Genomic DNA, 72,089 nt, shown 5'->3' with positions numbered 1-72,089 from the left:
TCCAAACTATTGTACTGTCGTGCTTCATAAATTTGTTATAGTACATTTAAGAAGGTACAACTACTTAATTTTATGGCCTAGACCCTTGCATCGAACTACAGTACAGTACTCATACAAAAAATCGATGTTAATAGAAACTTGAAAGACAAAACACATAAATAAAGGATTAAGTCAGAGATGTTACTGAAATATGGTTGCGAACTTCTGACTAGCTAGATTATTGCTTCTACTACTCCACAGTAATTTACTACTACACAGTAACCTGAACTCGGAAACGGTGCTTTGGTCATCCATGTAAGGGACTTAAACGCGTTCAACGTTGTACCCTAAGACTGTATTGCTCAATATCTTACATCATCTTTAAAAAGTTAGGTCCAGTGGTAGCACAACCACTACGATAGGGAAATTTAAACCATCTGTCCCCTTAGTATAAGTCAAAAACGGTTCAAATGGGCTCTAAGCACTATGGGACTTAACATTTGAGGTCATCAGTTCCCTAGACTCAGAACAACTTAAACCTGACTGACCTAAGGACAACACACACAGCCATGCTCGAGGCAGGATTCGAACCTGCGACCGTAGCAACAGCGCGGTTCCGGACTGAAGCGCCTAGAACTGCTGGGCCACAGCGGCCGGATAGTGTCAGTCAAATATCAAATATCGGTTAAGGGAGCATGGTATTTAACGACACATGAATCTAGAGTTGAGGTCAGGTTAGGTTAAGCTAATTCGCGGTAGTAAAAGAAAACAAGCCCGTTCTCAGTTTTTATATGGGGTTTCTGAAGAAATTGTCTAATAAATTCTTTGTTCTCTCACATCCTAATCACTATTACCTTTAGATTAGCTGCTTCCGTGTAAAAGTATTAACGCCACCATACACCAGATTTCCACTCGGATTTCAGCCCACAATCCAGATTTTCTTAACTTTTTGACTCAATTTTTTTAGTTGGATGGTAGGCGTTCTAGTGTTATAAATGTCAACCAAATTCACTTTTTTATTTCATTATAAATTAATATTCATTTCTTATGGTTGTCATGCATTTGTAACCGAAGTTAATTGTTGTAATTTCAAGTTGTATCTACTGTGCACCGTAAGTGTTCGTGTGCAGCACCGCGTAGACACAGTAGAAACGTAAGATATCGTGGCAACATGTGGAGCAGCTGAATGATGCTAACGTACAGTAGCAGCTTTTCCGCAGCACCAAGTCCTAGGAACAGTCGTGAGCATCGGCATTTGTCATTCACCTTTTTGTTTAGTTTTGATTCGATTTACTTTATCCGTAGTGAGGAGGTCCTCCAGGATGTAGAACATCTCAGAAAAACAATAATACATGACAAATATTTTTACGACTGAAACAAATATGCTAATGTAGCTTCCATAGGTCCCAAGTGGAATGATCGTCATTTTTTTAATGAACACTACATGAAAGAATCATTTTACAAACACTCATTTACTAAGATCGGCAACGGCCTTGCCGCAGTGGCTACACCGGTTCCCGTGAGATCAGCGAAGTTAAGCGCTGCCGGGCGTGGTCGGCACTTGGATGGGTCATCATCCAGGTCGCCATGCGCTGTTGCCATTTTTTGGGGTGCACTCAGCCTCGTGATGCCAATTGAGGAGCTACTCGACCGATTAGTAGCGGCTTCGGTCAAGAATACCATCAGAACGACCGGGAGAGCGGTGTGCTGACCCCACGCCCCTCCTATCCGCATCCTCCACTGAGGCTGACACGACGGTCGGATGGTCCCGGTAGGCCACTCGTGGCCTGAAGACGGAGTGCATTCACTAACATCGAATCAATGCACTGAATTGAAAATGGTTTTTATTTATAAGGTAATAAACATGTAATAGAACTACAACAATACTTATTTACAATGAACACATTACTGCACTGAAATGGTGCAGAAGTTAGATTTTACTTTTATACACACACACACACACACACTTATTTAAATGACCACATTACTGCACTGAAATGGTGCAGAAGTTAGATTTTACTTACACACACACACACACACACACACACACACACACACCAGTTGGTTCTGCCGGCCGGAGTGGCCGTGCGGTTCTAGGCGCTAAAGTCTGGAACAGCGCGACCGCTACGGTTGCAGGTTCGAATCCTGCCTCAGGCATGGATGTGTGTGATGTCCTTAGGTTAGTTAGGTTTAATTAGTTCTAAGTTCTAGGCGACTGATGACCTCAGACGTTAAGTCGCATAGTGCTCAGAGCCATTTTTTGAACCAGTTGGTTCTACTGAGAAATTCATCAATGGAGTAGAAGGAGTTGGCGACCAAAAAATCCTTTAGGCTTCTCTTAAACTGAATTTCATTGGTTTTTAAGCTTCAAGGTAAAACAAGCGTACCGCAACATGAGAGAGCTAACACGTTTAATGACATGCCACACTTGGAGCAAGGAAGCCAAGGAAACTGTCTGTAATACGCAGATCTTCCTAAGTGAACGCATCGTGTCTTTTAAATAAGGAAAGCGGTGTCGTCAAAGTAGTAAATTGAACTGAATACGAAGATATAACGAACCCTTCCTCACTCGTCCACCGGAACAATCCCTAAATAGATTTTTTAAGGTACTCTGAAGTTTCAAGCTGTTCAAGGTAATGGCGAAATAGATTATTGATCGCATTTTTTTTAGTCGGTGAGGATTACGCAAAATCAGTCTACCGTGGAGAGTAGAAATTTCTGCACACTACCAGGATTTTCGTATCTGCTAGCCGTGGATCGAGTGATCTCGCGACTGTTGAGTGGGGAAGTCAGCTCAAGAATTATTTGAAACAGCGTAGTTTATAGCTAATATGGACGCTGCTTTGACGTGTGTGAATGTAAGAGATAGTAGGCATCCAGCGCAAAGAAATTACACCATCATTCATATCATTCAGCTTAAACCTACTCAAAAAATTTTATGATCAAATTGAAATAGAACGTGTTTAAAACTGGTGAGAGACGTATATCATTGAAGCATGGTCCTCAGTGGTGTTAATACATGCGTCACGTTTTTCCATCACTATCCAAAGCGTCTTTTACATACAATAAATGTATCTGAAGACTACATTTATTTTACCAATTTAAAAATTGGCATAGTGCACTATATGGATCTAAATCTATATCTCTATACTGGCAGAAGATAATTCTTGCACCAGTATCATGTCCTCACTTCCGTGTTCCGTAAACGTTTGGTGCCTGGGTAAAACGGATATCCATAATCCTCCTTTAGAAATGTCTCTGATTTTCTTGTCGTAGGTGGTAATTCTCGAGACGTGTGCGGCAGAAAGTAATGTATTGCCCGAATGTTCTTTGAATGAAACAGAAGGAGTCTCAGTACTCCATATATTCTGCCTTGTTGCGTGTGCCCCTGCAGTTTCTCGGTCATTCCGTAACGTTCTCGCACTTGCTAAACAATCCCCAAGCAGAAACATGCCGCTCTTCTCTTTCTCTTCTATTGGTCTATTCTGAAAATTCTCTTGCAGTGCCGAGAAGTTACCCTGCATCGGTGGAACATGTGTTTTATAAGTCACGTGTTCCCTGGATATTTCCTTAATATTACTTCGGTAAATCTCGGCCTGGTATTATCTGTTCTTCTAGTCTGTTTGTTTATGGTCATTCCACTTTTTATCGCTCATGATGGTTACTCCCAGAACAGTTACGGTTGTTTCCAGGGATTTATCTTCGCCTATTTAGGATATGTATAATATGTTATATTGGTTTACGCTCGGAGACAGTTTCCAGTCGCTATACCAATCATCTATTCTATCCACGTCTTCCTGCATATCGTTTTAGTGTTCTCGCATTTCAACCTTCCTACAGAAGAAACCATCACCTGCGAGCAGCCTCGTGGAGTAGCCGAAGGTATCCACCAGTTCATTTATATATGTCGTGCATTGAACCATAACAAAACACTGCCTTTGCATACTTCCGAAATTACCATCATATCTAGAATGAAATTATCGTTCTATAGCCGAGAATGGGCTGAAATGGAACTTTGTGAAATATTCACACCGAAAATTGGAAATCCAGACCTTCGCCTTTCTCGAGCATGTTCTCTGTCAACTGAACTACCCGAGCACGACTCAGGACCTGTATTCACAGCTTAACTTCCGATGGCAGGTCATCTCGTACCTTCGAAACTTTATATGAAAGTTATCTTGCCAAACTTGTAGGACTAGGTCTCCCGAAAGAAACGATATTGCGGAGACATGGCTCAGTCACATTATGGGGATTGTTTCCAGATGATATTTTTCAATCTGCAGCCCATCGTGCGCTGATATGAAACTTCCTGGCAGATGAAAACTGTGTGCCAGGTCGAGACTCGAACCACACATCTTCGCAGGAAAATGTCCTGCCAACTGGGCCACAAGATCACGACTCGCTAGGAGGACCGGTTGAGAGTCATGCCTGGCGTTCGAGTCCCTGAGAACAATATCCGTCTCAGTTTCAACCAGGGCCGCGCGGGATTAGCCGTGCGGTCAGGGGCGCTGCAGTCATGGACTGTGCGGCTGGTTCCGGCGGAGGTTGGAGTCCTCCTTCGGGCATGGGTGTATGTGTTTGTCCTAAGGATAGTTTAGGTTAAGTAGTGCGTAACCTTAGGGACTGATGACCTTCACTGTTAAGTCCCATAACATTTTTACACACAGTTGAACAGTTCCAACCAGGCAGGAGGTTTCAGGTTTTATATCGCTCGGACCAAAGTGATGGGATTTTTGTACTGAGAAGTCTTTGAATCCAGTCACAAATCTGGTACGATACTCGACAAGCTAATGGGCAATGCGGAGGTGTACCAAATTCCTTCCGGAAGTAGAAGAACATGGCGAAAAACTGTGTAAAGTTGCCTGCTAAGCTCGTGAAGAAATAGCGCGAGCCGAGTTTCACAAAGACTCTGTCTGTGGGATTCTTGTTGATTCGTTCTCCAAAAGCTTCACTTTGTCAGTTAGAGAGTTATCTTATTTCAGAAAAGGTGCGACTGCATTATTAACTTCGACACGGTTACTGTTTCTGCCAGAGCCAGTCGGAATGTTATGCCTCCGTCGTTGCAACGGTTTAGGGTGAATGGAGAGGATTTTTCGTCGAAAATTGTGACTCGAGACGAGACGTGGGTTTATTTTACATCCCACGCTGCAGGACACCCTTTATGCCAATACATGTGGCGGTAGCTAGTGTAAAGTATCGGGACGACATCCTCGCACACCCACACAGCAACGTGAGTCACGTCGATGGACGACAATGCACGCCCCCATCGTCACATCTTGTGAGCACCCTCCCGTTGGAGCACAGAATGAGTCGAATGGAATGGTCTCCATATTTTTCAGACTTCAGCTGCATTCAGAATGCATGTGCCACGCTACAATGATCAGTTTTTAGTCGCCCTGACCCACCAGAGGCCTTGCAGGGAGTTCATAGAGGCCGTCGTGGAGGATTGTGATGATATTCCACAGGTTTGTTAGGACAATTTGATAAGGAGAAGTCTAACTGCATTCAAAAGTGTCTCAAATCACGAAGAGGACCAATTGGTTCATAAGCCATGTGCTACGCAAGACGACAGGGAGAAGAAACTGAAGTGTTTACAGTGAAAGCTTTTGCAATTCTTTTATTCATTAACTGTGTACGCAATTGTGAATATGGACTACCATCAGCTGCATAACGGAATGACGACAACGAAAATTTGTGCCGAAGCGGGACTTGAACCTGTATTTCACGCTTCTCGCGAGCGGCTGCCTTACCATTAGACTATGCGAGCACGATTAAGGTCTAGACATAAAATTCGATACGTGGTCAATTATGTTTCTACAACTTATACTCTTACATCCATTGTGTTTATTCTCGTACAGGGGAGCCATTTTCAAAAATGGTTCAAATGGCTCTGAGCACTATGGTCATCAGTCCCCGAGAACATAGAACTACTTAAACCTAACTAACCTAAGGACAGCACACAACACCCAGCCATCACGAGGCAGAGAAAATCCCTGACCCCGCCGGGAATCGAACCCGGGAACAAGGGCGTGGGAAGCGAGAACGCTACCGCACGACCACGAGAGGAGCCATTTTCACTTGAAAGTCGCTTGCCCAGTGTTGGTGGATAAATCCGATATTGCTGTTCCTGCGGTATTTAGAAATACGATGCAGTGCTCCCTACGTCACAAATGCAATAAATTTCATTGCCGTCATTCCCTTATACAGCTGATGGTTGACTATAGTCGCAACTGCGAATACACTACTGGCCATTAAAATCGCTACACCAAGAAGGAACGCAGATGATAAATGGATATTCAATGGACAAATATATTATACTAGAACTGACATGTGATTATATTTTCACGCAATTTGGGTGCATAGATCCTGAGAAATGTTCAAAAATGTTCAAATGTGTGTGAAATCTTACGGGACTTAACTGCTAAGGTCATCAGTCCCTAAGCTTACACACTACTTAACCTAAATTATCCTAAGGACAAACACACACACACCCATGCCCGAGGGAGGACTCGAACCTCCGTCGGGACCAGCCGCACAGTCCATGACTGCAGCGCCTTAGACTGCTCGGCTAATCCCGCACGGCCTGAGAAATCAGTACCCAGAACAACCACCTCTGGCCGTAATAATGGCCTTGATACGCCTGGGCATTGAGTCAAACACAGCTTGGATGGCGTGTGTAGGTACAGCTGCCCATGCAGATTCAACACGATACCATAGTTCATCAAGAGTAGTGACTGGCGTATTGTGACGAGCCAGTTGCTCGGCCACCATTGACCAGACGTTTTGAATTGGTGAGAGATCTGGAGAATGTGGTGGCCAGGGCAGCAGTCGTACAATTTGTCTAACCAGAAAGGCCCGTACAGGACCTGCAACATGCGCAGGGATCGAATGAAGGGTAGAGCGACGGGTAGCAACACATCTGAAATGTAGTGTCCACCGTTCAAAGTGCCGTCAGTGCGAACAAGAGGTGACCGAGACGTGTAACCAATGGCACCCCATACCATCACGCCGAGTGATGCGCCAGTATGGCGATGACGAGTACACGCTTCCAATGTGCGTTCCCCGCAATGTCGCCAAGCACGGATGCGACCATCATAATAGATTCATCCGAAAAAACGACATTTTGCCATTCGTGCACCCAGGTTCGTCGTTGAGTACACTATCGCAGGCGCTCCTGTCTGTGATGCACTGTCAAGGGTAACCGCAGCCATGGTCTCCGAGCTGATAGTCCGTGCTGCTGCAAAGGTCATCGAGCTGTTCGTGCAGATGGTTGTTGTCTTGCAAACGTCCCCATCTGTTGACTCAGGGTTCGAGAGGTTGCTGCACGATCCGTTACAGCCATGCGGATAAGATGCCTATCATCTCGACTGCTAGTGATATGAGGCCGTTGGGATCCAGCACGGCGTTCCGTTTACCCTCCTGAAACTACCGATTCCATATTATGATAACGGTCATTGGACCTCGACCAACGCGAGCAGCAATGTCGCGATACGATAAACCGCAATCGCTATAGGCTACAATCCGACCTTTATCAGAGTCGGAAACGTGATGGTACGCATTTCTCCTCCTTACACGAGGCATCACAACAACGTTTCACCAGGCAACGCCGGTCAACTGCTGTTTGTGAATTTGAAATCGGTTGGAAATATTCCTCATGTCAGCACGTTGTAGGTGTCACCACCGGCGCCAAACTTGTGTGAATGCTCTTGAAAAGCTAATCATTTGCGTATCACAGCATCTTCTTCCTGTCGGTTAAATTTCGCGTCTGTAGCACGCCATCTTCGTGGTGTAGCAATTTCAATGGACAGTAGTGTATCTCATAACGGGTGTGTTCGCCGCAGTGGCTGTTCCTTCTTGTACCTCGCAGAACAAAATCAGTTTTGTTTGCTATTATGTCCAGAACTGACGATAAAGAAATATGTAACATTTATTTTGACCTCTGTACTACGTCATCGTACTGAAACCTCGAATGCCCTTCCAACTGCATAGTGGGTATTACTTTCAACATCTACTTTATTGTGAATGAAGAAGCTACAGATGCGCGGTAGAAAAATGAGAACAGAGAGAGAATTTACGTTTCATGTCACAAGGTCTTTTGCCGCTAACCTTAGCGACGTTCTGGCTAATGTGACACAACGCGGCACTTGTATAGGGGCAACGCAGAATCCCGGCAAACCCCGAGGACCAGCGTGCGTTATACTGTATGGAGGCCACACAACACTGGCTCGTCGGCCCCAGAGAAAGGGTTTGTTTGTGTCGCTTCTCGCCTGCAGCAGGGCGAGCGGCCGTCCCGGCCGTTGTCTCGTCGCGACCGCAGATGTTTATTCTGGCTGCCTTTGTCTCTTTGCGTCGGGCCGCGGCTTTTTGCCCGTTGCCGTGCCTTTCCGCTGCAGCTCCATGACCTCATGCCTTTGTACTTCAGCCTTGTAGCACTTGGCTCCACCGAAAAGGCATGAAAAATTTACGATTTTATTTTACGTATTTATCTGCCACCACGCGGTTGAACTTCAACGGACTGTGGAAGTGGCTACTGTCGAGGAAAAACGAAACATAAACGTTGAAACATTTTTGTAGTATGACGTCTAGTAACGCGACCTTTGGAAGCATAACTCTTGGGTGACCAGCTTTTAACGCTGCTTATTCCAGAACAACAGTTAAAGTGAAGGTAAAACATGTGTAAGAAAGGAAGGGCAGTTTGGGAGAGAAGAAGGGTAGGAGAAGGGAGTCTAACACAGATTTACACAGCTTTTGGGAACTGAAGGGTCACTCTGTTCACTACTTCTTGACACCACTAGGGAATTATCCGAGAGGGACGGAATTTGGTAGATGTGATATTCGTGTACAGACAAACAAATTATTACAATTTCAGGAAAATCTGAATATTTACTCAGGATAAAATAGAGTTGTTGGATATCTTCCTGATGGATACGGCGCTAAATTCTGTCCAATTAGATCGCCACGTTTCGATACGGTTGGAGGGGAGAAGTTCGGCGACCTTGCTGGCCAAGACAGGCTTTGGCAAGGACGGAGACTGGCAGTAGAAGCTCTCGTCGTGTTCGGGCGGGCATTATTATCGTGAAATGTAAGCCGAGCATGGCTTGCCATGTAGAGGTAACAAAAGGGGGGGAAGGGGGTAGAATATCATTGACGTAGCGCAGTGCTGTGCTGTAAGGGTGTCAAGTATGACAACCAGAGAGCTTCTCTTACCTTGTGATCAGCAACGTTCTCCTCTCTCTCTCCCCCCTCGGTCTCTCTCTTCTACGCCTCTTTCACTCACGCCATTCTTTCTAGCTCTCATAATTAAAAGCTTACCTTTCCGTAAATCTGTTTATATTTGTACTTATTTGTAGTTTTGCCATTTTTATTTTCTAAACTAGAAGAGTACACAGCATTTGAACCAGCCCATCTCTTCCTGTCTCCTCTCTGTCCTTCTCTTCCTGCACGTCCTCATCCTCTCCCAGTCCCAACCTCGTCCCCCCCCCTCATATCATCTTCTTCTCTCTGCTCTCTTTGTTCTACTCCTCCCTACTCGTCTCTCAGTACATCTTCTCCCACCCCCCTCCCTCTCTCCACTCTCTCTGTTCATCGCGCCCTCTTCTCCCTGCTCTCTTTGTTCTACTCCTCCTCCTTCCTCTCTCAGACCATTCCCCCCTCTTCTCACTCTCTCTCTCTCTCTCTCTCTCTCTCTCTCTGTTCACCTCGCCCTCTGGCTACCTCCACCGCCCCCCCCCCCCCTCTCTCTGTCCAATCCTCCTCTCCCACTCTGTCTTTGCACATCTCCTTCTCTTCCCTATCTATCCATCTCGCCATCTCCCGTCTGTCCAATCCTCGTCACCCATCTCTTCCTCCGCCTCCCTCTCTGTCCATCTTCTACTCTTTTCTTTCTCTGGCCGTATCCTTGTCTTTATTGCCTCTGCCTATCTCCTCACTCCCCCTCTCTGTCTGTCAACCTCCTCCTCTCCCCTACTCTTTCTACGTTTTCGCTCTAATGCCAATAGAAGATAACTGGTTCTTACCCCCACCGTCTTTCCTGATAGTAAATAATATGTGTATGAATTCTGCTTGAAAACAATCCAGGCGTTTAGCTTTTTAATCGCGGCCTTTCTCACGTATCTTTTCCACAGTTCACATCTACACGAAGAGCCAAAGAAACTGGTACACCTGCCTAATAGCGTGTAAGGATCCCACGAGCACACAGAAGTGACACATCACGACATGACATGGATTAGACTAACGTCTGAAGTAGTGTTCGAGAGAACTGACACCATTAATCCTACAGGGCTGGCCACAAATCTGTAAGAGCACAAGGGGTGGAGACCTCTTCTGAACAGCACGTTGTAAGACATCCCACATATGGTCAATAATCTTAATGTATGGGGAGTTTGGTGGCCAGCAGGAGTGTTTAAACATAGAAGAATGTTCCTGGAGCCACTCTGTAGCAATTGTGGACGTATGGGGCGTCGCATTGTCGTGCTGGAATTGACCAAGTCCATCGGAATGCACAATAGACATGAATGGATGCAGGTGATAAGACAGGATGCTTACGTACGTGTCACCAATCTGAGTCGTATCTAGACGTTTCAGTGGTCCCTTATCACGCCAACTGCACACACTCCGCACCATTACAGAGTCTCCACCAGCTTGAACAGTCCGCTGCTGACATGGAGAGTCCATGGATTCATGAGGTTGTCTCTATACTCGTATACGAAAACCCGTTCGATACAGCTCGAAGTGAGACTCGTCCGACCAGGCATCAACAGGCCCAGGCAAGACGTAAAGCTTTGTATCGTGCAGTCATCAAGGGTACACGAGTGGACCTTCGGTTTCGAAAGCCCATATCGAAGATGAATCGTTCAATGGTTCGCACGCTGACACTTGTTAAGGCCCAGAATTAGAATCTGCAGCAATTTGCGGAAGGGTTGCACTTCTGTCACGTTGAACGATTCTCTTCAGTCTTCGTTTGTCCCGTCTTACAGGATCTTTTACCGGCCGCAGCAATGTCGGAGATTTGATGTTTTATCTGATTCCTGATATTCACGGTACACTCGTAAAATGGTCCTACGGAAAAAATTACCGCTTCATCGCTACCTCGGAGATGCTGTGTCCCATCACTCGTGCGCCGACTATAACACCACGTTCAAACTCACTTAAATATTGATAACCTGCCATTGTAGCAGCAGTAGCCGATCTAACAACTGCGCCAAGCACTTGTCTTATATATGCGTTGCCTACTGCTGCGCCGTATTCTGCCTGTTCACATATCACTCTATTTGAATACGCATACCTACACCAGTTTCTTGGCCGCTTGAATGTACACTCCTGGAAATGGAAAAAAGAACACATTGACACCGGTGTGTCAGACCCACCATACTTGCTCCGGACACTGCGAGAGGGCTGTACAAGCAATGATCACACGCACGGCACAGCGGACACACCAGGAACCGCGGTGTTGGCCGTCGAATGGCGCTAGCTGCGCAGCATTTGTGCACCGCCGCCGTCAGTGTCAGCCAGTTTGCCGTGGCATACGGAGCTCCATCGTAGTCTTTAACACTGGTAGCATGCCGCGACAGCGTGGACGTGAACCGTATGTGCAGTTGACGGACTTTGAGCGAGGGCGTATAGTGGGCATGCGGGAGGCCGGGTGGACGTACCGCCCAATTGCTCAACACGTGGGGCGTGAGGTCTCCACAGTACATCGATGTTGTCGCTAGTGGTCGGCGGAAGGTGCACGTGCCCGTCGACCTGGGACCGGACGGCAGCGACGCACGGATGCACGCCAAGACCGTAGGATCCTACGCAGTGCCGTAGGGGACCGCACCGCCACTTCCCAGCAAATTAGGGACACTGTTGCTCCTGGGGTATCGGCGAGGACCATTCGCAACCGTCTCCAAGAAGCTGGGCTACGGTCCCGCACACCGTTAGGCCGTCTTCCGCTCACGCCCCAACATCGTGCAGCCCGCCTCCAGTGGTGTCGCGTCAGGCGTGAATGGAGGGACGAATGGAGACGTGTCGTCTTCAGCGATGAGAGTCGCTTCTGCCTTGGTGCCAATGATGGTCGTATGCGTGTTTGGCGCCGTGCAGGTGAGCGCCACAATCAGGACTGCTTACGACCGAGGCACACAGGGCCAACACCCGGCATCATGGTGTGGGGAGCGATCTCCTACACTGGCCGTACACCACTGGTGATCGTCGAGGGGACACTGAATAGTGCACGGTACATCCAAACCGTCATCGAACCCATCGTTCTACCATTCCTAGACCGGCAAGGGAACTTGCTGTTCCAACAGGACAATGCACGTCCGCATGTATCCCGTGCCACCCAACGTGCTCTAGAAGGTGTAAGTCAACTACCCTGGCCAGCAAGATCTCCGGATCTGTCCCCCATTGAGCATGTTTGGGACTGGATGAAGCGTCGTCTCACGCGGTCTGCACGTCCAGCACGAATGCTGGTCCAACTGAGGCGCCAGGTGGAAATGGCATGGCAAGCCGTTCCACAGGACTACATCCAGCATCTCTACGATCGTCTCCATGGGAGAATAGCAGCCTGCATTGCTGCGAATGGTGGATATACACTGTACTAGTGCCGACATTGTGCATGCTCTGTTGCCTGTGTCTATGTGCCTGTGGTTCTGTCAGTGTGATCATGTGATGTATCTGACCCCAGGAATGTGTCAATAAAGTTTCCCCTTCCTGGGACAATGAATTCACGGTGTTCTTATTTCAATTTCCAGGAGTGTATTTATACACATTTCTCACCTGAACCTCTAGCGAATTTCACTTTAAAGCTTCGTTTCAAGGCAGCTCAATGTTGAAGACGTCATATATCCTGAACTATGTGACGCACAATGATATAATTTTACAGCAACACCCACTAGTATATGTTGACACTGTCTGCGAACTTTGTCGCTGATAGAGGTAACAGTAAAAAAAGTTGTAAATTAAAGGTAGGACCTAGTCGGCAATTTCACCGCATAAACCGCGAGGTTTGAGGAGCCATGTCACAGATTGCGTGGCCTCACCCGCGGGCATGTATGTTTGTGTTGTTCTTAGCATAAGTTAAAGTTACTTTAAGTAGTGTTTTAGGGACCAATGAGCTCAACGGTCTGGTCCCTTAGGAATTCACAAAACGGCATAGATAACAAAAATGTAGTAAGCCAATAACTTTTATCTTATATCAGTTTGTGAGGGGTGACAGACATAAAAAACTTCATAAAGGTTTGAAATCACGTGGAAAGGTTACTGGATGAATATTGTTTGTGAGCTAGGCTTCTTTTTCACTACCACACCCGCCGCTTCCATTAGTAGTTGGTTCTTATCCACACAGTGATTCCTTGCATACATCAAGTGATGCGTGCACCATGTTTAGATGGTTTATCAGGAGATGTGGCACACACACACACACACACACACACACACACACACACATATATATATATATATATATATATATATATATATATATATATATAGTTTTGTTATACGTACAGATACACAAGAACATGCTTATCTTTGTTTTCATTGTGTAAAATATATATAGAATGCAACTTTAGATGTAAGAGAGGGCTCTAATCTGGACAGGCTATATAGATCACAAGTACAGTAGACGACGATAAGCTCCATTCGCGAAACGTTATTAATTATTCTCTTGGTAGCATGGATTGATATCTGATCCCATTCGACGCTAACGTCTCAGAACAAGTTGGGAACCACTATTTTTTTCAAAGAAACGGACAGCACTGCATCCTGGTACAAAGCCTGTAACCCACGGATTATCTCTCTTGCGAGCATAAAATCTCATCCTCTGGACCAACATTATCACTCCCAACTGATTTAGTATATTTAATAACCTGCTGAAATAGACACGTATGTTGGATAAAAATTTACGCTCTGTGAAGGTATAATTAGGCTAATTTACTAAGAGGAGCTGCGCAAAGACGAACAAAAGTGTCGCACAGTGAACGCAGTCGAAACAAAACCGACGTGCAGTGATCATAGCTGGCGGGCCAATGCTTTGTGGATACGATTAACAGGGGCACAATGCCGTCAGTCCATTTTTTTTTTTTTTTTTGCCTCTCAGAGTGCTTGTGTGTGTGCGCGCGCGCGGGTGTGTGTGTGTGTGTGTGTGTGTGTGTGTGTGTTTGTGTGTGTGTGCGTCTGTGTGTGTGTGTGTGTGTGTGTGTGTGTGTGTGTGTGTGTGTGTGCGTGTGTCGAATTTCCACGGTAAAATAGATGTCGCTGCGGGAAAAAATTTCTCAGTGCTCAAAACGTCGGATTCCGGTGTGGTTGGTAACCTGTAACGCTATCTGCTGCAATATCAGATGTACACGTTCGAAAACGATCGTATTTTTTAATACGAAATTGTGCGAATTCTACAAGAGTATATTTTGCGTTTGTTGGATGAAACAGTCCCCTCTGACAGCGTGTGACATCTGTGATGGAATATGTGTGGTTGAAATATAATTGTGCTGCAAATTACTGTGATGTAACCGGAAAATGTCAACGTGCTACGTTCATATTTTCTCCTCATGAATACAATATGGACTCATTTTCACTTTTTTGCTGTAGTTTGAGCTTGCAGTGGTCTACGCTCTTGACAAAAAAATTCTTCTAGTATAGTATCAAAGACACGGCTTATAAACCCAAATACACTAGTTACTTCAAGGCGGGCGTCGGTTTTTTAGGCCTCTCTTTCCACTGGCTTTGTAGGTTAACATTTACATCAAATGGTTCAAATGGCTCTGAGCACTATGGGACTCAACTGCTGATGTCATTAGTCCCCTAGAACTTAGAACTAGTTAAGCCTAACTAACCTAAGGACATCACACACATCCATGCCCGAGGCAGGATTCGAACCTGCGACCGTAGCGGTCTCGCGGTTCTAGACAGCAGCGCCAGAACCGCGCGGCCACTTCGGCCGGCATTTACATCGGAAGTTAGGTTTTCTTCACCCATTGTAAATGTACTATCGACTGAAATATGAATTTTATTTTTTTCCGGCAAAAATTAACAGGCTCGATATACTTGGAAAACTGCATGATGAAACAACTAGTTCAACTGGCTCTGAGCACTATGGGACTTAACTGCTAAGGTCATCAGTCCCCTAGAACTTAGAAGTACTTAAACCTAACTAACCTAAGGACCTCACACACATCCATGCCCGAGGCAGGATTCGAACCTGCGACCGTAGCGGTCGCGCGGTTCCAGACTGTAGCGTCTAGAACCGCTCGGCCACTCCGGCCGGCCATGATGAAACACTACCGTGTTATAACATTATTCATTTAAAACAGATTTCGATCACAGACCATCTTCACGTTTCCGTTTTTAGAATGAAACAGGAGACAAAGCCCTGAGCAACGAAACAGAATAAAAGCTCCACAGAAAAACTCAATAAAAAACTTCAGTACTTGTGAAAAATTTTTGTACATTGACAGCATCACTTGACATACATACCTTCAAACTTGAAGGTTAATATGGTCGATCCAGAATGAAGGAAACGTTTGACATAGTTATTCAGTATCAACCAATGGTTCAATCGACAACAGTCCACCATACAAGTGTGACCTAAGAGGTCGAAAAGCTCGGTCAGACGTAATGCCGCCAAAGACGGTACTAGCGCAAAGTAGATGGAACGATTCATCTAAAATTCCGTATCAAGCCATAAAGTAGTTACGTATACGTGAATGCAACGAAATTATATATTCTCATACATTCTTGTACTGAAGTACAAGAAATTAAAATAACAACTAAAAATGAGAATAACGTCAGTACATGACTCATCCTTTGCGCCTGTTGCGGCGACGCTGTTTCTTTTCCTCCTTTTACCTGCACCTACATGTGAACTAGCTGTACCAGATCACAGGTAGGAAAGCTGAGCAGAAACCTACCGTACTGCAACTCGCATTAGGCTGCACACAATGTAACTATTCTAAAAATCGGGAAAAATCTAAATTTTGAATGAAAGGTGAAAATTCGGGCAAAACTTCGGTATATTCTGGAGTCGAGAATTACACGTTCACTGCCAGACCCGTGTCAATCCTAACACAGTCATGCACAAACCCTTTCGTTCACGTTAGCAAGTTTATGGTAACGTATTTCTCGTAATCAGGACAGTACCTAAGCACGGATCATTCTTGAACGGAAATACTCGCAACACTATTAAGTTTATCGGTGCCTAATGTACTCAAGTTTTAGTCGCCGATCTGCTCAGTATGCCACGGGGAATTATTTTCTTTTCCCATCCACAAAATTAGTAAAAAAATCCGTACTTTATAAAAACACACAGGAATAAATATGATTTCACTTTAAAACACTTTTGGAACATGTAGTACAACTAAAACCCGTCAATTATAACTTCCTTCGAAGCTCGTACTACACACGACCGTACCACTGAAAGGCTGGGCTCCGACTACCTAGACTGCTGTAACCATTCGATATCTCCAAGGAAAAGACGGGCGAAGAATACTCCGTTCTGATTGCTCAATTTTCTTTAAGGCCAATAGAAAAACATTATTCTCCCGTGTTAGTCGGCGCTTTATATGATTAACCAATCAACAAATGAGACATTTCGAACTGTACTTTTTCCGGAAACCAATATTTAACATTCTGATATTTTGTTTATACTTTACGTTATTAACTATTTTCATTTGCAGTGGAATTAGCTTTCCTTTTACCGTAAACTTATTTAACATATTATAATACAAAATTCCCCGTCATCTACATTCACACTGTCGTAAAACTTTCTCACGTTAGTTCGTACAGCGCTTATCAGTAGAACAATGATCTACATAACTTTAGACCACATTCGCGCATCATTCATATTACTAAAAGCGTATACAAAACTATACAAACATAAACAAATAAAAATGCCTTCAGGAAATAAACACAACAATTCACAAAATCATTCTCTTGACCTGTTTCTTGAACGTCTCTGTCCGCTACTGTCCTCTAGCAAATGAAAATTAGAACTAAGTACTGGACTGAACCCGCTTCAGACCACCTGTCACTGTGCACGCATGAGTCATTCTCCAGATGCACGGGCTCTAGACAAGAGCGATATAAGGCACCACGCCACACTGTGCAAAGTGCAATATGTCTTAGTAATGCACGAATCCAAATGCAAACACTGCAAACCATTCAGTAGCATGATAACAGAAATAAAAATCGATAATGAGAAAAACAGTGTCGTTATATAGCCATCAAACAAATAAATAGCTTAATACAGGGTCGGGGGTTGTAGATATGCAACTAGTACTTACTGTACTACTGAGAATGAACTTGAATACTCGCATGTGTACAATGGTCAACTCTACGAAAACTGTTGAACACTTAAACTTAAATTAAATTTAGTGGACAATAAATTACACTGCATGCGTCTAACTGTGATAACAACATCCATACAGAACGAAAATTTTGAATTTTAAGGAGTTCATACATTGCAATGTATCTTCGTGAAACTCTACACAAAGGTCAGACTATACTGAAACCTTCACTAAAATTGCTAATAGGAAACTACGCTCAACATACCCTGTCAATGTGCTTTACTAAAACCTGGTACGCAATTTGACGAATGGAGCAGTATTCGTGTAACAGCACATCATGATTCTTTCAATCACAGAGCAAGGGTTACACATGTATAGTATGTACCACCCAAGTATCTAACCATATGCATAGAAAATAGCTGTATGAAGGGCATAAGGTGGGGAGGGGGTATAGAAGATATACTAATTTACATTGCTGTCATGAGTTATCTTGCAAAACGTTTCCGTCTTACACTTACAGTACTCCCTCCCCTCCTCCCACCCTTTAGCAAAAGCAATATTAAGTTAAACTTTCTCATTATAGAGAAGAGTATAGTGGGGCTCATAATCTGTCATTTACTCTACATGCAAATTCGGTAACTGTTTCAGAGAGAAATTGCATTACACTAATGTGAATTTGTAACCCCACTTGAATTTGTTTATATTTCAATATTACATAGCAATTTAATCAATTAATATTTTCAAAAATTACTTCAGAAATTATTTCCTATAATAGTCACAACAATGTTAAGTTTCATGAAAGTTCGAACTACGTGCCTCTTTCATTACCTGTGAAGCAGGTGATCTAACTAGCGTCATTTATACACTCTAGCACTGAAACTTTGGCAATTCAAAGTAGAAACAAATCACCTCAGAAGACGTTGCCCGCAGGAGGCAACGAAACGTCAGGAAGGAGAAGCAGTTTTATATGTGGGCCACGGCAATTCAGCCCGGAAGTTTTAATTAATGAAGACGCCGGCCGTGAAAGCTTACATGATATGAAATCACTGATTATTCATAAACAGGATACCCGGTCTTTAGCACGTTTAGAATAGGACCCTGCATAGATTTCATGATCAGGGCAATTTCAAAGTTCAAACACATATTTTTATCACTGAAATTACTATCGAAAAAGCACACACTTACAAACATATTGGTCCACACTAAAGAACATATCTGATTTCCTGAAGTTGGCGGAGAAGTGACGCAATGGTGGTGGTAAGCACGTGGCGGCTATCTGATCACACCTCTTGCAGTTTAAGGCTCTTTTCAAATTTATTCTTGGTGACCTTTTAATCATTTTAGAGCCATTCCATAATGCAAGAGCACCATATTACAGCCGAAACCACAACATTAATCGGTTTCCGAATGCCTCACTTGGCACCCACTGTACTGAATGCACAACTGATGGCCACTGCGTAATGTTCTCTCTCTCTTGCCTCCCAGATTGACCGCCAAATCCAGCTTTTCCCGCGCCCCAAGCCCCTTCCGTAACGGAGGGGTTCCCTACACCTTTTCCTTTATATAAAACAACTTCCCTAAGTATGAACCAGTATTCAAAGTACAATTTCTCTTTTACGAGCATACATGTTTTATGAAGTTTCATTATTTTTAAACATCATTAAATATTTACAATATATACATCTTAATGTTCCAATTTCCCTCTCACATTTCCAAGATCTCAACCATTACAGAACAATCACTTCATAGTTATAACACTGTATAAATTACTTTCAATCGATAATGGTGTTACATACTCTGTATCCTTCAACAACGGCGGCACGAAAGCACTGTGCAGACTTAAGCGTTTGGGAAAGGCTTCCATCCCTGGTCCGAAAGCCGGTGACCACGCTATTCTGGACTTCAAATAAATTGCTCCTTTTCCGTGTTCCGTGTTATGACAAGGACTGCACTGTCGTCCGCGTCCCGCCGATACGCCTTATACACCCGCTATTGCTGTTTCCGCCACCAGATTTCTATGGCTGATTATTACACGAAAATAGGCGGTATTGCATTAATAACCTGCGCCGTGTAGAAAACCTAAAAACACTGAAAGTTATTAAAATTCTTGCTTATAAGAAGCAAGAGACACAACCGTCTCACTCTTTTAGGCTACCATTCCTTTCTGGAGTTACTGACCGCATCATGAGAATTCTACGGAAAGGTAATATACAGACCAGATATTTAAGGTAGTACACCACACAGAACTTTTTTCGACGCAGATCGGACGTTTTTTATTACCTTCAGACCGCGGGAGTCTATGGAGTATTTTGTGGCTGTGGCAGTGTGTTAACACGAGAAACGTCAATGAAAATTAAAGAACGTGTTAAGAAAAGATCTACATATACATCCACATATATACTCCGGTGTGTGGCGGAGTGCATAATTCGCGCCAAAGTCATATTTCCCTCCCTCTGTTCCACTCGCGGATCGCGCGGGGGAAACGCCTCAGTACGAGCTCTAATTTCCCTTATCTTTGAATAGTGATCAGTGCGCGATTTGAAAGTTGGTGGTAATAATACACTACTGGCCATTAAAATTGCTACACCACGAAGATGACGTGCTGCAGACGCGAAATTCAACCGACAGGAAGACGATGCTGTGATATGCAAATCATAAGCTTTTCAGAGCATTCACACGAGGTTGGCGCCGGTTTCGACACCTACAACGTGCTGACACGAAGAAAGTTTCCAACCGATTTCTCGTACACAAACAGCAGTTTACCGACGTAAAACGTTGTCGTGATGCCTCGTGTAAGGAGGAGAAATGCGTACCATCACGTTTCCGACTTTGATAAAGGTCGGATTCTAGCCTATCGCGACTGCGGTTTATCGTATCGCGACATTGCTACTCGCATTGGTCGAGATCCAACGACTGTTAGCAGAATATGGAATCGGTGGGTTCACGAGTGTGATACGGAACGCCGTGCTGGATCCCAATGGCCTCGTATCAGTAGCAGTCGAGATGACAGGCACCTTTTCCGCATGACTGTAACGGATCGTGCAGCCACGTCTCGATCCCTGAGTCAACAGATGGGGACGTTTGCAAGACAACAACCATCTGCACGAACAGCTCGACGACGTTTGCAGCAGCATGGACTATCAGCTCGGAGACCATGCCTGCGGTTACCCTTGACGCTGAATCACAGACAGGAGCGTCTGCGATGGTGTGCTCAACTTCGAAACTGGGTGCACGAATGGCAAAACGTCATTCTTTCGGATGAATCGAGGTTCTGTTTACAGCATCATGATGGTCGCATCCGTGTTTGGCGACTTCGCGGTGAACGCACATTGGAAGCGTGTACTCGTCATCGCCATTAAGGCGTATCACCCTGCGTAATGGTGTGGGGTGCCATTGGTTACACGCCTCGGTCCCCTCTTGTTCGCATTGACGGCACTTTGAACAGTGGACGTTACTTTTCAGATGTGTTACGACCCGTGGTCTACCCTTCATTCGATCCCTGAGAAACCCTACATTTCAGCAGGATAATGCAAGACGGCAAGTAACAGGTCCTGTAAGGGCCTTTCTGGTTAAACAAAATGTTGGACTGCTGCCCTGGCCAGCACATTCTCCAGAACTCTCATCAATTGAAAACTTCTGGTCTATGGTGGCCGAGAAACTGGCTCGCACAATACGCCAGTCGCTACTCTTGATGAATTGTGGTATCGTGTTGAAGCTGCATGAGCAGCTGTACCTATACACGTCATCCAAGCTCTCTTTGAGTCAATGCCCAGGCGTGTCAAGGTCGTTATTACGGTCAGAGGTGGTTGTTCTGGGTACTGATTTCTCAGGTTCTATCCACCCAAACTGCGTTTAAATGTAATCACGTGTCAGTTCTAGAATAATATATTTGTCCAATAAATACCCGTATATCATCTGCATTTCTTCTTCGTATAGCAATTTTAGTGGCCAATAGTGTATATGCTCTACATCCTCGGTGAAGATCGGATTTCTATGAGATTTGTAACACTCTCGTGATGGCTAAATGTACCAGTCACGAATCTTGCCGCTCTTTTTTGGACCTTCTCAATCTCTTGAATCAGACCCAACTGGTAAGGGTCCCATACAGACGAACAGTACTCTAAGACTGGACGGACTAAAGGATTCTAAGCTCTTTCCTTTGTTGAAGGAGCGCATCGCTTGAGGATTCTACCAATAAACCGCAATCTAGAGTTCGCCTTACCCATTACTTGTGTAACCTGATCATTCCGTTTGAGCCCATTTCGAATAGCCACACCCAGATACTTTACGGATGTTACCGCTTCCAAAGACTGGGAATTTATTTTGTACTCCTACATTAATGGGGATTTTCGCCTTGTTATACGCCGTAGGTTTCACTTACTAATATTGAGAGATAACTGCCAGTCATTACACCACGCATTTATTTTCTGTAAATCCTCATTGATTTGTTCACAACTTTCATGTGATACTACTTTCCTGTAGACTGCAGCATCATCGACAAACAGCCTAATGCCGCTGTCAATACCATCAATCAGATCGTTTATGTAAATCGTAAAAAGAAGCGAACCTATTACGCTGCCCTGGGGCACACCTGAAGTTGCGCTTGTTGCTGTTGAAGTCACCCCATTCAGGACGACATACTGCTCCCTGTCTGTTAGAAAACTATCCAACCACGTACGTCATCGCATAGACCGTACGCGCGCACGTTTTGGAGAAAGCGACAGTGCGGAACTGAATCGAACGCCTTTCGAAAGTCGAGAAATATGGCGTCATCCTGGGAGCCGATATCTAGAGCCTGTTGTATATCATACACAAAAAGGGCCAGCTGTGTCTCGCACGACCACTGTTCCCTAAAACCGTGCTGCTTTCTGTACATAAGCTTCTCAGAGTCTAGAAATGTTCCATGATTCTACAACAAATCGATGTCTATGAAATTGGCCGGTAATTATGTGCATCCGATTTTCTACCCTTTTTATAGATTTCTATGACCTGGGCCATCTTCCAGTCCCGTGGAACTTTCCGCTGTGATCTCTGATAGATGATGCATAAGAATGGTGCTATATCTGTAACATAGTCAACATATAATCTTACGGGGATACCGTCTGGGCCCGATGCCTTCCTGGGGTCTAACTGTTTTACAACCCCAGATAACTGAAAGGGGGAACGGTGCTGCAGTCCTCTAACGTAAACGAATTTTTGAAAGCTAGGTATAGAATTTCGGTCTTCTGTTTATCATCATCAGTTACATTAACCGCAAGACCACACGCGGTTGAAACAAAGTATGAAGTGTGCGGTATCGGTACATCACGATAACTGCAGCAAAGACCTTAATTTCAGCAATACTTAATTCCGAGAAGCGACTGAGATTTCAATGAATGAATGTAACTTCCATAGAGAAGTCTCCCGTATGCTTCCAACTTCGTGGTCATCAAGGAAGTAAATACGCAGCCGTGGTGCACGAGGGATGGAAACAACAACCAGGCAGGTAGACATGCTTCTTCGAGTGCGGACATTAAATCCGCAACGAGATTATCTCATTGCCCAAGGCCTTAGCCTAATACAGGCGTGGCGTGTGATACATGGTTTAGCTTCTCGGGTGGTTGGTGTCGTCTTTCGTGCATTTCTAATGTGATTTTGCCCTCCCGCTTAACCATGAGGTCTAACGCACGGCTTTGCGGATCGGGAAGGAGCGCTTGGTCCGCGCCACGAATCCGCTCGGCGGACTAGAGACGAGGTCCGGTGAGCCGGCCAGCCTGTGGATGGTTTTTAGGCGGTTTCCCATCTGCCTTGGCGAATTCGGGCTGGTTCCACTTATTCCGCCTCATATGCACTATGTCGGCGATTGCTGGGCAAACAAGTTCTCCACATACGCGTACACCACTGTTACTCTACCACGCAAACGTAGTGGTTACACTCGTCTGGTGTGAGACGTTTCTTGGAGGAAGGGACGGGGAGGGGGGGGGGGGGGAAATGGGGGTTCACCGGGGGCCGAACCGCACAATAGCCCTGAAAGAGTGGTTCGGCGGTAGTCGTCGTGGGGTTGTGCGGTCTTCGGCGGGGACGGAGCTTCTGCGTCGTTAGTAAGCCCCCGGTAAACATACGATACAATACAATAAGATTTTAATTCAGTGACGGATGGCGCTGCCTACCACTTAAGTAGCGCCTCTGGCTGCTCCCAGCGGTCACGGTCGTCGTTCCTCCTCCCGAGATATCTGCCAACAGAAGCCCTAAGAATTTTAGCATTTATTCGGCTGAAGCACGGGATAACCCAGTTTTGTAAGGGAACGCGAAACTGGCGTTTGACAGTATTTAACTAACCGTGAATAACAGATGAACATGAACAGTGTCACAATGGGGGATTGGTTGTTTTTGGGGGAAGGGGGTCGAACAGCCAAGCCATTGGTTCCATCGAACTACAAAAGGATGGGGGAGGTAGTCGGCCGTGCCCTTTCGAAGGAACCATATTGGCATTTGCGTGAAGCGACTTAGGGAAATCAAGGAAAATCTAAATCATGTTGGGCGGACGCCGGTTTGGACTATCGCCCTTCCAAATGCGAGTTCAGTGTGCTAACCTCTGTAATATGGGGTCGAAACGTTGCTCCCGTGGAAGAAATTGAAGAGGAACGTAATGTGGCCCAAACTTTACCTTCAGGGTTAACGGCTATGAATGTTTGGTGACTTACGTGCACGGCCTGCATGTGGTCGTAATGGTTTACTAACATCCTGTTAAAGAATCGCAACCTACACTTGCTTACCTGCAACTGAGCTTACGAAACAATTCCTCTTAATATTTTAACAACTGTTACTCCCTAACAGTTGTATGACGTGACTGGGTTTAACTTAACTTCAAAATGGTTCAAATGGCTCCAAGCACTATGGGACTTAACATCTGACGTCATCAGTCCCTAGACTTAGAACTACTTAAACCTAACTATCCTAAGGACATCACACACATCCATGCCCGAGGCAGGATTCGAAAATGCAACCGTAGCAGCATTGCGGTTCCAGACTGAAGCGCCTAGAACCTCTCGGCCACGATGGGTGGCCTTAACTCACTGATTCATTAGTCAAAAGAGATCTCACTGCAGTTCTCTGCATTTAGAGGGAAATGCCAATATCTGCATGATGTTGATACGTTGGCTAACTTACTACTAACACAATTTTTACAGGTTAACATTTCCTCATAGATAAAACCAGACCCTATCCGGAAAGCAATGTAACAATGTACAACATGATCATGAACGGTAATATTATATATCCTAGGGATTCACCATGTGTCACCGCAGTATTTGCAGGTTACACTCCATCCTGGATAATATGTTACGTTCAGCATGTCAGGATGTCTTCAATTATTTTATGTAGTATTAAACAGAGGCTTTACAGACACAATGAACGTCGTCTCAATTTTTTCCAGGGTCACAGACACATTTATGAAAAATAGATATCTGTAATACACTTTCTGGTAATGTGAGAACAGAGAATGAGATTTTCATCTGAACAAAATCGTTAGCGAAACACAGACGAATAGTCATACCACTTAATGTAAGTTCCTGTTATTTTTCGGCAGTTTACAGAACTTGTAAAAATTTCCGCATTTCCTTTGAAGGGTTATTTTCCGGATAAGAAGTATTCGTTAGGCTCCTCAAAACAATGATTCCAAACATGAAGAAAAGTATACAGTGTATCAAAGTCACAGAGGGACCGAGACTGTGATTAATTTCGCACACTATTTGATCGCATGTTATTTGGGTCTTTCTTGGTTTTTAAACGGCTCAGAGTTTTACAGTACTCAAAAAGTAGTTTATAAAAGACTAGTGCCATTCAAGAACTTGACATAGGAGATTTCTGACACTTGAGTGTAACAGCAGTCTCCACGACAGGTACTTCATGCTGCTGCAATGGACATGTCGATCGAGATAGCAGCTGTGATGCGCCTCAAAATTGCTGGCATGTTGATGGAAACCCCTATTTTGCAACTCTGAAAGCATGTTCGAGCTTCGGGAAGTAACTGACGACCGGTTGGAGCAGCAGATGTCGTTCAGCTGAAAACTCCACGTTGTTCCTCGATTAAGGTTAAAGCGTTCTCCATTAGGAAGCATAACCACCAACGGTTATCTCCGAGAAAGTTACTTTTTACATCTGCACTCAAGCGCATGCGGTGTATCGCTGTAAATATTCAAGGTACACACAGAATGTTTCTTTCACGTAAAATGTGTGGTCTGATCGAGAGAACATAGCGTTTGTTTTCTTGTTTCTCTTTTCAAACAAAACTGCTTCCATCTGGAACTATTACATGTACACACACACAGACGCACCCACCCACCCACCCACCCACCCACACACACACACACACACACACACACACACACACACACACACACACGTAGATGTATGTGCATGAATTTTACGTACATTCCGTTATACTGTCTGACTAAAATTTCCAGACGAAGCTCTAATATTCGTAAAAACGTGGAACCAGGCTGACGAAAGTTCTTACATTATCATATTAAGTTTTTCGTCAGTTTGTCCATTATTGTTGCGGCAGCCATAAAACCTGAAATGACATCCCACAAGACGGTCACCAACGGATGCATTTCAAAATATTAGCCTGAACAAATTTGAAAATTATGTCCATTATTAAGGAGTACATGCCTGTTAATGTAGAAATTTTTTTAATAAATGTGAAATTGCAGTTCTTCATTTTGTACATGTAACAATTAAGCCCTATGTCTCTGACGTTTCATGGTAACAGTAAAACCACAACAGCAGTATGTTTCTCTTGTAAGAAAATTTGGCAATTTGTGGTAAGGTCTTATGGGACCAAACTACTCATGTCATCGGTCCCTAAGCCTACACACTACTTAATCTAACTTAAACTAACTTACTCTATGGACAACACACACACCCATGCACGAGGGAGGACTCGAACCTCTGACTGGGGAGCCGTACGGACCGTGACAAGGGGCCCGAGACCGCGCGGATACCCCGCGCGGCTCTCTTCTAAGAAATAGAAATCTATGCACATACACAAAATTTGTAAAATACATTCTTCGAGAAATGTGGGTTAAAAATTGATTTCTTAGTTGTGGTGTGATAAGTATCTAAGTTGTACAAGTGAGGTGAGCCGCAGCAGAAGATTTTCCTTCTGTTCTTTTTCTGGTTAACGGTTGCTGGTAGTTCTACCGTAATAAATAAGTCACTAATTTGTCCAAACTTTATTTGATTTGAACAAATAACCACTTTACAGCCATAAAATTGTTCAAATGGTTGAAATGGTTCTGAGCGCTATGGGACAACATCTGAGGTCATCAATTCCCTAGAACTTAGAACTACTTAAACCTAACTAACCTAAGGACATCACACACATCAATGCCCGAAGTAGGATTCGGACCTGCGACCGTAGCGGCCACGTGGTTCCAGACTGAAGCGCCTAGAACCGCTCGGCCACAGGGGCCGGCTTTTCAGCCTTCGTCGGATCTTATAAGACAGCATGGTGTAAGACGTGCAGGATGTGACTTAACGACTATGCATCCTTTGATAATAGGCTGTAAAGCCGAAACCAGTTATCTGTTGATATAGAATAACATGTAACCAAGACTGTTAGTTGAATGCCACCAGTCACGTCCGAACGACCTCTTTTCATGTCTTAGCTTTCTTACGACACAGCCTACGTTACAGCCAGAACAAAACAATAATGCTCGTACAATATACGTAGCCGAATTTGGTATCATGGATACAGCGTCTTCTCAAAACGTGTATGATGTAAAATCGGTGGTACTTTCGTGGTTTCAGAGTATTGCATGACTATCGTCTCTCGATGTCATTATTTCAGATGGCTTTTGCCATATCATGCAGCACAGTAGAGTATTTTTAGGATATCAGCATGTACGTGTAGATTGCTTAACTCATCTACATCTACATGGTTACTCTGCAATTCACACTTAAGTGCCTGGAAAAGGGTTCTCTAACCATTTTCATACTACTTCTCGACCATTCCACTCTTAAACGGCCCGTGAGAAAAAAGGAGACCTAAATCTTTCCGTTCGAGTTCTTTTTCTCTTATTTGATAATGATGATTATTTCTCCCTACATAGGTGGGTGTCAACAAAATATTTTCGCATTCCGAAGAGAAAGCTGGTGATTGATATTTCGTAAAGAGATCTCCCGACAAAGAAAACCACCTTTGTTTCAGTGAATGCCACCCCATCTCGCGTGTCACATCAGTGACACTCTCACCCCTATTGAGCGTTAACGAAAAACGAGCTGCCCTTGTTTGCACTTTTTCGATGTCCTCCGTTAATCCTACCTGGCAATTATCAAACACCGTGCAGCAATATTCCAGCAGAGGACGGAAAGTGTAATGTAGGCTGTCTCTTTAGTGGGTTTGTCGCATGTTCTAAGTGTTCTGCCAACAAAACGCACTCTTTCTTTCGCCTTCCCCACAATATTATCTATGTGGCCTTTCTAGTTTAAGTTGCTCGGAATTGTAATTCCTAGGTATTTAGTCGAATTGACAGCCCTTAGATTTGTGCGACTTATCGTATACCCAAAATTTATCGGATTTGTTTTAGTTCAAATGTTCAAATGTGTGTGAAATCTTATGGGACTTAACTGCTAAGGTCATCAGTCCCTAAGCTTACACACTACGTAACCTAAATTATCCTAAGGACAAACACACACACCCGTGCCCGAGGGAGGACTCGAACCTCCGCCGGGATTTTAGTAGCCATAGCGATGACCTCGCACTTTGCTTTGTTTAGTGTCAATTGCCACTTTTCGCACAATAAAGAAATTATATGTGACTGTAGGCTTTCCCGGCGTAAACTATTGATGAAGGTTTCTCGGGTCTCCAGCCGGGTGGTAGCGCTACCACCCGGCTGGAGACCCGAGAAACCTTCATCAATACAGAAATTCTCTCTAGATCCCTTTATAATTGGAATTGATCATCTGATGATTTTACTAGACGGTAAATTACAGTCATCTGCAAACAATCTAATCACAGATTATCACCTAGATCATTTACGTAAATCAGAAACAGCAGAGGGCCTATGACACTACCTTGCAGAACGCCAGATATCACTTCTGTTCTACTCGGTGATTTACTGTCTATCGCTACGAACTGTGACCTTTCTGAGAGTAAATCACGAATCCAGTCACACAACTGAGACGATACTTCACAGGCACGCAAATTGATTAATAGTCGCTTGTGAGGAGCGGTATCTAAAGCCTTCTGGATATCTAGGAATATGGAAGCGATCTGAGATCCCTTGTTGACAGCATTCATTACTTCACGGGAATAAAGAGCTATCTGTGTTGCACAAGAACGATATTTTCTGCATCCGTGTTGGTTATGTATCAATAAGTAGTTTTCTTCAAGGTGATTCGTAATGTTCGAGTACAATATATGCTCCAAAATCCTACTGGAAATTCAGGTCAGTGATATGGGTCTGTAATTCAATGGGTTACTCCTATTTTCTTTCTTGAATATTGGTGTGACCTGTGCTACCAACCAGTCTTTACGAACAGACCTCTCGTCAAGTGAGCGGTTGTATATGATTGCTAAGAAAAGCGCTTTTGAGTCTACATACTCTAAAAGGAACCTGATTGGTATACCATCTGGACCGAAAGACTTGCCTTTCTTAAGTGTTTCGCAGCACCTAAGATATCTACTTTCATTTCACTCATGCTAACAGCTGTTCTGATTTCGAATTCTGGAATATTTACTTAGCACAAAAAATTGACACTGACTCAACTTTATGGTGAAGCCTTGCACGTTCAGTGGTTAACAGATTACGGTTGTACAGGGTCTTCGGAAATTCCCGTTACAAACTTCTAGAACTTGTAGAGGTGAGTGAGTAGATACTTTGAATAGCAACCCATACCCGGAAACGTACGTTTCCGTGCCACAGCCGTTTGAAAACTTATTTGCTAGGTAGGTTCGACACAGTGCAGTCGGGTGCTAAGGTCGGATTGGCTGATGTCAATTGGCGTCCATCCTACCTCTTTCACCTGGTTCAAGCCTCATTCGTGTGTCGATGAGTATTATAGTTGGTACGGAGTGTTGTTAAGCGGTGTGAAAGTGTCATTAGTCATCCACAACATACCTGAAGGTGTCTGGTGCAACATACATCGCACACTCATATGCGTGTACTCGCTGACTGGTTCTCTTTAACTGGATGCACTACTGCCTCTTCCAAACCGGGCGCGCGGAGTCGCCTTGAGCGTAGTTTTTCGGTAGTGTGCCTTTCCTCGTCGTGTTGATGCTGTCTGGCACGGCGAGTAGTTTGACGGCCTTTTAAGTTTTTTTGTTTATATTTTGCTTAGAGTGGTTATTATTCCCTTGGCTGTTTTAGACGCCAATTTCTGAAGACGTAGTGCTGCTCGTATCCTCATCCTCGGCCGATATTTTCCATCGTTGTGCCGTTGGTTGGACGGAAGGGAATTGGTTAAATTGTTGGTCGGTCCTTTGACCGTTCCTAGTTTGGGTTGCATTCCGATTATTTAACTTCAACCCTTGCTGCCTGTCTCACCTCACCTCATGTTTGAGCTACCTTCTCAGGCCGAGCCTTGGAACACTTCTGAACACCATTGTTCTTTTTGTTTCAGATTGTGGTTTTCATGTTAGTTTGAATTATTGTGTGAGATCTACGGCCGTCTATTACATAAGTTCTTTTAAATTTTACATAAAGACCTTCAGCCATGTTAAATTAAAATTTTGAAGATTAATTTTATTTTATAAAAGAAAAATTTTTCCTTAAAATTGGTTTTATCTGAAATCGTTTGCAATCCAGGCCCTAAGCCATTAGTTGTTCAATGTGTTATGTGTGACCTTCAGCCGATGATTTATGTGAATCCCTTTTAAGAAATCCTGCAGCTGTGTATTCTTCAAAGGAAAGTTTTTTTTATAAAAAGGAAGGGGTTTATTTTAAATTGTTTGTCTGACTTGTAGTTCAGACCGTCAGCCGTTGTTTCAAATTTGTTTGTGGCCTTCAGCCGCTCAGTAAGTTAATATTTGTTTAATTAGGCTATTGGCCGTTCTGTTGTAAGTTTAAAAGGAAATTTATTGCTTAGTAAAACTGTTTATTAATGTGTTTTAATTATAGTTGTCTTTCAGACGTGTAGTGTAGGTCTTCAGCCGGTAATTGCTTCAATTGCATGTTTTATTTAAATTTACCTTCTATTTTTAATTTCTTTTGATTTCTACGTCAGGCCTTCAGCCGTTCTTGGTTGAGGTGTGGTTTTGAGCCTTCAGCCCAGAAAGCATCTCAAATTTTCTTTAACTTTCCCTTCAGCCGTATTGTTAATTGTGATCTTCAGAACACTGTATAAATAATTGCATCTTAGAAAAATAAAGTTGTGTGTTTGATTGTGCTACTAGCAGTAACTGTTTATGGCCCTATCCACAACTGTAACCTTATCCTGTGCGCTCTCTGAGTGCCTACCAACAAGGTTTCACTCATGAACCTGTCTTGAATTTTCTTTAGTCTTGCTTCCATTATTAACTGCAATGTCAGAATTGCCTCTCTCGTGCCTTCACTTTTCCTAAAACCAGACTGATCTTCATCTAGCGCATCCTCAATTTTCCTTACCATTATTCTGTATATTGGTCTTGTCAGCAACTTGGATGCATGAGCTGTTAACCTGATTATGCGATAATTCTCGCACTTATCAGCTCTTCTTGTCCTCCGAATTGTGTGGATGATATTTTTCCGAAAGTCACCCCGACGTGAATAGTCGTTTTCTCGACACTTCCCCGAATGAGTTTAGAAATTCTGATGGAATGATATGCATCCCTTCTGCCTTATTAGATCTTGAGTCCTCCAAAGCACTTTCAAATTCTGATTCTAAAACCGGGTCCCCTATCTGTTCTGAATCGAATCCTGTTCCATCTTCTATCACATCAGACAAATATTCCCCCTTATAGAGGCTTTCAATGTATTCTTTCCAATTATCCGCTCTCTCCTCTGCATTTAACAGTGAAATTCCCGCTGCATTCCTAATGTTATCACCCATCCTTTTAATGCCACCGAAAGTTGTCTTAACTTTCCTGAATGCTGAGTCTGTCCTTCCAACAATCATTTCTTTTTCGATGTCTTCACATTTTTCCTGCAGCTGTTTCGTCTTACCTTCCCTGCACTTCCTGTTTATTTCATTCTTCAGCGACTTGTATTTCTGTATTCCTGAGTCTCCCGGAACATTTTTGTAATTCCTCCTTTCATCGATCTGTTGAAGTATTTCTTCTGTTCCCCATAGTTTCATCGCAGTAACCTTCTTTGTACCTACGTTTTCCTTCCCAACTTCTGTGATGATCCTTTTTAGATATGTCCATTCCTCATTAACTGCACTGCCTACTGAGCTACTCCTTATTGCTGTATCTATAGCCTTAGAGAACTTCTAGTTTATTCCATCATTCCTTAGTACTCCCGTACCACACTTCTTTACGTATTGATTATTCCTGACTAATGTCTTAAACTTCAACTTACTCTTCATCACTACTTTGCTGTGATCTGAATTTATATCTGCTCCTGGGTACGTCTCACAATCCAGTATCTGATTTCGGAATCTCTGTCTGACTGTGGTGTAATCTAACTGAATTCTTCCCTTATCTCCCCGCCTCCTCTTGCGATACCTCAACAGAGTACTCGCTATTAGTAGCTGAAGTTTATTACATAACTCAATTAATCTTTTTCCTCTGTCATTCCTTGTCCAAAAGCCCTACAACTGCATTCCAGTCCCCTATGACTGTTGCATTTTCATCTCCCTTTGCATACTGCGTTAGCCTTTGAATATCCTCATCCATTGTCTCTCTCTCTCTCTCGTCATCTTCAGATTGCGACGTCGCCATGTACATCTGAATTATCGTTGTCGGTGTTGGTTTTCTGTCGATTCTGATAAGAGTAGCCCTATAGCTGAACTGTTAACAGCAACACACTCCCTGCCCCACCTTCCTACTCGTAACGAATCCTACTACTGTTATACTATTTTCTGCAGCAGTTGATATTACGGTATACTCATCTAACCATAAATCCTTGTCTTCTTTCCACTTCACTTCATTGACCCCTAGAATATCTAGACTGAGCCTTTGCATTTCCCTTTTCTGATTTTCTAGTTTCCTACCACGTTGAAGTTTCTAGCACATCACCCTCCGAATCGTAGAATGTTATTATTTCGTTGATTATTCAATCTTTTTCTCATGGTAACCTCACCCTTGGCAGTCCCCTCCCAGAGATTCGAATGGGGGACTGTTCCGGGATCTTTTGCTAAAGGAGAGACGCTTTTTCAATTACAGGTCACATATCCTGTCGATACACGTTACGTGTCTTTAATGCAGTGGTTTTTATTGCCATCTGCATCCTCAAGCCGTTGATCTTTGCTGATTCTTCCGTCTTCAGGATCAGTTTCCCACCCCTATGAGAAGAGGGTGCAATGAACCTCTGTCCGCTACTACGCTCTCCTTGTCAAGGCCGTTGGCAGAATGAGGGTGACTTCTTACGCTGGAAGTGTTCGGTCGCAAACGTTAACACAGACGAATCGAAGTATCTCTGTGTACACTGAGTCTAGAATATTTATTTATGATGCCCTTTCGGCTGTGTATAGATCATTTATGTTGGTCGGCTTTGGTGTCACTGCAGTTTATATCCACTGAAATGTAAAAATTGAGATTATGTGCGTAAGGCTCAGCTCGTGTCGCTCGTGTCGTTCGTGTCTTATCATCATTACGTCTGTTATTCCGTCTATGATTTGATTCGGTATTAAACAGTGCATTATTATCTTTCTACATTGGTTAAAACTGAATAAGTTTTGTTATTTATGCACAAGCTCTTCTGAGGCACATTAGAGAAAGTTTTTGGTATATACGATTTGTTTCAGTATTGAACTGTGCAGTATTATCTTGTTGCGTTTGCTAAAAGTAAATCATTTTGCTATTTATGTGCCTTTTTTTGCAAGACAAGTTAGAGATGGATTTCGGTATACATAATTGCTTTATCATGACATGTAAGCTTACTGTGTTGTTTTTCTCTCATCAAGGTAGAATTGTACATTGTATATCGTAAGGCGTCCCGGCGCAGGGTCTTGCTCACGGCATCTTTTACTTGCTTGCTGGTTACGAAGGTTGACTTCGAGATGGTACGCCGCCTTCATGAGCAATGTTGCCGCTTCGTTTTCCTGAAATATTGTTACAGTAACGTGGTGTCTACAAATTTTGTAACTTGGCCTGGCCGGATCACTGAAGTTGTACCTCAACATTTTGGGCAGTGTCTTCGTTAAACTGTCAGTTATGTTTTAACAATTCCAAACAATTTATTTGTCTATTGAACAGTAAATTTTGTATTGAAGTTGTCAGAGACGCTAAATATTTTTCTAAATTCACTTAATTTTAATATCAAATATATTACGGTAATTCTCAATTGTGTTTAAAAATTGTAATCAATTTTCATGGCTTTAAATTCAAAGTAATTTTATTTTCAATTGCTTTAAATATCTGTGATTGGATTAAAACTTTCGTGACCGAAATTATCAACTCTGCCTTAAGGATTTTTGGTTAATTAACGTGTATCTTTCGTGGAGTTAAGTCGTTCAAGCACCAATGTACCAATGTATTTCACATTCAGTAAATGATTTAAGGTGAAATCATAAAGCAAAGGTCCAGTGCCTTGCACTTATGGATCCCTGTGTCCTAGCTGTCCTACTCAACCGCACTTACTGCAGATAAATTTCAGTTATATTACATCATGATCAGGCAGAGATTCCGAAATCGGATATTGGATACAGAATTAGAAGTTAGTAGTAGTGAAGAGTACACTGATGAGACTAATCAGAAAGAATTAATGGGCAGAAACGTGGAATGCCGAAGTACTAAGAAATGAAGACATACACTCTAACTGTAAGTTCTTGAGGCTATAACTATTGCGATAATGAGCAGCTGAGTAAGAACTTGAGTCGAAGAGGAAAAAACATCCCTAAAAATGGAAATCACAAAAGCTGGAAGATAGGCTTAGCTGCAAGCGAGATAACTGCGAAGAAATCGCGGACAACAGAAGAAATACTTCAGATGATAGGCGACAGAAGGAAGTTCGAAAACGTTAATGGAAAATCAGGAAATCAGAAATACAAATGTCTTAGGAATGAAATAAACAGAAATTGCGGGTGAGCTAAGACAATTTCGACTGGATGAGAAAGTGAAGAAATCGAAAAAAAAAGAAAAATTATTGCAAAAGGACTGACCCAGCATATAGAAAAACTGAACAACCAAGTTTTGTGATCACGAACGATTTCTGCTACCTAGGTAGCAAAATAACCCAAGTCGAACGAAGGAAAGAGGACACAATCTGCAGACTGGTACAGGCAAAAAGGTCTTTCCTGGTCAAGAGAAGTCTACTAGTACCATACGTAGCTCATAATTTGAGAAAGAAATTTCTGAGAATGTCGGTTTGGAGCACAGCATTGTATGATAGCGAGAAATTAATTGTGGGAAAGCTGGAACAGAAGAGAGGAGGAGGAGGAGGAGCTTAGTGTTTAACGTCCCGTCGACAACGAGGTCATTAGAGACGGAGCGCAAGCTCGGGTGAGGGAAGGATGGGGAAGGAAATCGGCCGTGCCCTTTCAAAGGAACAATCCCGGCATTTGCCTGAAGCGATCTAGGGAAATCACGGAAAACCTAAATCAGGATGGCCGGAGACGGGATTGAACCGTCAACAGAAGAGAATCGAAGCATTTGGGATGTGGTGCTACAGAAGAATGTTGAAAATTAAGGCCGGCCGTTGTGGCCGAGCAGTTCTCGGCACTTCAGTCTAGAACCGCGCAACCGCTACGGTCGCAAAAAATGGCTTTGAGAGCTTTGGGACTTAACTTCTGAGGTCATCAGTCCCCTAGAACTTAGAACGACTTAAACCTAACTAACCTAAGGACATCACACACATCCATGCCCGAGGCAGGATTCGAACCTGCTGCCGTAGCGGTCGCGCGGTTCCAGACTGAAGCGCCTAGAACCGCTCGGCCACCCTGGCCGACACTACGGCCGTAGGTTCGAATCCTGCCTCGGGCATGGATGTGTGTGATGTCCTTAGGTTAGTTCGGTTTAAGTTGTTCAAATTTTAAGGGGACTGATGACCTCAGATGTTAAGTCCCATAGTGCTCAGAGCCATTTCAGCCATTTAAAAATTGTGTGTAGTGACTCAGGAATGAGGAGGCTCTCCGCAGAATTGGGGAGGAAAGGAATGTCTAGAAAACACTGATAAAAAGAACTAACAAGGTGATAAGACATCTGTTACGACATTAGGGTAGAACTCTGGTACTAGAGAGAGCTACAGACCGTAAAAAGTGTGGAGAAATTCAACGACTGGACTACATCCAGGCAATAATCGAGAATGTAGATTGCACATATTACTCGTGACAGAAGGGTTGACACAGAAGAGAAATTCCTGTCGGGCTACAGCAAACCAGTCAGTTCTTATTGCCTTTGAAAATCTCACATCAGTTTATTTTGGAGGAGTAATAATAAATCCGATATGCGTGTAGTGGGATATCTGCTGACAGGGACAACGGCAGGAATGCGTGATTAGATCTGTCTCCATCTGCGTCGATATGCGTACTCCCAATCACGGGGGAGTGAATCGCATTGTACCACACGAGGGTTTTATTACGTTCCATTCGCGTGTGCAGTACGAGAAGAATGACTTCTGCAAAACCTCTGCCCGTTCTGCACGCAGTCAGTTTTTTGCCTTCGTCGTACTTCCAGGAGGGATATTTAGGGCCATGGAGTACTCCTAGAATGCTGGCTTAATACTGGTTCTTGAGACTTCGGAAGTATGCTTTCGCGGTTTGGTTTACATCAATACCCAAGAACGAAAATAAACATTCTCATCGTTTCTGTGACTCACTTCCAAGAGTGAAACTGCACTTCCCTAGGCATCTTAAAGAAACTGTTTCAAAAAGTTCTAAATGGTGTTGTCACCAGTGAAAGAAATATTAACTTCTGCTGATAATCCAACTTGATATATGTCCACAAGTCTCTGAATCACTTGTGTGTTTTATGAACTATCTCCATTGCGTCTGACTGTAATTTCCCTGCTTTCTATTCAGGAATCTACGATTGAATTTATGTGATCACTTCATTTCATATCTCCACAAACTGCTGCACCCAAGTAATTGTGTGAGTTGACTTATTCCAATTAGTACTCATTGGTATTGTTGCCATAACAGCAATACAGTAGTATATGACTTAGGAGAGAAGTAAATAGAAAGTTGAGAGGAATAAAGGCGAAATGACTAAAGGAAAAATGAGAATAAACTGAAAAAGAAACGCTCAACGATAAGACCTCTTCCGCATACAGAAAAATCGAAACAACTTTTCTGTAAAATTAAAAGCATTGGAGTTCTTATGCAAGGCATATGGGAGTCAGAGTTCAACATAGCTGTGGATGACTTTTGATCAAGTAAGCAGAAGAGATAAACAACATACCTTCGCAATTTTTAAATTCATTGGGAGAATTGACAACCAAACTGTTATTGAAGTTGGTAGGTGGAATGAATGAAATTGGAGTCGTATTAACAGACATTCGGATAAATATCATACACTCAGTTCCGAAGACAGCAAGTGCTGTCATGTGCAAGAACTATCGTACAAGTACCTTCACCAGTTCATTCGTAGAAGTTGCTGACAAGAATAATACAGAGTGTCCCAGGAGGAATGGTCAGTATTCAAGGATAAGACAGAAACATCATACGAAGGAAGAAAACCTAGTAAACACAGTCTCAAAAATGCATACCTTAATAGCTATAACACTTTACCTTCGATACTGTGTACACTCTGCACGTAAAAGAAACAAACTGAGGATCCGTTAGGTTACGATCACTTTGGTTTTTGGAAAGGTAAAGGAAAAAGAGAGGTAGTTCTTACGTTGCGCTTGGTAATGGAAGCCAGACTTTAAAAATCAGTACAGGTTCATAGGATTTGTCAATGTACGAAGAAGTATACGACCACGTAAAATGGTACAAGACGTTCGAAATTCTCAGAAGAATAGGAGCAAGCTATAGTGAGAGACGGTTTACATACACTACATACAAGAACCAAGAAGGAACGAGAGTGGAAGACCAAGAGAGAAGTGTTCAGGTTACAGAGGGTATAAGACAGGAACGCGATATTTAGCCTCTACCGTTCAGGCAATACATCGAATAAGCAATGGCAGAAAAAAGGAAGTTTCAGAATTGAGATTAAAATTCACGGCGAAAGGATATCAATGATAAGAATTGCAGATGACTTTTCTATGCACACTGCAAGTGAAGAAGAAATGCAGGACCTGTAGAATAGAATGTTGCAGTGATTAATGAATGTGGTTAGAGAGTAAACTGAAGAAAGATGGAAGTGTAGAAGAAATGGGAATAGCGAGAAACTTAACACCATAATTAGTAACGAAGAGGTAAACAAAAGTAAGGAATTCTACTACCTGGGAGTCGCAATAACACAAGCCGGACGAGACAAGGAAGGCATAGACTAGCGTAGGAAAAGAAGCATTCCTGACCGTAACAAGTCTGTTAGTATGGGTTGTTGTTGTGGTCTGCAGTCCTGAGACTGTTTTGATGCAGCTCTCCATGCTACCCTATCCTGTGCAAGATTCTTCATCTCCTAGTAATTACTGCAACATACATCCTTCTGAATCTGCTTAGTGTATTCATCTCTTGGCCTCCCTCTACGATTTTTACCCTCCACAATGCACTCCAATGCTAAATTTGTGATCCCTTGATGCCTCAGAACAGGCCCTACTAACAGGTCCCTTCTTTTTGTCAAGTTGTGCCGTAAACTCCTCTTCTCCCCAATTCTATTCAATACTTCATCATTAGTTATGTGATCTACCCATATAATATTCAGCATTCTTCTGTAGCACCACATTTCGAAAGCTTCTGTTCTTTCTTGTCCAAACTATTTATCGTCCATGTTTCACTTCCATACATGGCTACACTCCATACAAATACTTTCAGAAACGACTTCCTAACACTTAAATCTATACTCGATGTTAACAAGTTTCTCTTCTTCAGAAACTCTTTCCTTGGCATTGCCAGTCTACATTTTATATCTTTTTTCCCAAATAGCAAAACTCCTTTACTACTTTAAGTGTCTCATTTCCTAATCTAATTCCCTCAGCATCACCCGACTTAATTCGACTACATTCCATTATCCTCGTTTTGCTTTTGTTGATGTTCATCTTATATCCTCCTTTCAAGACACTGTCCATTCCGTTCAACTGCTCTTCTATGCCCTTTGCTGTCTCTGACAGAATTACAATGTCATCGGCGAACCTCAAAGTTTTTATTTCTTCTCCATGGATTTTAATACCTACTCCGAATTTTTCTTTTGTTTCCTTTACCGCTTGCTCAATATACAGATTGAATAACATCGGGGAGAGGCTACAACACTGTCTCACTGTTTCCCTTTCATGCCCCTCGACTCTTATAACTGCCATCTGGTTTCTGTACAAATTGTAAATAGCCTTTCGCTCCCTGTATTTTACCCCTGCCACCCCCAGAATTTGAAAGAGAGTACTCCAGTCAACATTGTCAAAAGCTTTCTCTAAGTCTACAAATGCTAGAAACGTAGGTTTGCCTTTCCTTAATCTTTCTTCTAAGATAACTCGTGAGGTCAGTATTGCCTCACGTGGTCCAACATTTCTACGGAATCCAAACTGTTCTTCCCCGAGGTCGGCTACATAGGCCTTAATGAAATTCCTGAGAACATATATTTATATCACATTACGGACCTTGGAGAAACCAGAAAGGGAGAGAGTCGAAGCGTTTGAATTGTGCTGCTGTAGTAAGACTTTGAAAATTAGGTATACTGATAACATAATAAATGTTGAAGTTCTCCGCAGAGTCGGCAAACAAAGGAACACAACTGTAACTAATTTAGCATACATGCACTAATTCTACGAACGTAATCCTTTGCTACACGTTGCTGGAGTCAAGTTCCCATCAAGTGGGTGTCTGTGTAAAGCCTACTTATACATGCACTTAACTCTCTCACAAGTCGTAAAATAAAAACAAATAAAGTTATGGGCCATAAAGTCCTCGTATCTCTTCTAAAACGGCAAAACCGGAGTCTCCGTTCCTCTTATCCATGTTATCTCCTATATACCGGATTGATCCTGTGCTTTAGAGATAGGATCACACACATCAGCCGAAAGTACCGTCAGCCGCCTTCACGTGCACCGACTAGTTCATTAGACATGACGTTGTAATGGGTTCCACACAGGCTACACTGAGCTATAAGCCGTTCCACCACATTCCACATTTGTTACAAGGAACAGGAAAACGTACCACTGGTTATACATGCAAAACTGCTAGCATATACGGTACAAGTAGTGAAACCTAAAGAAGATCTAGAAAAATCACTGTAGAAGGCATTAGCACTCCCTCTGGTTTTTACATTGTCGAATTTAAGTGGGCGAAATGCTGTTTCAAGTTCTTCAAGCAAGTCAAGCCTCCTTTCTTCTCTATGTGCATCCACTCCAAATCCTCTTCTGTGCCTTTTAGCGGGAGACCGGTCTCAAACACGTACTTCGCAACAACCGATACCTTTCCGGAAATTTTCTCCTCGTCTGTCCTCGGCTTTGCACGTCACACGATGCGCATGGTTCTTTTATTTTCTTTATATAAACGTCTATCGGTTGTAATTTACTCATCCTGTCCACGACTTCATGCTTACGGTTATATCTGATCAATTTTCTCGCTGTGAACACAAAAAAAAGTTCAAATGTGTGTGAAATCTTATAGGACTTAACTGCTATGGTCATCAGTCCCTAAGCTTACCCACTTCTTAAACTAAATTATTCTAAGGTCAAACACGCACACCCATGCCCCACGGAGGACTCGAACCTCCGCCGCGATCAGCCGCACAGTCCATGACTGCAGCACCCAAGACCGCTCGGCTAATCCCGCGTGGCTGTGAATGCCAACCGGACATTACATGGGCGAAAAAGTTTCGCCAGCTTGTTCGAATTTTTTTTTAGGATGGACGTTTATGGTAAATCGATGGTTGCCAATCACTATACTGACTTACTCGTCACCACGCAGGCGAAACCTCTAACAATAAAACTTATAATTTGGAGAAGTTGTAGATCGTATACTGTATGCGTTGTTTAAAAAGCAATTTTTCGAAATTCCAATGTTATGGGCGTGAAACAGGGGATGGAGGTAATTTAAAAAAAAAATGTCTCTGTTAAGGGAATTTTGAAGCTATACATATGAAAATTGGTATTTGGTTTTTCGGCCTGAAATAAAGGAACACATGTTTCACCATGTTATTAAACTTAACCCTATTGAGGTGAAATAGTGGGTGAAAGCTTTTTACAAAAATATATCATGTTCAAGAACTACTAGAGTTTTCTTAAAACTACATCTACGAAAACTGGTATTTTATTTACAACTTACAAATAAAAAAAATACCTGTTAAATGTTTTTGGAAATTGAACCTCTAAGGGGTGAAATAAAGAGTGAGATATTCTTATGGAAATATTTGATTACGGAAGCATTTTTTAAACTAACTCTATGAAAATTTAAATTTGATTTCTCAGTTAGAAATTTATAAAAATACGTGTTTTTCTATTCTCGGAAATTCAACCCCTATGGGAGTGAAACAGGGGATGAAAGCTTGTATGCTGAAACTATTTCAATGCGCAAGCATTTTTGAAGCTAAATCTATGAAAATTATATGTTAGAAATGAAACATACGCAAGTCACTGTTTTTGGAAATTCAACCCCTAAGTGGGGGAAATAGAGGGTGAAATGTTTTATGAACGTATTTCAATGCGAAAACATTTTTAAAACTAAATCTTTGAAAACTGGTGTGCGACTTTTCGGTTAGAGATCAAGAAATACGCTGTTTCACTATTTTTGGAAATTTAAAACCCAAAGGGGGTGAGAACGCCAGACTGATTCACTGACTCATCATCGCCCAGCCCAAACCTCTAAGGATACAAACTTGAAGATTGAAGATGGTGTGGACCGCATACTACAGGCATCGCTTGACAAGGTATTGTCCGAAATTTCAATCCTAAGAGACTGAAATAGGGGATGAAAGACTTTTTGAAAATATGTCGCTCTTAATGGATTTTTGAAGCGAGAACTACGAGAACTGATATTTCGTTTTTCAATCAGAAAATAAAAATACGTGCTTTAACATTTCAGGAAATTCAGCCACTAAGGGAGTAAAATAGTGGCAGAACGTTTTTTGTTATATACATAATTACCAAAGAATTACTGAAGTTTTACTAAGGAATTTTTAAGGATATATTTATAACAACTAGTATTTGATTTCTTGGTTAGAAATAAAAAAAACATGTTTAAGTATTCCTGGAAATTCAACCCCCAACGGAGTGCAACAGGGGATACAAATTATTAAGAAAATACAGGATTTCGCTACATCAAAAAATTTTTGAAGGTAAATTTATGAAAAGTGGTATTTCTCTTCTGGGTTAGTTGTAAAGAAATATTTGTTAGAGTATGAAAGTTGCTATGGGAATATATGCACAAGAACGCAAAAGGCATGATTAACTAAAACTTTGGACTCCAGCTACCAGAATCGTTTTTTAGTCAAAAATACGTTCTGAAAAGATCATGCCTATATTACCTTAATTAGCAAGACAAGCTTAGAAGGTGTCGCAGTTTGTGAACAACATAAACATTCGATTGAATAAAAGCCCCATGTTTCGAACCAGACTCCCGAAACGCGTTGCTGAAGATTACATTCCTAACATTGGTGAGTGTTATCGTAACAACTATCGTCAGAACTGCTACCTGCGATCTTTAAGGTGGATAATATTAGAAACGAACATATGAGATACACCGACAAGAAGAAGGGACAGAATGAAATGATATATGTTAAGGCATCAGGGAATACACTGCATGATACTAAAAGGAGATGTTGTGCAAAACCTGTAGAGGAAGACAGCGACTGGAATACATAAAGCAAATAATTTAGGACATGAGCTGCAGGTGCTACTCTGTAATGAAGAAGCTGGCAAGAGGGAGGTTTTCTATGCAGGCAGAAGACCGATATGGAAAGAAAAGGATACATTTTGAGAATAAGGCACTCTTACATATGTGAGCATTTAAAACGTCATTGCATCACTTTGAAATCTTAACAAGATCCGACTGAATATTTGTGCATTTTTAAGCAAGTACTTCAATATAGTCAATAAAACGAGGGAAGAACTAGATATTCGGTCTAGCTTTGATGCTGAAAGGGACAAGACTGAAACTGCCCGAAAGAGAAGTACCCACCCAGAGCGTCTACATTAGAGAGGAAAAAACAGAAGTTTGGGGCCCTGGAGAGAGAGCAGTTCATTAGTGGATGGCGGAGACGTGTCAAGAAAGAGCAAGGCAACAGCCCGGCGGGACTTCTCTCACTGCCAAAGGCCAGAGCTTGGGAAAGGCCAGCAGTCCAGGAGATCTGACTCTGTGCGCTATGACGACTGGACTAGGAGAGAGGCGTGCTTCAAAAGACGCGGCAGAAAGTGGACAGAGGTGAGACGTGAAGTACCCGCATCTTTCCACTTGATTGTTTGGTGGGAAAGGTGGCGTATGGCTTTCATCAGCACAACCTCGCTTATGTTTCCGGTCCACTCAGCACTCGTGGCTGTGGCGTGTGCGCGCTGTTAAAGACGCACTAACTGCAAGGTTTAAAACACGAAAAGTTGGAATAAATGTAATCCTTGGGCAACGATAACTAGAAACCTTACACCGGCAGACGATAATATTCGTTTTTCTGACTGCAACTCAGTGTATATGAGGAAAATCTGTAGCTGCTGTCAATGAAGTGTAGCGTCCACTTTCGGATTGTCTGTGCTGCCATTTGTTTCTACACAAATCGATTACCGCTATCCGCGTACACTCCCGATGAAGATCTCCGTACCGAAACAACAGTGTTGTCATAAATCGAACGAAACTGTATGTTGGAACAGACTTTTTCAAGTGTCAAACATCTACGATGTATATAAGCAGACTTAAACGACGACAAAAAATTGTATTGTTGCAAGATTCGAAATCAGGTCCCCTGTTCTGAAGGTCGATGCACGAACCACTACGCCACACTGACGAAGTAGTTTCGGATAACTGAAAGGACTACCATAGCACAAATGCCTTCACGTTTCAGCCCACCTAGTATTCCTCCTAAACTCGAACTGCATTGTAGAAGCTCTCCAACTGTCTTGGAATAGCGCCCCAGCGTCGAACGAAACTAAGGCCACGGTACAAACTTTTTTTCGTCGTTTCTCCTAAATCTACAGAGCAAGAACCAATTCGTTTTGCCAATTTATTTATTAAGAACTCTACAATAAACCACCAACAGTAACACACTCCTCAAAATCAAAAAGAAAAGACTAACAATAAGCATCCTTTCTGTGGATCAAGCAAATAACAACTAATTCCTGTAATCAGAGATCCCTTCGACTCTATAGCTGTACAACTGTTACTCGTCGAAGTCGGCTGTTAGCAGCTGTTAGGTAGCCTAACACGACGGAAACGACGTATCCCAATAGTTGCAGAAGAGAGGATGGTCGAGGTGACACTCCGCTGGCCCCGCCGGTTTTCTCCGCACTCGGCGAGTCGAGAACTGCCTGCTGAACGGCCAGGCGACGGGCCCGGGCGAAAGCATACTTCCGGGGCTATATAGTTCGTTGAGCGTCGCACCCCCTTCCTCTGCTGCTGGTTGATGCCCTCTGATGAACGTTGGCCGTACTTGTTTGTTGTCAACTGTGGTACTTGCTTGTAAACACTCTTCCGTCGCCCAGACTTCGCTTCGGTGTCGGCAACCCGCATCGCTGGTCTGTCTGCGGAGTTGCCGCTGCATTAGGCGTCTGTAGTGACTGCAACAGATTCAATCTGCATATATTCAACGTTAATGTTTCGCATTAATAATGCATGTAAGGGTGCCGTAAGAAAAGGCAGGTACTATACACTCGCCATTACATTCACTTTTCAGACGCATCGAAAGCTCAGATTTAAATACTATGTGGTTTACCAATGCCACTCCAGTCTATGTTTACTCTTCACATTATTGCTTGTGCATACCACAGACTTAAAAATAGGGACCAATCAGACAATTCACTGAATTTGCTATTTACTGTAACTGTTAACTTTTCGATGTCTGGATTGTACATTTAGTCTCATCGTAGTTCCCAGGACTCTTCTAATATTGCTCTGTTAATTCCATTAGTTACAATGCCTGTAGCAAAACGAAGACGTTTCTGCTGTATTACATTTCATTTTCCAAGTTAATCGTTTTAATACTACTGATCCATATTTGTTAGTTAGCTTAGGATAAAAATTAAAAAAGATGTTATTGGCCATGCGTAATAAAGCAAACACCTGATATCTATCACATTCTTCGTTATTTATGTAGTAACTACTGAAATGAATTTACCTTCAACTTTCAAAGAATGTTTCGGCTTATGAAAAAGGTGCTATGATGTGCTAAACTCCACCTGCAGAACACAAAACTGTAATGATCAGGATAAAGACATGTGTCCAATGTCGGTAGGAGGAACTAGAAGCGGGTTAATAAAGTACAGAATGACTACTGAACACTTATTAATTTAGAAATATCACACTGTGAAAACTCAGAATTTAAATAACTACCTACTACAGCAATTATAATTCAGGCACTTTACAGTGCGTGGTTTGTTTCACTCCTTGGAAAGAACATTCTTCCATTGGCTGCAGCCAATACTTAGGTTTCTGCGCAATCACTAACAAAATATTACATACCTTTTACTCTTGATGATCTGCAGAATAAGTCACATCAGCATATGGCCAAGGCTAAAGGCTATAATCCGCATACCTGCTCGGCCTTCAGAAGTGTGACAACAAAATTCGTTCTACTCACACAGTTGAAATGGTACATGTGTGAATAATATACTCCAGGCTGGGTGTTTTGCGGAAAGAAAGCATGATACTTAACAAGCAAATAATACTTCATAAAATTATTAGCGTATGCTGGAGAACATGGCTACATACAACACCCCCCTCTATCTCAGGGTTTACAGTTCAACTGATATACAGAAGTAAGACAATTTAAAATAACACTACATAAAGTAACTCGCATGTGGAAATCCACATAAAATTCAAACTCGCAAGACAACACCTTTTACGGTGTAGCCTGTCACATATATTTAATAACCACAAGTAGTTATTTAAATTAAAGACAACTATATTAACTTAGACTTATCTGGTCCCGATGCGCCGTATACAGTGTGAATCACGAAAAGGTTACACCGCAAATTTTGGGGGATGGAAACTACTATTGATGTGCGGTTTTCACGGAACGCAGTGCTAATCAGGGGATCGTACAGGTAGCCAATTAACACATTGTACTAATAATTAGAAAGTATGTTTTTTGCGCAAGCAATAACTTTTTTAAACGAAACAGTGCCTGATGACTTTAACAAACTAGAAGTAGGGTAAATATGAACGTCTGTGGTGTTTGTTGGAGAATTATTCTGCGCGTAGTTTACGAGATATCGTATTATGAAAAGTTTCCACGCTGACACTTGTGTGTGCCATTCAACCTGCATAGTTGCTAGGTGACAATATGGTGCGTTTACTTACATTGTGCTTAGTTGTGTGCTCCTTGAGTGCATTGTGACTTACTATTCGGATAGTGTTTGCCAGTCCAAGCAATAGGATGATGATGGGATTTACAAATGCAGAAAAAGCCAGCTTGCTCACGGTGTACGGAAAATGTAGGACGAATGCAGCTAGTTCTTGTACGTGTATTGTATGTGGCATGATATCCCAATTGATATCAACCGTCTAAAGAATAATTTCTGACTATATTATAATCTGTTTTTTGGCTAAGAGTACGAGCCCCTGACTATCAATCTATTCTTTTAAAACAGCGCATCAATAGCAATTTCCGTTTTTGCAATACTTGAAGTGAAAGTTTCGGTGATTCAAGCTGTGTGTCACATAATACTAATTCATCTACATCTACATTGATACTCCGCAAGCCACCCAACGGTGTGTGGCGGAGGGCACTTTACGTGCCACTGTCATTACCTCCCTTTCCTGTTCCAGTCGCGTATGGTTCGCGGGAACAACGACTGTCTGAAAGCCTCCGTGCGCGCTCTAATCTCTCTAATTTTACATTCGTGATCTCCTCGGGAAGTATAAGTAGGGGGAAGCAATATATTCGATACCTCATCCAGAAACGCACCCTCTCGAAACCTGGCGAGCAAGCTACACCGCGATGCAGAGCGCCTCTCTTGCAGAGTCTGCCACTTGAGTTTATTAAACATCTCCGTAACGCTATCACGGTTACCAAATAACCCAGTGACGAAACGCGCCGCTCTTCTTTGGATCTTCTCTATCTCCTCCGTCAACCCGACCTTGTACGGATCCCACACTGATGAGCAATACTCAAGTATAGGTCGAACGAGTGTTTTGTAAGCCACCTCCTTTGTTGATGGACTACATTTTCTAAGCACTCTCCCAATGAATCTCAACCTGGTACCCGCCTTACCAACAATTAATTTTATATGATCATTCCACTTCAAATCGTTCCGTACGCATACTCCCAGATATTTTACAGAAGTAACTGCTACCAGTGTTTGTTCCGCTATCATATAATCATACAATAAAGGATCATTCTTTCTATGTATTCGCAATACATTACATTTGTCTATGTTAAGGGTCAGTTGCCACTCCCTGCACCAAGTGCCTATCCGCTGCAGATCTTCCTGTATTTCGCTACAATTTTCTAATGCAGCAACTTCTCTGTATACTACAGCATCATCCGCGAAAAGCCGCATGGAACTTCCGACACTATCTACTAAGTCATTTATATATATTGTGAAAAGCAATGGTCCCATAACACTCCCCTGTGGCACGCCAGAGGTTACTTTAACGTCTGTAGACGTCTCTCCATTGATAACAACATGCTGTGTTCTGTTTGCTAAAAACTCTTCAATCCAGCCACACAGCTGGTCTGATATTCCGTAGGCTCTTACTTTGTTTATCAGGCGACAGTGCGGAACTGTATCGAACGCCTTCCGGAAGTCAAGAAAAATAGCATCTACCTGGGAGCCTGTATCTAATATTTTCTGGGTCTCATGAACAAATAAGGCGAGTTGGGTCTCACACGATCGCTGTTTCCGGAATCCATGTTGATTCCTACATAGTAGATTCTGGGTTTCCAGAAATGACATGATACGTGAGCAAAAAACATGTTCTAAAATTCTACAAGAGATCAACGTAAGAGATATAGGTCTATAGTTTTGCGCATCTGCTCGACGACCCTTCTTGAAGACTGGGACTATCTGTGCTCTTTTCCAATCATTTGGAACCCTCCGTTCCTCTAGAGACTTGCGGTACACGGCTGTTAGAAGGGGGGCAAGTTCTTTCGCGTACTCTGTGTAGAATCGAATTGGTATCCCGTCAGGTCCAGTGGACTTCCCTCTATTGAGTGATTCCAGTTGCTTTTCTATTCCTTGGACACTTATTTCGATGTCAGCCATTTTTTCGTTTGTGCGAGGATTTAGAGAAGGAACTGCAGTGCGGTCTTCCTCTGTGAAACAGCTTTGGAAAAAGGTGTTTAGTATTTCAGCTTTACGCGTGTCATCCTCTGTTTCAATGCCATCATCATCCCGTAGTGTCTGGATATGCTGTTTCGAGCCACTTACTGATTTAACGTAAGACCAGAACTTCCTAGGATTTTCTGTCAAGTCGGTACATAGAATTTTACTTTCGAATTCAATGAACGCTTCACGCATAGCCCTCCTTACACTAACTTTGACATCGTTTAACTTCTGTTTGTCTGAGAGGTTTTGGTTGCGTTTAAACTTGGAGTGGAGCTCTCTTTGCTTTCGCAGTAGTTTCCTAACTTTGTTGTTGTACCACGGTGGGTTTTTCCCGTCCCTCACAGTTTTACTCGGCACGTACCTGTCTAAAACGCATTTTACGATTGCCTTGAACTTTTTCCATAAACACTCAACATTGTCAGTGTCGGAACAGAAATTTTCGTTTTGATCTGTTAGGTAGTCTGAAATCTGCCTTCTATTACTCTTGCTTAACAGATAAACCTTCCTCCCTTTTTTTATATTCCTATTGACTTCCATATTCAGGGATGCTGCAACGGCCTTATGATCACTGATTCCCTGTTCTGTACATACAGATTCGAAAAGTTCGGGTCTGTTTGTTATCAGTAGGTCCAATATGTTATCTCCACGAGTCGGTTCTCTGTTTAATTGTTCGAGGTAATTTTCGGATAGTGCACTCAGTATAATGTCACTCGATGCTCTGTCCCTACCACCCGTCCTAAACATCTGAGTGTCCCAGTCTATATCTGGTAAATTGAAATCTCCACCTAAGACTATAACATGCTGAGAAAATTTATGTGAAATGTATTCCAAATTTTCTCTTAGTTGTTCTGCCACTAATGCTGCTGAGTCGGGAGGTCCGTAAAAGGAGCCAATTATTAACCTAGTTCGGTTGTTTAGTGTAACCTCCACCCATAATAATTCACAGGAACTATCCACTTCTACTTCACTACAGGATAAACTACTACTAACAGCGATGAACACTCCACCACCGGTTGCATGCAATCTATCCTTTCTAAACACCGTCTGTACCTTTGTAAAAATTTCGGCAGAATTTATCTCTGGCTTAAGCCAGCTTTCTGTACCTATAACGATTTCAGCTTCGGTGCTTTCTATCAGCGCTTGAAGTTCCGGTACTTTACCAACGCAGCTTCGACAGTTGACAATTACAATACCGATTGCTGCTTGGTCCCCGCATGTCCTGACTTTGCCCCGCACCCGTTGAGGCTGTTGCCCTTTCTGTACTTGCCCAAGGCCATCTAACCTAAAAAACAGCCCAGCCCACGCCACACAACCCCTGCTACCCGTGTAGCCGCTTGTTGCGTGTAGTGGACTCCTGACCTATCCAGCGGAACCCGAAACCTCACCACCCTATGGCGCAAGTCGAGGAATCTGCAGCCCACACGGTCGCAGAACCGTCTCAGCCTCTGATTCAGACCCTCCACTCGGCTCTGTACCAAAGGTCCGCAGTCAGTCCTGTCGACGATGCTGCAGATGGTGAGCTCGGCTTTCATCCCGCTAGCGAGACTGGCAGTCTTCACCAAATCAGATAGCCGCCGGAAGCCAGAGAGGATTTCCTCCGATCCATAGCGACACACATCATTGGTGCCGACATGAGCGACCACCTGCAGATGGGTGCACCCTGTACCCTTCATGGCATCCGGAAGGACCCTTTCCACATCTGGAATGACTCCCCCCGGTATGCACCCGGAGTGCACATTGGTTTTCTTCCCCTCTCTAGCTGCCATTTCCCTAAGGGGCCCCATTACGCGCCTGACGTTGGAGCTCCCAACTACCAGTAAGCCCACCCTCTGCGACTGCCCGGATCTTGCAGACTGAGGGGCAACCTCTGGAACAGGACAAGCAGCCATGTCAGGCCGAAGATCAGTATCAGCCTGAGACAGATCCTGAAACCGGTTCGTCAGACAAACTGGAGAGGCTTTCCGTTCAGCCCTCCGGAATGTCTTTCGCCCCCTGCCACACCTTGAAACGACCTCCCACTCTACCACAGGTGAGGGATCAGCCTCAATGCGGGCAGTATCCTGGGCAACCACAGTCGTAGTCCGATCAGGGGATGCGTGGGACGAGCTGGCCGTCCCCGACAAACCCCCATCCCAACCCCCACAGTGATGCCAATTGGCAACAGCCTCAAGCTGTGTGACCGAAGCCAATACTGCTTGAAGCTGGGAGCGAAGGGATGCCAACTCAGCCTGCATCCGAACACAGCAGTTGCAGTCCCTATCCATGCTGAAAACTGTTTTGCAAAGAACGTCTGAACTAATATACAGAGAGCGCAAACAAATCGACAAAATTTAAACGGTTATTAAAATACAAGATTGCCTAGTAAATGTAGTAATGCTGCTACTTGCGCACTGCTGACACTGCTCGGCGGCGGAAGGAGACTAAGCGAAATTACACTATTCAGGTACTAAAACATGATGCTACACTCTCAAATACTATAATACGCCCGAAATTTATGAATTAAACAATGCAAGAACCAAAAACACGCAAAGAAATTAAGAATTAAACTATGTAACAAATGAGTGAGCTAGGAGTATACGACTTGCTGCTCAGCTGCTTATCCAACGGCGGCAGGGAGCACACTGACTGCGACCAACCGACACTGGCCGTTCAAAACAAAACAGTAGACAAACGACTACGCGAATTTACACTATTCAGGTACTAAAACGCGATGCTACAACTCTCAAATACTATAATACGCCCGAAATTTATGAATTAAACAATGCAAGTACCAAAAACACGCAAAGAAATTAAGAATTAAACTATGTAACAAATGAGTGAGCTAGGGGTATACGACTTGCTGCTGCAGCTGCTTATCCAACGGCGGCAGGGAGCACACTGACTGCGACCAACCGACACTGGCCGTTCAAAACAAAACAGTAGACAAACGACTACGCGAATTTACACTATTCAGGTACTAAAACGCGATGCTACAACTCTCAAATACTATAATACGCCCGAAATTTATGAATTAAACAATGCAAGTACCAAAAACACGCAAAGAAATTAAGAATTAAACTATGTAACAAATGAGTGAGCTAGGAGTATACGACTTGCTGCTGCAGCTGCTTATCCAACGGCTAATTTCACATAAGGATGTCCTAAGCTTTTGTTGTGAGACTGAAGACGCAGCTGTTTTTGATTATAATGTTTATTCCTATAGGCCTATTTCGGAGTGATTGCCATCTTCTTGTTATATCACATCGTCTTGATATCCATATAACGCCGATGTTTCAATTTCTGACACACTATTTTACAAGTTTGCTACGTTCATGCTGTTGGACCTATAAAAGAAAAAAAAACAGACAAATGCCGTCCGAAAAGGCCTTGAAGGCCCAATGGTACCGACAAGCTGCCGTGTCATCCTCAGACCTTAGGCATCACCGGATACGGACACGGAGGGGCATGTGGTCAGCAAACCGCTCTCCCGACAGTTATTAGTTTTCGTGACCGCTGCCGATACTTCTCAGTCAAGTAGCTTCTCAATTGCCCTCACGAGGGCGGTTTGAACTCCGCTTGCCAACAGCGCTTGCAGAGTGTTAGGCAAGCTCGACAGCGCTTCACTCTGGTGATCTGACGGGAACCGGTGTTATCACTGCGGTAAGGTCATTGACCAAGTGGACCTATAGCATTTGTTAAATTTTTGTTGGCATAGCTATTTACGTACTGTCAAATTATGAAAGTGCACAGCATAATGATTTTTAATGACATTGATTCGACAGTTGACTCACGACCTGTCCTCACAGCTCTATTTCGTCCAATACCTCATGATAAGGTACACAGTTTTAACCTGCAAGGAAATTTGAAATTATAATATCGCAAGATAGTGTCTACAATGAAGAATCCCAATTTTATTTCTCTGAGGAGGCTCCAATATGATGACTTCCAGAAAGTAAATTTAAGTTCCTGTAGTCGTGCGAGTGTAAATTGTATTCTGCCGCTGTGTTTATACCTTTCATCAACGAGAAATGATGTGCTTTATTCTGATGGGTTGGAGCCTGGAAATCAATGGCGAACGCCACAGATTTTTAGCGAAGGTAAAATGTGTGTAAAGAAACATGCAGTAGTTAGAGCAGTGGTATGAGAATAAAAATATTACAAACAACGATAACATGAAAACTTGAATCTGTGCATTATAAAGCTATGTATTTGCAAAGAGACACGTTTTATACATGAAATTATACTACAAAGGATTGAAACTGCCTCTTAAGTTTTTATTAAGAGAGACAGACGGACAGACAGACAGAGGAAAAACATTTATGTGTATGGCATTTGACGTGGTATGTCATTAGCTGCTGGTATGTGGAGGCGGCAAAACGATGGTAGATCCGTCAGTGGTAGACCACAACTGTTGCATCCAGTCGTTTGGTGCATGATCCACTTTGCCGCAGTATTATTTCTCCGTCGTCCTACTTTGCGTACAAGCTAGTCAGAAGAATGTGGTACTACACACAAAATTATTGATGCTTTTGTCACCACTTCTTGAGAAACTGCCAGCAGGCTTCTGTCTCGGGTTTTTCGGCCGACATTTGTTTCATGAATTTTCTTGACGTTTGACTAGCAGGTGTGGCTGGCATTCTCAAAGCTTCACCCTCCCTTGCTGGTGAAAAATTGTCTTCATCGGCCGAAGAACCTGAGACAGATGCCAACAGGCAGTTTGGTTCTACAGAGGCTACATCTAAATTCGAGTGCGTACGACGATAACTTTTCAGACACACTACGTTTATATTATGCTCAAGCACTCTGCTTTTTTTTAAGAGTATAGAATTAACTTCAACTCGCAGAATGTGAATGTGTAGTTCGCTCGTTTTGTAACAGGCGTCACACTCGCGAATTCACTGTCTGATGATATAATTTTAAATGTACAAATCTGCTTAATTGCTTTTAAAGCAACTGTAAGTATTTTCACGCACTTGAAGTGTCACGTGTTTCTAAATCAGATGTGTCGATTGGCCTCAACACGAGCAGTATGTAGGAAGAAAAGCTTATAATTATTACACAGAACCTCTTTTGCCTCCAGCTGCAAGGCTTTAGAGCGACGAAGTCGTTTTAATTGGAATCCCACACGCTAAAGACTTCGGTGTGAGAATCCGATTAATCTGGAATGCATCCATGCGACAGACGGATGTATATGGCTGATCCTCCCAGGAAGCGTCACACTTTTGTCCATTGTCTTCCTGTTCCAGGCATGCGAGCTCTTTGTCGATCACTCTAATTAAGAAAATAAGCTGACAGAGGCGTCCGCGACAGGCGAGTTACCACCACAAGGCTTCACCACACCTTCCGCCAACGCTTTTTATCTCTCTGCATTTCTCTCACGTAGGACGCCAGTCTCTCTCTCTCTCCCTCTCTCTCTCAGTCTGTCTTTCTGTCACACACACACACACACACACACACACACACACACACACACACACACACACATATGCACGCTGCTCGCTAGGGCTTTGATGAATTAGTGGTCCATTCCATTCCGCAAAGTTTCCATCCTCCGTCGAGCCCACAATGGTGCTAGGACGACATGGTCTTATTTTCGATAGCTGCCGCCTGACAGGACTGAGTTTTCTGTTCTCTCATCCTACTATTACATACCTTACATCTCCTTTGAGTCCTTCAGTCTCCCCTACCCTATCCACTTCATTTTCCCTCCCTCTTCCTTCTCTCTCTCCCACACCTTTCCATCGCACTCCTGTTTCCCACAGTATGCGTCGATCCAACCTCCATCGATCCGGCAGCTCGTTGGTCTCTCTTTCTCCGCTTCCCTCACCCCTCTCCCTTCTCTGCTGAAGAGAACCTCATTACCATATCTGAAGAGATTTTCCCAATTTTACACCATTCACTTGCCCGTATAAATTTTCCGATAAGCCAATTCGGCCAATTCGGGACGCCTCGTCCAGAAGTGATGTCATAAATTAAATTAATTATATCGAACGTGTTCGGTCGGTGCTCCTGGCGGAGCGTTACCAGTCCGTAAATTTCGTTCTACGAGCTGCAGGCTCCCGACGTAACTGGCAATGTAAACTTTATAACGATGCGAGTTGCCAGCTCCAAATGGACAGAAGTTTTCTCTCAATGAGAACCAGCGCCGCGCCGACTGTAACGTGTAGCGGAGTCGGCTTTGCACGTAGCATAATGACCAGCTTGGCAGCAAAAGTCACTGGAACACAGCCGTAAAGTAATAACAGTTAAACGCCCCGGTCCGTATCTCATACCATATCTAAAATGTAAACACAAGTGATGATATGCTGGTGATATTCAAAAAGTGGGGCAGACTATGTTTAAATTATATATAACCATGTTTCTCCGCTTTCCCAAGTGTTCAGTACTTCGCGATCACCAGTGATCTATGTTTCAGGATATTTTTCCCTGGCTGTCCCCTGGAGGGGTCCAAGTAAATTTTCATTTGGGAGGTACGCTGAGGTGAGAAAAGTCATGCGATGCGTCGTAGAACAGCAATATGCCCGTATGAATATGGCGGTTGTATCGCATACAAAAGGTATAAAACGGCATTGCACTGGCATCAGGTGATTCACGTGGAAAGGTTTCCCATGGTACTATGGCCGCACGACACCAATGAACAGACTTTGAACGCGGGAGGGTAGTTGGGGCTAGCCGCATGGGACATTCCATTTCGGATATCGCTAGAGAATTTAGTATTCCCAGATCAACAGTATTAAGAGTGTGCCAGAAAAATCATATTTCGGGCACTATCTTTTACAACGGACAGCGCAGTGGCCGATGACGTTCACTCGATTACCGGTAGCAGCGGCGTTTGTGTCAGTGCTAACAGGCAAATATTACTGTAGGGAAATAATCGCAGAAATCCGTACGGGGCGCATGATGAACATATTCGTTAGGAGAATGTGGCGAAATTTGGCTCTAAAGGACTATGGCAGCAGACGACCGACGCGAGTGTGTCTGCTAACAGCACCACATTACCTGCAGCACCTCTCCCGGGCTCGCGACCGTATCGGTTGAAAAGTCCCCTTAGAAAAATTATAAATGACTGCTTAAACTGACAATATTTTTAGTGCAACGCAATCTGATTTTCAAAAAATCCGTAAAAAAAAATGGCCCTGACTAACAATAACCTATACCTTTCATGAATCACTTACCTCACAAAAATCTTCGTTACTCAAACTACTGCAATACAGCGAGCGCCACTACTGCTAGCTAAATAAAAGATTCCAACTACTGAAGGCACTAACTACTGATCGGCATAGTTAGCAAATGAAAGATTTTAATAGAGAACAAACAATGTATTTACCTTAATAGTGTCCAAAAGTCATTATATATATATATATATATATATATATATATATATATATATATATATATATATATATATATATATATATATCAGTTAATGACATCCAGTCTTACAAATTTACTGTCTCTGATGGACACACGTCCAGATCATCCGCTCTCAAAACTCCGCCATTTCTCTCCCCCACAGCCACCACTGCTGGCGGCTCACCTCCAACTGCGCAACGCTACGGGCTGTTAACAGCCAACTGCCCAACACTACAGTAGCAAACAACAATGAAAACCAGCCACAGACTGCACACAGCACAGCCAGTGATTTTCGTACGTGGCGTTACCAATATAAGAACCTAAACAGCCTACTTACATGGTCCGATCCTGTTGGGAAGAGGGACTGGTCAGATGAATTCGGATTTCAGCTCGTAAGAAATGATGGTAGGGTGCGTGTGTGGCGCAGACTCAACGAAGCCACAGACCCAGGTTGTTAACAAGGCTCTGTGGAAGCTGATGAAGTCCTCTGGTCCACCTGAAAGGACCATCGAGTGGTATTGGTTATGTTGGTTCAAATGGCCCTGAGCACTACGCGACTTAAGTTCTGAGGTCATCAGTCGCCTAGAACGTAGAACTAATTAAACCTAAGCAACCTAAGGACATCACACACATCCATGCCCGAGGCAGGATTGGAACCTGCGACCCTAGTGGTCGCTCGGCTCGGCTGCAGCATCTAGAACCACACGGCCACTTCGGCCGGCAATTGGTTATGTTCTGCCGGCTGAGGACCATTTGCAGCCATTCATAAGCTTTATGCGCCCAAACAGTGATTTCATGTCACCGGGCCACAATTGTTCGAGATGCATTTGAAGAACATTCTGGACAATTCGAGGGTCTGATTTGGCCACTCAGATCGCTCGACGTGAACCACATAATCGAGAGATCAGTTCGTTCACAACATACTGCACCGGCAACACTTCCGCTAGTATGGACAACTGTAGAGGCAGTGTGGCTTAGTGTTTCTGCAGGGGACGTCCAACGACTTGTTGAGTCCATTCCTTATAGAATTGTTGTACTGTGTTGGGCAAAGGGGGGCCAGTCACGATGTTGGGAGGTATCCCATGACTTGTATAACAAGAATCCCCATCCTGTAACTTTAACTGAAAACAATAGTGTCAATAAAAATGAAAACAAAATAAATTAAAACGTAGTGGAGGCAAACAGTATTCACCCACAAGCTTTACAACAGCGCGACCTTCTCCCTCGCATGAGACCGCGGAAGAAAAAAAAGAAGTCCTTCCTTCAGTTTTGTCAATCCTCAATCTTTTTCTTTTCAGGTGCCAGTCTTCTGATCTTATCTGTCCATGGATTCCTACCCTCAAACTAGTGAATGCATCTGTTTTCTTCCGAAAATCTCAGGGCACACATGTCCGGCGGGATTAGACGTTTGAATCACGGTCAAGGTAATATGCTGTTGAAGTTACTGGAGCTGGAGGTTAGAATACCGTAAATGGAAAGTTCCGCTTTCCATGCGAGAGTTCCAGCCCCTGTCTTCTTAATTGTGTCAGGTTTTCAGTGCATGATTCGCGAATTCAAAGCTCTGTACGAGAGTGAATGATTGCTGAACCAGGTATTCCACCTCACGTCCTCCCTACAGTTCGATTACTGTATTCTGGCCTCTGTGAGGTAACGCAATAATCCAGCAGCTAGTTCCTGGAAACCAAACACATTATCTATCGGCATCTCTTAGTTTCGTGACAGCACTCAGTCTGGATGTTATATTAACTGATATCAACTACTTGACACAGCTCTTCGAAGAACTGCAGAAGAGGGCAAGTGCATGATTGGGTCACGGTTAATTTTCCAGCTCCGTGAGTCGATTTCCGTCTCTCCGAAAGCAATGTGAGCCATGCCTAACTAACGAAAACCTGCGATGAATTAAAATAATCAATATAGCGGCCCTAGCTGCAGGCGTTAAGCAGGTAACCGATTACGCTGCCTGACAAAAAAAAGTTCAGTGTACATAAGGGGCAGAAGAACGTAAATGAAACGTAGTGGGTGAAGAGGGTAGTAACGTTACGGCAGCTGTAGTGGTAGGAGCGGGGTGGAAGAGATAAGGTACTGGGCCAAAATTAAATTGTACATTTTGCTTTAATAATTTATTACACAGAAATGCTATCTATAATATTAACACACAGAAGTGCCATTTTAACTTTTGTAAGATGAATAACATGTGCTGTGTACTTTTACATTACAATTTACGATGACATCGTGCTACAGGTTTTCAGTGCATGATTCGCGAATTCCAAGCTCTGTACGAGTGTGAGTGGTTGCTGAACCAGGTATTCCACCTAACGTCCTCTCTACAGATCTGCAAGAAACCGAGCTGAAACCACAAATTTTAGTCTGAGTTGGAAAACATAGCTGCAATTACGCAAATTTAGACGTAGTTCAATTCCAAAAGAATTATCTTGCTCTTACTATATAGATTGTTAAAACTTTTAAAGGCTTTGTAGCAAAGTTAGGTGCACTGAACATATTTTAAAAGAACAATAATTACCTGACGGTGAACACTTTATAATTTAAAGGTAAATACACATATTTCAAACAACGTCAATCTCGAACACACAGCCTTTTCAAACGGTATTTATCTATAGGAGCTGATCTAACTCATTAGAAACAGTGGTAACTCCGTGAAAACTGTAGTGAAAACTTAGAATTAAATAACGATTTTCTGCAACTATCACAAGGTAATAATTACCATTCATACCACGGTAAATTAAAACATTGACCAGCTTACAACACCACAAATTGAAACCCAGATTACTTGAGAGCGTGGCTCCAAATAATAACACACAGATACAAGGCCCACTGTCAAATTGCTATTTCCTGGGTTTTAAAAAATCATCAGTTATCAAGGTGGCCTTTATAATTCCTTAATAAAAAGGAACGTTTCGGAAGAAGTACACGAAACATAGATACGGTACCACAAGCAACTAAGGTAAGTAACACACAGGAGATGGTACTTACACAATCGTTACGTGCAATATCTATTGATCAGAATGTTAACAAAACACGACCAACTTGAGGTCACAGTACTGCGGAGATATTGAAAGAGAATAAACATAACTTGGCTTTCAGATGTAGCCATAGCGCGGGAACAGTATAGGTAGTACAAAAACTCTCTCCTTTTTCTGGAGGACTCGCTAGAAGGAAACCACCAGCACATAGCGTAGCTCTCTAGAACAGCTAGAATTAACACCATGGCGACAGGGTATCAGACTATGAATAACTGAGAAGACTCTCACGAAAGGTTTTCAACGTCACCAATTCATTGCAGAATAGTGACAGGAAAACTGTTGTTCTCTAAATACGTAAATGATTTTTCGGACAGGGTGGGCAGCAATCTGCGGTTGTCTGTTAATGATGCCCTGGTGTACGGTAAGGTGTCAGTTGAGTGACTGTAGGGAGATACAAGAAGACTTAGACAAAATTTTCAGTTAGTGTGATGAATGTGGAAAAAATGTAAGTTAATCTTTTAATATCTAAATTTATACAGTAATGACTTGCGGTTGCTTATTTCTCTTCATTAACTATACATGTTTTTATATAATTTACTTCATTCTGTTAGTCATTTAGATACGCTCATGCAAGTGTTTTTATGAGTACACGTTTTAGAAAGATGGATGCTAATCGTAAATTACGCGTTCAACGTATATTATACATTTGCATGATATCAAGATATGACAGTCTTTGAAGTTTGCGTATGGTTTTAATTCTTTATATTATCTTTAAACACTAAAATATGAACACTATTTTGCGTTCTTGGCATTGCTTTCTCTTTAACCGGTTTTACTTGATTGACCGCAAAAAAGTACGTGGTTGAACAATGCATTGTGACCCTCCCACTTCGAATGTGTTTCTTACCCCCTTCCACTCGTAAACCCCCCCTTCCCCTTACTTCTCTCTTCCTATTCATATACAACAATGTCACTCTTTCATCAAAAAAAGTTTTGTATCACCTCGGTTCCGAGAGAGCCTGTACCTGCAAAGAAAATTGGAACAGAGATCAACAAAATCATTTACCCCCTTTTTACGCACATAAATTCCATACATTGCATGTTGTACTACCTACAGTGAGACCTTCAGAGGTGGTGGTACAGATTGCTGTACACACCGGTACCTCTAATACCCAGTAGCACGTCCTCTTGCACTGATGTATGTCTGTATTCGTCGCGTCACACTATCTACAAGTTCATCAAGGCACGGTTGGTCCAGATTTTCCCACTCTTCAATATTGTTTCGGCGTAGATAGCTCAGAGTGTTTGGTGGGTCATGTCGTCCATAAACAGCCCTTTTAAATCTATCCAGGGCATGTTCGATAGGGTTCATGTCTGGATAACAAACTGGCCACTCTAGCCGAGCCGATGTCGGTATCCCGAAGTAAGTCATTCACAAGATGTGCTCGATGGGGGCGCGAATTTTCGTCCATGAACGCGAACGCCTAGCCAGTATGCTGCCGATATGGTTGCACTATCGGTCGGAGTATGGCATTCACGTATCATACAGACATTACGGCGCCTTCCATGACCACCTGTGGCGCACGACGGCCCCACTCAATACCAACCCAAAACAGCAGGGAACCTCCAGCTGGACAGTGTGTCTAAGGCGTTCAGCCTGACCGGGTTGCCTCCAAACATGTTCCGAAGATTGTGTGGTTGAAGGCGTATGCGACACTCATCGATGAAGAGAACGTGATGCCAGTCTTGAGCGGTACCTTCGGCATGTTGCTGGGCCCATCTGCACAGCGCATCAGGGTGTCGTGGTTGCAACGACGGACCTTGCCATCGACGTCGGGAGTGAAGTTGTGCATCATGCAGCCTGCTGCGCACACTTTGAGTCGTTACACGACGTCTGTGGCTGCACGAAAAGCATTATTCAACATGGTGGCGTTGCTGTCAGTGTTCCCCCGAGCCATAATTCGTAGGTAGCGGTCACCCTCTGTAGCAGTAGCTCTTAGGCGGCCTGGGCGAGGCACGTCGTCGACAGTTCCTGTCTCTATGTAACTCCTCCATGTCAGAACTACATCTCTTCGGTTCACTCCGAGACACCTAGACACTTCCTTTGTTGAGAGCACTTCCTGGAACAAAGTAACAAAGCGGACGCGATCGAACCGCGGTACTGATCGTTTAGGCATGGTTGAACTACATCGGCGCTGCTCATGCATCGTTGTTTACATCTTTGGACGTGTTTAATGGCAACTCTGAGCAGTCGAAGGGTCTGTGTCTGTGATACAATATCCTCAGTCAATGCATGTCTTCAGTAGTTTTGGTAACCGGAGTGATGCCAAACATTTTTGATTAGTGTATGTGTATAGTCATTGACGTGTTAAGTCACATTGTGATGTTCCAAGTGCCTAGCTGTCTGTTTGTCTTTACGAAGTTTCTGAAGATGGCAAAAATTTTCCGAAGCCTGTAACGAGAAAATTTTTGTTATATATCTAAGCGATAACATTCCATCAGAATTTCTAAAATCATTGGGGGAAGTGGCAACAAAACGACTATTCACGTTGGTGTGTAGAATATATGAGTCTGGCGACATACCATCTGACTTTCGGAAAAGCATCATACACACAATTCCGAAGACGGCAAGAGCTGACAAGTGCGAGAATTATCGCACAATCAGCTTCACAGCTCATGCATCGAAGCTGCTTACAAGAATAATATACAGAAGAATGGAAAAGAAAATTGAGTTGCGCTAGGTGACGATCAGTTTGGCTTTAGGAAAAGTAAAGGGACGAGAGAGGCAATTCTGGCGTTATGGCTAATAATGGAAGCAAGGCTAAAGAAAATTCAAGACACTTTCATAGGATTTGTCGACTTGGAAAAAGCGTTCGACAATATAAAATGGTGCAAGCTGTTCGAGATTCTGAAAAAAGTAGGGGTAAGCTATAGGGAGAGACGGGTCATATACAATATGTACAACAACCAAGAGTGGACGATCAAGAACGAAGTGCTCGTATTAGGAAGGGTGTAAGACAAGGCTGTAGCCTTTCGCCCCTACTCTTCAATCTGTACATCGAGGAAGCAATGATGGAAATAAAAGAAAGGTTCAGGAGTGGAATTAAAATACAAGGTGAAAGGATATCAATGATACGATTCGCTGATGACATTGCTATCCTGAGTGAAAGTGAAGATGAATTAAATGATACGCTGAACGGAATGAACAGGCTAATGAGTACACAGTATGGTTTGAGAGTAAATCGGAGAAAGATGAAGGTAATGAGAAGCAGTGGAAATGAGAACAGCGAGAAACTTAACATCAGGATTGATGGTCACGAAGTCAATGAAGTTAAGGAATTCTGCTACCTAGGCAGTAAAATAACCATTGACGGAAGGAGGAAGGAGGACATCAACAAAGGCATTTCTGGCCAAGAGAAGTCTTCTAATGTCAAATACCGGCCTTAATTTGAGGAAGAAATTTCTGAGGACGTACGCCTGGAGTACAGCATTGTATGGTAATGAAACATGGACTGTGGGAAAACCGGAACAGAAGAGAATCGAAGCATTTGAGATGTGGTGCTATAGACGAATGTTGAAAATTAGGTGGACTGATAAGGTAAGGAATGAGGAGGTTCTACGCAGAATCGGAGAGGAAAGGAATACGTGGAAAACACTGATAAGGAGAAGGGACAGGATGAAGGACATCTGCTAAGACATGAGGGAATGACTTCCATGGTACTAGAGGGAGCTTTAGAGGGCAAAAACTGTAGAGGAAGACAGAGATTGGAATACGTCAAGCAAATAATTGAGGACGTAGGTTGCAAGTGCTACTCTGAGATGAAGAGGTTGGCACAGGAAAGGAATTCGTGGCGGGCCGCATCAAACCAGTCAGTAGACTGATGACCAAAAAAAAATCTAAGCGATCGTTGAAGTAATAAATTATTATGCAAGCGAAATGGACCCTCTTACCGTAGGACGTTGCAGCACATCTGGTTTCGATGCATGCACTAATTCGGTTGAGGAAGGTGACAAATCTGTTGCGTCCTCTCTTGAGGCGAGTTGCCCACAGGTACTGTAACTCAACCGTCATAGCCTGGATACTGCCGCTGGTCCCACACACGTTCTACCAGGGACAGATATGGGGATCTAAAATTTCCACGGGAAATCCTCAGTATCAGTTCGTCTGCCATCGTTGCCCTATTGAAAAGTGGACTAGACATTATTGCACGAAAGGTAACACGTGATTAGGCAGGATGTCCACGACGTACATTTGTCCCATCACTACCAGCCGGCCAGAAAGTTATATGCAATCGCTCCCAACGACGCCCACTAATCATAGCCACGGGAGTTTTAACCAGTAAGCCCCTTCTTCGGCATTAGCGCGGGAAAACCTGTTAACCCTTGGGCGCCCAAGCCTTTTTTTTCTAACTTGGATGCCTAAGGGGGGAGGGAGGGGGTTTCGGCGAGCCCACAGGTATTAAATAAGTTTACTGACGAAAAAATACAACTTTCAAAATCGTTTATGTATTTTAACTAAGGCATCGGTTTATAAATGTTGTTAATTGTTATAAATATTGGATTGAGTGAATAAAAAATTGACATATTGCAATACAAAATACAGATGTGTTCATATACAATAGACAACTCTGAGTCCTCAACTTCAAGGTAAGAGACACACTTCACAATTTTTTTCTGAATGTGTGTACACACATGTTTATGACGCTGTCCACAATACTGTTTTGGTTTACTTAGATTGTTGTACCTCTGCTTCTTTGTTTTAGCTTTTCTTACACTAATATGGCACCGACCTTTCCCTGCAGGAGGCTGACGTGCTTCTGTTGTAACTTCTTTGATTTTCTTTTGTAGAACAGTCTCCATTGATTGAACAATTTGGTTAGATAACCCTCTTGCATTGGCACTTCTTTCTTCTACCTGCAATTTCACCAGTTTCATCCCAGCTTGCAGAAGATAAAGTTTCCGTTTGTCTGGTTTCTTTTCATTCCATCTTGGATGTTGCTGGATGTATATGGTGATTGCATTGATAGCAAAAATGTCGATGAGAGAGTAAAATACAGATAGAGGCCATCTCTTTGTTCCCCTCTTGCAGGTGTACATACACGGCATTTGATCAATGGTATCAATTCCACCTTGATTTTATTTTTCTCTCCTCCAGCAGTGCCTTTATCTTGGTGCACTGTTGCCAAACATCAGTAAGTTTTTACTTGGTTTCGTTTTTGCTGTGTAGGGCACCAAAGTTACTGGAGGCCTACGTGTTGGGAACTGCACTAACTCACCGCAAGTTTATAAGATAAATAACAGCTGACTGACATCAACAATTACTTCCACTGAAAGTAAACCGATTGTTGGGAATATCCAATACCAACCAACAAGAAACTAACTTGCATTGTTGTAGAGATGAGAAATACGAAATCCTACTAAGGGAAATTTTCTATAGCATGGAAGCCTAAGGGGGGGGGGGGGGGGTTGTTAGACCCATAATAAGTTTATTTATTTTTTCTTTCAAAGCAGGATTTTTCTATAAAATATATTGATACTAACGTTTCATAAAATAGCCAACAAACAACAACTCAAAGGGAATATGTAGTATGAAAGTTACTTGGGCAAAGCAGTGGACATAAAAAATTGTGGGTTCAACGAACCCCCCGCCCCTTAGGCGTCCTATGGTTAATATCAAGTGACGATGGCCCACCAATGGTAGCCGAAGACCTTTACCCAATAATCCCACTTCTCCAGCACAAGCGCTGGGAAACTCACCTTTATAAGAGCTGGCGACACTGATCTCTGTCAGAGTCCAATATACAGTGGACACCACAGGATCCTGAAGAAGGCCTCAACAGAGCGGTCGAAAAGGGATTGTTTGAAGAAATATGACGCGACGACGTTACGATGTGCCTGGTGCACAATACGACGATCCTCCCTTATAGTGGAGAGCCATGGTAGGTTGGAAATTTGACCACGAATATTTCTGCCCTCAGGAGTTCCTATGCAGTGCATCATTGGGCCAGTGTCACATCCGAATGCCTCAGAATCTGTACACAGAGTGAGGCCCTTTCAAACTCTGTCAGTTGCTGATGACACTGTCTCATCTGAGGACGTGGCATCTCTGTATACTTCACAGGGGCGAACACTCAACATCCGACGCTGTTCACGCCCTTTATATATCTTACTAGGTCTGGTAACAACTCTAAACATCAACAAGACTAATGAACTGTTATGGCCGTCCTACCTATCACAGACATCTGCAACTTTAATCATTTATTTCCGCCGATGGTACACTTGCGTGTGAGAACTTCACTTTTATTTTTTTGTATGTCCTTCCTCTTAGCAGGACGTCTCTGGGACGACGTCCGTTTACTATCGTGACAAAAAAAATCGGCTATACCGGATATTGTACCACAGATGTCTGCTACGTTGACTAATTCTCCATGTGAGTCAACTTTAGGCGCTCTAAAGGAACCGCATCTCTATTAGAAGGTTAATTTGTTCTGGCCATAGAATGGTTCTGCAGAGGTCGCTGACTCTTCGAAAGGAGAGGACATTGATTCGAAACGAATTCACGCCTATGGATCGTTCGAGTGCGGGTCAAGGCTGCACTCCTATGCTGGTAGCGGCCTTATTTCGATGTTGCGTGGAAGGGGTTACTTTGGCCGCTAAATCCAGAAAGATGGCTCCGGCCTGTCTGTGGAGTTTGAAAACTTGTGCAGTGCAGCAGATAAGTGTCCTGGGCACAGATGAGCGTCTAGCTTCTAACAGACCACTGGCCCGTTTTCTCTTTGACTAACAACCCGTCGTCTACAATTCATTTAATTTTGCCAATTAATTAACTCAATAGGTCTTTCCTCTCATTGTTCGATGACGACATACTGCTCCGCTCCTCTGTATGAAAGCCGAATATTGATCACACTTCAACAGTTCGTCGTAAGCGAAAATTCTCAGTTGGCCGTAAAAACTAAATGTGTGAGGTCATCCACATGAGTGCTAAAAGGAATTCGTTAAACTTCGGTTACACGATATATCAGTCAAATCTAAAGGCCATAAATTCAAACAAATACCTAGGAATTACAATTACGAACAACTTAAATTGGAATAACACATAGAAAATGTTGTGGGAAAGGTTAACCAAAGACGGCGCTTTATTGGCAGGACACTTAGGAAAGGTAACAGAGCTACTAAGGAGACTGCCTACACTACGCTTGTCCATCTTCTTTTAGAATACTGCTGCGCGGTATGGAATCTTTACCAGATGGGATAGACGGAGTACATCGGAAAAGTTCAAAGAAGGGCAGCACATTTTGTATTACCTCAAAATAGGGGAGAGAGTGTCACTGAAATGATACAGGATTTGGGATGGACATCACTGAAACAAAGGCGTTTTCGTTGCGGACAAATCTTCTCGCGAAATTCCAATCACCAACTTTTTCCTCTGAATGCGAAAATATTTTGTTGATGCCAAACTACAAACGAAGAAACGATCACCATGATAAAATAAGGGAAATCTGTTTTACACGAAAAGACATATAGTAGGTGTTCGCTCTCTCCGTTCGCTATACGAGACTGGAATAATAGTGAATTGTGAATGTCGTTCGATGAATCCTCTGCCTGGTACTTAAATGTGATTTGCAAAGTATGCATGTAGACGTAGATGTAAGTTCTTCATTGGACTGGTATTTTCCACCAGAAGCAAATTTCGAACATCTACAGCACAGTGAAATGTAATTGTGATACTATTTGCTGCAATATTGCAAGTCATTTAAAATTACTGAACAGTCCATTTCTGTGGTCAAGTGAGCCACAGGCAAATGTTCGTTACTTGATGCGGACATATTTTGTACCGCACAAAGTTCCACTTAACAATAACTTTCTAGAAAACTCGAAAGGCGCTGCCTTTAACTGTTTTGCAGATTTCAAGGAATTAACTCGGCGTGATGCTGTTGTGCTCCAAGAACCGTTTCCTGTTTCCTCGGAGTGGTCGTCTGCGCTCGGATTTGTGACGGACCGTCCGACAGCGACGCCACGTACACTGTAACCGGCAATACTTACGAGGATTTTACTCCATGAGTGGCCCACTGAAACCCATTCACAGCGGAAGTTCCCGGAAGAGCTTAATTTTCGGCTGTAGTGGGATCAGATGTGAAACATACATGAAGGACACTCGTAAAGTATCCCGACATCAAAGTCGGCATAGAATTACAACTTGATAAATGAGTCGGAAGCCTACATCTAGTCAAGTGGGCGCTTCGCAGCTGTTCCAAGAATGTCGATCCATTCCTAGTCATGGTATAAAAGGTGATAAAAAAGTTTCAATTTGGGGGCGTTTCTGCAGCTATATGCAGCGATGCGCGACTCCGCCGCTGGTGTACAAAGACCGAAATATAAGCAAGTGATTAGTGGGCATCCGTGTCATTCCCAGTCCATGCGGTAAATGCGGCAACGTGCCCTATGGCGACGTTTCTACGAAATGCGTCCAAACATGATCAACGCGCTGTTTTTCTTTCTTTGGTTTCCAAGTGACAAACTATCGCAGACATCCGTCGGATTATGAAGACTTTGTTTGGGGCATAAGTCTGTCGAAACAACCGCTGTGGAATAATGTAACAAGGGGTGCTCTAGCTTCACGATAATGCACGTCCACATATCACAAATGTCCCTAACGCTTAAGTTGTGCCGTCTCATGTGGAAGGACCTCAAACACTCGCCCTATATTCCCTATCTCTCCCGATGCTGTTATCACACTCTAAAAAGTCCCTTGAAGGTCGACAATTCCTATCGGACGAAGACGTGCAATAGACAGTTATTCCTTCAGGCAGCAGGACATGTTGTTTTATGAAGCGGCTATTGTCAGCTTTGTGCGCCTGTGAGATGATTGTCTCAATGCCCAAGGGGATTCTGGTTGGTTGGCATATCCATTCTGGACTATACGGGCTTCGAAAGGAAACTTTTTGATCACCCCTTATAGTACATGACGATTAAAAAAAAAATTCGCCTGGTTTCACAAATGTTCTACAAGAATAGATGTAGTAAGATGGGGATTTTAAATTATGCAACTAAATTAAACCATACCCTGGTGACAGTTGCTAAGTTGATAGTTCATTTGTTTACCGGTAGGGGTCTCCTTCGTGCAGCTTGCTCTCCCGCTCGTTCGTCACGTATCTGGATACACTGGAGACTTTTCCACAGCTGCGTGAACACGCCGACTTGTAAATGTTTCAACTGGACAGAGCACCACCTCACTTGCATGTAAAAGTATTTCAAGATTTGTGCGTGTGTGTGTGTGTGTGTGTGTGTGTGTGTGTGTGTGTGTGTGTGTGTGTGTGTGCGCGCAGTGAGGGAGGGAGAAGGTTGTGCGAGGGGTGGGATGTAGAGGTTTGTGAAAGGTACTGTCCATCATCTGCTTCGCCTTCCAATAACTTTGTGGGAACTGAGCGCAGTAACTCCAGACACGCACGCAGAAGTAGCGGCGAATGTGACTTCCGTTATACGGGTATGTAGTAAGGATAACACCATCAGCTGTATTTACTGGATTTGTCGATACACAAACACTGTGGGTGTTGTAGTACACTATATTCAGGACCATCAATGATTTTGGGTGATGACGTTGACACCGAGAAAACATTGTTACACTTTCTGTAGAAGGACCAAAATCGGCATCCGCTAGACTTAAGTTTCTTGTCGTCTACAGTGTGAATGGTGACAGTACATCAACCCAACTGTTTTGGGGAGCAAGGCCCAATTTCCCACCAAGCGTTGATGTACTACCACACAGTAGGCGATAAGAAATTTCAGTTTAAAGGACACCAATATTTTGGACATTCTTCAGAAAGTGTAACAATATTCTCTCGATATTAACGTCATCTCTGAGAATCATTAGTGGAACAATTTAACACTGAGTCCGCTACATATAAATAAAATCAGAAAGTACAGCTGATGATGTTATCCTTACTTCATATAAACATACTAGTTTTTTCTGTGTAGTGTTCGATACATGTACTGGACTCATCTCCTCCTCCACTTTCTCTGCGTCTACCTCTTCCTTCTTCCCCCCCCCCCTCCCCCTTCCTACGCCGCACCGTCCACCTCGCTCCCACATCTTTCTATGTCCTTCTTCCTAATCTCTGTGTCTTTCCATCTCCTCCTCCTAGCTCTGTGCCTACCTTCTCCTCCTCCCTCTCTCCTTCTCGGTATCCCTCATCCTCTCATTGTGTCCATCTATCTACCTCTCCCCTCAGTCCATATTTATCTGCCTCCATCTCATTCTCTTTCTGTCCCCTTCTCCGTCTGGTCCTCCCACTCTCTTTCTGTCTCCCCATATCTATCTCTCTCTCGGTCCATCTACCCCTTCCCCCACTCACTTTGCCATCTCCTCTCCAATTTCTGTGTCCTCTCCCCTTTCCCCCCTCTCTCTATCAATCTCCCCCTCCCCCTTTCTTCCTGTCAATCTCCTACTCCCTCTTCTCTCTCTGTCCATCTCCTGCTCCCATTTCTGTTTCCATCTCTTCCTGTCCCTTTCCCTGCCCACCTCCTCCGGTCCCCCTATCACTTTCTATCTCGTCTTCCTCGCCTCTTTCTATGAACTCCGCTCCTCTCTCTGTATCTGATGATTCTCCTCTTCATGTCCCTGCCCTCTTCTCATTTCTTCTTACATGGCCACGTGCTCCCTCTCTCATTATCCGTCCCCTCCTGTCTACTTTCTATGTCCTCTGTCTCCTCTATCCATTTCACCCTTCCTCTATTCAAGCTCATCTGTACATGTAGCCTCTGCAAAACTAGTCGATAAAGTAGGCCGTTACTACTCCCACAACACACATGTCGTATGGGGCAGGTTTTTCCATGAAGTGTTGGTTGCGGCGCAAAGCAGGTCAGTAACAAGAACCAGGCCGATACTACTCCAACGCAACACTCCGGAAGCGCAGGACAACCGATACGTCAGTCGCTAAGTGAAACTGATTTTCCCCACCGCTCTTATGGGAGCTGAGAACAGTACGTCAGATTGTTTTGCTTCCCTACGCGATATATACGCGATATATCGCTTGGCACTAGTTGGCAGGTTCTGAGCACCGAAAGCATCAATGGACGAGACACATCAATCCCTCTCCCCCCCCTCATCCCACCGGTAAATACCAAAATTTTAAGACTTCCTTGAGACTAAGTTGCGTTAAACTTCCAAGCAAATAAAACATATCATAAGGGTAACCATAAACACAAGGACAAGTTGCATTCAAACTCTGGCGTGCTTGGAACATAACCCAAAGACAGCCTTTTAAATTCACATCACTTTATTACAAAGGCTTAGGTTGTCTAAATAACCGCAACTAGAAACATCATTAATTATAAGACTGTTCAACCATCTACTACAAGACACGGGCACTATGCAGCTGCAGGCCCCATATCACGACGACAGCGTCCGCCTGCAGATACACGGATACTCCGTCTGGCTACAGAGTGGGGTACAGATTGCTTCATTATAACTGCATGGCGAAATCTGCCGTTATCCAGCCTCATAAAATAACTTACCACCAGACAAAACACCTTACCGCGTGAATCCAACTAAAAGTGCACAGCATCCACGGTACACCACATTTTGCGAGCCACACAATGCCACCGTCAAGTGTGGTTACACAACAGTCTCATTTCAGTGCAACATAGAGCTTACTTCTATGCGGGACGGCGTATTGAAATACAATTCTTTGCAAGAAGTATACTTTCTCTGATGCACATTCTAGAGATCACACTTACGATGTTGCTGTTGTTACATAGCATCCATGCACATTGATCGACGTCGACAGCTGCCTGCCACAATCATTATTGTATGTCAGCTGTAAGGCAGCAGAATTCAGAGGCTTGAGCCCAGCCTCCATGGCGGACAACGCTGGGTAGGGGCCCTGAAGCGAAAACAAGGCACGCCTACCTCCTGCAGTGCTGCAATCACAAACAGCGAAAGCACAAGCAGAAATCGTGTGCCGAAGTGAAAATCGCTTCCGATTTATTAGTGCACGAAACTAGTATCATTTAACGCATTAACATGGGTAATAAAGATCTTAACTACAGCAATTACGTACACTTATGGCAAGGAAAAGGAACATATATAAAATTTACGCCACAGCGAATGGCAGATTGTGTTTGGCATTTATGTATGCCGTTATAATTTTGTAAATCATTTCAAAACATGAGTTCACTCGCTTTCACATTCTCTATTTGTGCGTCTGAACGTTTCTCGCTTCCAGCTGATGTCCCTGTTTTCATGGTAATTTCACGGACAGCAGTTTAGACGATAGTGTCACGGGCCAAGTCATCAACTTGTACCTCTTTAACTTTCCTTTAGTGTCCTCTCAAGTACTCGGCCGTAACAGATTGGAACTGTCCACAGGGTTCAGTATATTTGTGACAGATAATTCCCGTGATTTGTTACACTCCCTAACATGCCTCTTTATCTTCGACCGTGTAAATGTCTTGCGTTCTAGTCACTATTCTAAGGCGACGAGTGGATGGCCTCGTGGCCTTTACTTTCAGCCAACACGTCCACAGCATACAACTTCTCGGCTGCGTTATTCAAACGTAGTTTTGCGTAGAGGTAGTATGTCCTCATACTCTCGTCGCTGCGTTGCAGCCATTCGCACTTCGGGTCGTAGGCGTCCTTTCTGTCTGCCAGTTAAGGTGCATTATTCATAACAGTAAGTAGATTAGATGGGATATTTGGCAGTACTTTCTCTTCGAACCGATTTCCAAAGTTCGCCGAATTCATCTGCCAGTGATAATTGCCCTTTGTCGACCTCTTCCACAAACATCAGCGGCGCTTCCCTGACGATCCCATTCCCGGACCCCACACTAGCAGCTCTTGATCTTCCCTACGTGCTCCCCCATGGTGTCCACCCGACGCTCTGTTCACGTAATTCACACTTCCTCTGTCAGCATTTAATGCATGCTAGGTTCTATCTATCCATGACTCATCAAGGTAAAATACCTCTCTGACAGTTTCCCTTCATCTCCACAATGAAACAAGATCGTTAATGCACAATATCGGGACGCTCTAACAAAACATTCCTCTTGTTTCCGACCTTACGCCGTAAGAAATACCTTTTCTCAGAGAGACAGTATCTCACTTCCAGCCTGTTTCGTCGTGAAGAACTGGGAGAAGTCTTCGCTGATGGCAAAATCTTTCCTGTAGTGTAAAAATCTACCAGCGTGTCCTGAATCGATAATTTGGTTGAAATCGTCAAGCGTTACTTCGATCTGTCCTCTCCTTTCCCTAAGTTAAAAATGATTAAGAGTTAAAAGAAAATGTGTACTACACTGCATGTATTTGTTAGAACGTTTGACTCTACTGTAATATGAATGTTTCGAAACAACACACCAACCAGCGGTGTTCCCATACAAAGCAATGCGCCAGTAATTAAATGTACAATGTAAAGTAATTCGAACGAAGAGAGGGCTCTTTCAAAGTGATCTCGGACAAAATGTCTGCAATGAAATCTTGCGTTTTCTTGTCAGGCATTTTCGGCCATTCGTCAAGATGATTCTTGAAAAGCTGTTTCAAAGTCCCAGTACTACGTATGCTTTGTCCCGTGTATGCGGCAGCTCTTCCAGAAAATTTGTGGCTGGGGTGGAGCAATCCCTTCCGCTCCGTTTCCGTTTCACAGCATTCAGTCACACGCAATATAATCTTTCGTGTATCGCTACGTGGCAACGATCTCCTTCCAGCAGTAGGCCTACCAGCAGGTGATGTAGGCGACTCCCAAGAAGGACCAGGAATTGCTTCATTACTCATTTGGATAACGTATCGTGCTGTACAAAAATACTCAAAACATTGAAATTCGAAACAATAACCAAGCAGATATCAGTGATACAATCATCTACCTAATGTTGCCTGCAGCCAAAAAACAAATGACTACCTGCCGAAGCCTTCCGATGTCTACCGACTTCTACCGATTCAGGACGAGGGAGCGGTCTGACAGCTAAAAGTTAAGACACAG

The sequence above is a fragment of the Schistocerca serialis genome, chromosome 1, assembly GCF_023864345.2.
Source record: "Schistocerca serialis cubense isolate TAMUIC-IGC-003099 chromosome 1, iqSchSeri2.2, whole genome shotgun sequence".
Lineage (NCBI taxonomy): Eukaryota > Metazoa > Arthropoda > Insecta > Orthoptera > Acrididae > Schistocerca > Schistocerca serialis.
This window is presented reverse-complemented; position numbering follows the sequence as displayed.